At 44.6% G+C, this 72,089-nt stretch overlaps 3 protein-coding genes across 15 annotated transcripts; 1 reads left to right on the plus strand and 2 right to left on the minus strand.

Annotated features, from left to right (window-relative positions):
- Positions 1-14,500: 14,500 nt before the first annotated feature.
- On the plus strand, positions 14,501-27,965 carry LOC132386451 (zinc finger protein 239-like). Of its 2 annotated transcripts, none has more exons than XM_059958742.1 (2): positions 14,501-14,770; positions 21,942-27,965. In XM_059958742.1, the coding sequence occupies exon 2, from the start codon at positions 22,260-22,262 to the stop codon at positions 23,295-23,297; it is 1,038 nt and encodes a 345-aa protein (XP_059814725.1). In that variant the 5' UTR covers positions 14,501-14,770; positions 21,942-22,259; the 3' UTR covers positions 23,298-27,965. The 2 variants fall into 2 exon arrangements, with proteins under 2 accessions (XP_059814725.1, XP_059814724.1); XM_059958741.1 differs by lacking the exon at positions 14,501-14,770 and adding an exon at positions 14,999-17,086.
- LOC132386450 (zinc finger protein 239-like) lies at positions 17,929-39,342 on the minus strand. 12 transcript variants are annotated; one of them, XM_059958734.1, is made up of 4 exons: positions 39,012-39,342; positions 34,632-36,099; positions 33,257-33,331; positions 17,931-19,846 (listed from the first exon to the last, which is right to left on the minus strand). In XM_059958734.1, the coding sequence occupies exon 2, from the start codon at positions 35,776-35,778 to the stop codon at positions 34,741-34,743; it is 1,038 nt and encodes a 345-aa protein (XP_059814717.1). In that variant the 5' UTR covers positions 35,779-36,099; positions 39,012-39,342; the 3' UTR covers positions 17,931-19,846; positions 33,257-33,331; positions 34,632-34,740. The 12 variants fall into 12 exon arrangements, 11 of the variants coding, with proteins under 11 accessions (XP_059814717.1, XP_059814711.1, XP_059814719.1 ...); XM_059958728.1 differs by having other exon boundaries at positions 17,931-20,113; XM_059958738.1 differs by lacking the exon at positions 17,931-19,846 and adding an exon at positions 28,083-28,231.
- A 7,061-nt stretch (positions 39,343-46,403) lies between these two features.
- LOC132386453 (zinc finger protein 214-like) lies at positions 46,404-57,325 on the minus strand. Its single transcript, XM_059958743.1, has 2 exons — positions 57,260-57,325; positions 46,404-54,371 (listed from the first exon to the last, which is right to left on the minus strand). Exon 2 carries the CDS (start codon positions 53,962-53,964, stop codon positions 53,347-53,349), a length of 618 nt encoding a protein of 205 aa, XP_059814726.1. The 5' UTR covers positions 53,965-54,371; positions 57,260-57,325; the 3' UTR covers positions 46,404-53,346.
- Positions 57,326-72,089: the final 14,764 nt, after the last annotated feature.

Consider the following 72,089-nt stretch of genomic DNA (forward strand, 5'->3'; position numbering starts at 1 on the left):
TGTGAGTGGCCAGAGGAGTGTTTTTTCCCCAGGGTTGAAATGGTTAATGCCGAGTTTCCACACTCCCAAAGACCCTTTGTCCATCTCCTGAGTAAATAGAGATGGAAAAATATTTAAGATCTCCCCCATCTGCTTTGGATCCACACGTGGATTGCCATTCCGGTCTTCCAGAGGACCAACTTTGTGCCTTGCAATCCTTTTGCTCTTAATCTATCACTAGAATCCCTGAGGATTATCCTTCACCTTTTCTGTGACAGCAACCTCATGCCATCTTTTAGCCATCCTGATTGATTTCTTATGTGTTCTCTTGCATTTCTTATACTCCATAAGAAACTGACTGCCTATCCCTGTTATGTAATTCAATTTTGTGCTTTACCAGGGTCTCAATATCTCTTGCAATCCGAGTTTCCCTACAGTTTCTACCTTTACCTTTTATTCTGACATACCCGCTTACTACTTTCAAAATTTCGCTTTGAAGGCCTCCCATTTACCAAACACACCTTTGCCATAAAGCAGCCTGTCCCGGTCCACAGTTGCCAGATCCTAGTGTTGATTCCAGGTGTTGATCCATGTCCTGAACACATCCACCTTTCCTACGCTGCTCCTTGTATTGAAATATACAGGGCTCAGCATATTCACTGCACCATGCTCAACTTTTTCATTCCTGACTTTGTCTGAGGCCTGAACAACATCTGTCTCCACAACCTCTCCACTCTCTGTTCTGTTATTCAGGCTCCCATTCCCCCTGCAACTTTAGTTTAACCCTCCTTACCCCCACCTCCCACCATGCAGATCTATCACCCCTTTGGCTTTCCTCTCCCAGATCAATAAAAAGGAAGTGCATACCAGGTACAGGCAGATAGGAACAAATGGGGTACTTATGAAATACAGGAAATTCAAGTGAACACTTATGAAAAAAATAAAAGAAGGCATGAGTTTGCCCCAGCAGACAAGGTGAAGGAGGTTCCTAAGGGAATCTGCAGATATGTTAAGAGCAAAAAGATTGCAAGGGAAAAAAAAATAATTCTCTGGAAGATCAGAATGGTAATCCATATGAAGGGATAACATAGATTTGGGAAGATTTTTTTTCGCATCCGTATTTACACAGGAGATGGACACAGAGTCTATAGAAGTGAGGCAAAGCTGCATCAACTTCATGGACCCTGTACAGATTACAGAGGTGGAGGGGTTTGAGGCAAATTAGTGTGGATCAATCCCCAGGGCCTGACAAGTTGTTCACTAGGACCCTGCGGAGGACAAGTGCAGAAATTATCGGGGCCTTAGCACAGATATTTAAATCATCCTTAGTGACAGGTGAGGTACTGGAGGATTGGAGGACAGACAATGTTGTTCTGCTGTTCAAGAAAGGCTGTAAAAATGAACTAGGAAATTATACGTGGGTGGGCTTGACATCAGAACTGGGAAAGTTATTGGCATGTGGGTGCAGGAACCAGGTATATACTGTAAGTATTTGGATAGGTGTGGACTGATAAAGGATAGACAGCATGGCTCTCGCCAATCTTATAGAGTCTCTCGAGGAAGTTATCAGGGAAGTGGATGAAGGCAAGGCAGTGGATGTTGTCTACATGGACGTTAGCAAGGCACTTGACAAAGTCTCATATGGGAGGTTTGTCAGGAAGGTTCAGTCACTCAGCATTCAAGATGAGACAGTAAATTGGATGAGACACTGTCTTTGGGAGAAGCCAGAGTGTGATAGCAGATGGTTGCCTCTCTGACTGGAGGCCTGTGACTAGTGGTTGCCACAGGGATCAGTGCTGGATCTGTTGTTGTTTGTCATCTATATCAGTAATCTGGATGATAGTGTGGTTAACTGGATCAGCAAATTTGTGGATGACAACAAGACTGGGGGTTTAGCGGACTGCGAGAAGACTATCATGGCTTGCAGTGTGATCTGGACCAGGTGGGAAAATGGTTTGAAAAATGGAAAATGAAACTCAATGCAGACCAGTGTGAGTTGTTGCACTTTGGTATGACCTACCAAGGGAGGTCTTTCACAGTGACTGGTCGGGCACGGAGGAGTGTTGTGGAAGAAAGGGGCCTAGGAATACAAGTCCTTAATTCACTGAGAGCGGTACCACAGGTAGATAGGGATGGAAAAAATGATTTCAGCCCATTGCCCTTCATGAACCAAAGTACTGATAACAATAGATGGATGTTATGTTGACTTCTAGAAGATATTGGTGAGGCCTAATTTGGAGTATTGTGTGCAGTTTTGGTCACCTACCTACAGGAAAGATGTAAAAGAAGTTCAGAGATTTCAGAGAAAATTCACAAGGATGTTGCCATGTCTGGAGGATTTGGGTTATAAGGAAAGATTGAACAAATCAGGACTTTATACCTTGGAATGCAGAAGATTGAGGGGAGATTTGATTGTGATATGGAGGCACACATAGTGTTAATTTAAACAGGCTTTTTCCATGAAGATTGGGTGGGACAACAACCAGAGGCCATGGGTTAAGGGTGAAAGGTGAAATGTTAAGGGGAACATGAGGGGAAACTTCTTCACACAGACGGTCATCCGGCTGTGGAATGAGCAGCCAGCACAAGTGGTGCATGCGAGCTCGATTTCAACATTTAAGAGGTTTGTGTTGGTACCTGGATGGTAGAGGTGTGGGAGTGGGCTGTTTAAATAGTTCAGCACAAACTAGATGGCCCAAAGGGCCTGTTTCTATGTTGAAATTTTCTATGATTGTGACAAGAACCTGAAATAATACAAAAGTTCACTCTAACCCCTTTTGACAGCTGTGTGAACCAACCAGTCATTTCAGCAGGAGTTTTTTATGTGGTGTTAAAACTGTAACACTTTAAGTTAATAATACACAAAAGAAGATCCCAGCTGCAAGTCAAGAAAAACTAATTGTGTGAGAGTGTTTCAGTTACTGTGGGGCCAGGAACCCATGCAGCTCAGCATGAACAGGGAATAATACCAATGGAGAGAGTCAAGCTGAGCCAGGAGACGGCAGAAATGCCCCATTCTTATAGAGACAGGAAGAGCATCAGGGAATTGATGGTCATTCCAGATGCCAGCACTCTGCCCAGACAGGAGATGATTTCTCTGTCCAACTTTTGTTGAACCTCACTGTAACAGTGTGATACCAGATGAAACCTTGGCAACTCCAGTAATCTCATCTGAAATGTTGTCCTACACCCATTGATGGATTTTTAAAATCTTTTTACAGGTTAAAAGTGAGAAGGAATTTGTCTCCAGGAAGCTCAAACACGGCACACCAGTTTTGTTGTCTCTGTCTAGATATTTAAGAAGTGGAGCAAGGGATCCAATTGACCACCCTTCCTGCTCAGACTGTGGGGAGGGATTCACTCGGTCATTTGACCAACTGACACACCTGGAATTTACACAGGAGAAAGGCCTTTCACCTGCTCAGACAGTGGGAATGGATTCCCTCTGTCATCACAATTGAAGGTACATCAGCAAATTCACACTGGACAAGGCCATTCACCTGTTCTGTGTGTGAGAAGGGGTTCAGTTGGTCATCCTACCTGTGGACACACCAGTCAGTTCACACTGGGCAGAGGCTGGTCATCTGCTGAATTTCTGGGAAAGGATTCACTCAGTCATCTGACCTAATGGCTCACCAGCGGGTTCACACTGGGGAGAAGCCATTCACCTGCTCAGAGTGTGGGAAAGGATTTACACAGTCATCTACCCTACTGGTACATCAGCGAGTTCACACTGGGGAGAAGCCATTCTCCTGCTCAGAATGTGGGAAGGGATTCACTCAGTTATATCACCTACAGAGTCACCAGCAAGTTCACACCAGGGAGAAAGCGTTCACCTGCTCAGAATGTGGGAAGAGATTCACTCACTCATCCACCCTACAGAGACACCAGCAAGTTCACACTGGGGTGAAGCCATTCACCTGCTCAGTCTGTGGGAAAGGATTCACTCAGTCATCTACCTTACTGGTACATCAGCAAGTTCACACTGGGGAGAAGCCTTTCACCTGCTCAGTCTGTGGGAAGAGATTCACTAATTTATCCAGCCTACAGAGACATCAGCGAGTTCACACTGGGGAGAAGCCATTCACCTGCTCAGTCTGTGGGAAGAGATTCACTAATTTATCCAGCCTACAGAAACATCAGCGAGTTCACACTGGGGAGAGGCCGTTTACCTGCTCAGAATGTGGGAAGAAATACGCTGACTCTTCCACCCTACAGAGTCATCAGCGAGTTCACACTGGGGAGAGGCCATTCACCTGCTCAGTCTGTGGGAAAGGATTCACTTGGTCATCTGATTTACGGAGTCATCAGCGAGTTCACACTGGGGAGAAGCCGTTCACTTGCTCAGTCTGTGGGAAGAGATTCACTCATTCATCTCACCTACAGAGTCATCAGCGACTTCACACTGGGGAGAGGCCGTTCATCTGCTCAGTCTGTGGGAAGGGATTCACTCGGTTAGCTAACCTACAGAGACACCAGCGAGTTTACACTGGGGAGAAGCCGTTCACTTGCTCAGTCTGTGGGAAGAGATTCACTCATAAATCCCACCTACAGAATCACCTGCGAGTTCACACTGGGGAGAGGCCTTTCACCTGCTCAGAATGTGGGAAGGGATTCACTCAGTTATCTCACCTACAGAGTCACCAGCAAGTTCACACCGGGGAGAAAGCGTTCACCTGTTCAGAATGTGGGAAGAGATTCACTCATAAATCCCACCTACAGAATCACCTGCGAGTTCACACTGGGGAGAAGCCGTTCACCTGCTCAGTCTGTGGGAAGGGATTCACTCAGTCATCTACCCTACAGAGACACCAGCTAGTTCACACTAGGGAGAGGCCATTCACCTGCTGAGAATGTGGGAAAGGATTCACTCAGTCATCCCACCTACTGGCACACCTGTCAGTTCACAATGGCGAGTGGCAATTGTTATGAATTCCTAGGTTTTTTTGCTGTGGAATGTCATTTTAAGAGAGAGAGAGATTAAGAAGGCAAATGTGTCTGACTTGCAGCTTGTTTACATCGCTCGCAGCTTGTTTAGTTTTAACCGAGGACACAGACACTCAGAGTCAGACGGAGACGAAGGAAGGAAAATGGAAGAATCGAAACCAGGGAACTAGTGGCCAAGGGTGACTGTTTGGAACTTTCCTTTGACCACAAGGGTGGGCTAATTATTGATTCACCGTACATCAAAATTGTGGTTGTCACCTCATTTGATCCATAGAAGTGGATCTGATTTGGGGTATCCTGTGGAGACCACTTAAGTGTTAACCATTGCCTGGCTGTGGTGTGGTAATTCACTAAGACAATACCAATTATGACAAGTCACTTCGGGTGATAATTAGTATGTGGATTTGGAAGGATGACAGATAAAATCTACAGTGACTGTTGGTCTCGTTTTACCACCATGGAACCTGTGGAATACGACATAATTGCCTTCTCTCAACATTTATCCTGGATTACAAATATCTCTCTCATCACCTATTCTGTGGTTGAACTGAACTTTCATACTTTCCCATCTCAAGACTCCATGCCTTGTTTCGCCCGAGCTCAATAGTTTGGGAGTTGTATTTATACACATTTATACACATAACACTCAAGAGGAAATCTGCAGATGCTGGAAATTCAAACAACACACACAACATGCTGGTGGAACACAGCAGGCCAGGCAGTATCAATGAGGAGAAGAACTGTCAACGTTTCAGGCTGAGACCCTTCGTCAGGACTAACTGAAAATAAAAATACTAAGAGATTTGAAAGTAGTGGGGGGAGGGTGAAATGCGAAATGATAGGAGAAGACTGGAGGTGGTGGGATGAAGCTATTATCTGGAAAGGTGATCGGCGAAAGAGATACAGAGCTGGAGATGGGAAAGGATCATTGGACAGGAGGCTTCAGGAGAAAGAAAGGTGGGGGGGGGGGAAGCACCAGAGAGACATGGAAAACAGGCAAACAATTAAATATGTCAGTGATGGGGTAAGAAGAGGAAGAGGGGCATTAACGGAAGCTAGAGAAGTCAATGTTCATCCCATCAGTTTGGAGGCTACCCAGCCAGTATATAAGGTGTTATCACTCCAAACTTAGTTTGGATTAATTTTGACAGTAGAGGAGGCCATGGATAGACATATCAGAATGGGAATGGGATATGGAATTAAAATGTGTGGCCACTGGGAGTAGTCTGTTGCTGCTGGTTCGTTTCTAAAGCGTTATGATTTGTAACAAAATGGGGCCTGCGTCTGGGATATGAACAAATTTAAGGATTGATTTAATATCGATTTCATTCGGGAAATCCCTTTTGATTTACTTGTGTGTGGAAAATCAGCAGCAATGGATGTTGATAGATATCTGGAAGTGTGAACCTCTCAGGCATTAGAGGACAGCAGAAGGATTGAGTTGTTGCATATTGCTAAAACGTTAATACTTGCTAAGGTGAAATTGACAATGAGGAGGGCACAGATGCAGAGGGTAACAGCTGAACATTATGTATCTGAGGTGTGTTTAAAGTGGAGGAGTTGGAGTTTCCTGAAAGTAAACATAGTGAGCTTGAGCTCCAGGACAAGTTAGAAAAATAGAAGATGGAGACTCCGGAAAGGCAAAGGCTGTTTCAGGCTGGAGAGGCAGAAAAGCAGAAAGAAGATTCTCTTACAAAGTCTAATTAAGGGAAAGGCCTAGCAAGCCTATTCTGCTTTGACAGTTGCTGAAGCAGCTTATTATTTACTTATTTATGCTGACCCAATCATCGCCACTGGGCTATAAATGTGCCGGAGCCGTGTGTGGTTCAGTGCTTTGCTCAAGGACACACACGCTGCCTCGGCTGAGGCTCGAACTCATGACTTTCAGATCTCTAGTTCACCACCTTAACCACATGGTCACGCACCACACATTATGACATAGTGAAACAGGCTGTGCTCAAAGCTTATGAGTTGGTCCCAGAAGCAGACAGGCAAAAGTTTAGAAATTTGAATAAATCTGTGAACCAGACATACGGAATTTGCTTATGAGAAATTTGTGTGTTTTGACCGTTGGTGCACATCTGAACATGTGAATGATGATTTTAACAGCTTGAAAGAGTTGGTTTTAATTGAAGAATTCAGAAGGTGCGTCCCTGATGACATAAAAACGTATTTTGATGGAAATGATGCTGCCACTATGAAGGAATCTGCTGGATTAGCAGATCAGTTTGCTTTAACTCATAAAGTTATGTTTACCCTGAATAACAGCTTCCAAAAGGCACTTGTCAAGTTGTGGGTAAACCTAATGAGCTCGCCCCAGTGGCCTATACCTGCATTCGGTGAACCCTTTTCCAAAGTTATAGTGGATTGTGTTGGCCCATTACCAAAGACTAAAGCTAGCCATCAGTATCTGCTATCTATTATGTATACTGCATCCAGATTCCCAGAGGCAATACCTCTCAGAAATATTAAAGCTAAAACTGTGGCGAAGGCTCTTACCAAGATTTTCACATTATTCAATTTGCCTAAAGATATCCAGTCTGATCAAGGATGTAATTTTACATCTGGATTATTCCAGCAGGTAGTTTCTGAACTGGGAGCAAACCAAATTGCGTCATCTGCGTACCATACAGAATCACAAGGGGCTTTAGGTAGATTTCATTCTACCCTCAAATCAATGATTAAGACATATTGTGTTGAAAATGGAAAAGACTGGGATGAAGGAATACATTTGCTTTTGTCCACAGAAATAGAGTCAGTACAGGAATCGCTGGGCTTTACTCCTTTTGAACTTGTATTTGGTCGCAGTGTGCCCTTTGACCTTGTTAAAGGAACAGTGGATTGATGGGGATGTACATGTTAACTCGTTAGACTATGTTTTGAAGTTCAAAAATAAACTACACCAAACCTGTAGTCTAGCGAGACAAAACTTAAAGATTTCTCAAAACAAAATGAAATGTTAGTTTGATAAGCAGGGTTGCGAAAGAAAATATCGGGTGGGGGATAAGGTGCTTGCCTTATGTTGATGAGTCCATTTCAGGTGAAATTCAATAGACCGTATGAAATAGTCTCTCAATTTAATGATGTGAATTATGTTATTACAACACAAGACCGAAGTAAACTAACACAGCTGGTACACATAAATATTGATAAAGCCTTATTTTGAGAATGAAACAATTGACTCGTCTGAGACTTTTCACAAGCCAAACATGGTCCCAGTTAGACTAATGAACTCGGTTTTTCCAGAAAACATTGATAACGAGTTGGCTCATCTGCAGCCAAAGCAACAACAGCTGAAGGAATTAATTCTGAAGTTTAAAGATTTATTTCCCGATGTTCCCAATCAAACCACGGTCGCAGTACATGATGTAGATGTTGGTCAAGGCAAACTGATTAAACAACACCAATATTGCATGAACGTAGAAAAGTGTGATTTGGCTGACCAGGGAATTGAGTATGTGCTGGAGAATGGTATTATCAGGCCTTCAAAATGAGATTGGAGTCATCCTGCATTATTGTGCACAAACCTGATGGTAGTGTTAGATTTTGCACTGATTATAGAAAGGTAAATGCAGTAACAAAAACAGATGCCTATCCTATCCCTAGAGTGGATTATTGCATCGATAAGGCTGGAAAAGCTAATTTCTTACAAAGATTGATCTGTTGACAGGGTATTGGTGTGTTCCATTGACGGACAGACATAGAGAAATTTCTGCATTTGTGACACCATCTGGGTTGTATGAATACAATGTTTTGCGTTTTGGAAGGAAACATGCTCCAGGAACATCCCAGAGAATGATGGATTTTGTAATTTGAGGGTTAGAACACACAGATACCTATATTGATGACTTAGTTACAGGGAGTGGCACTTGGGAAGAGCATATCTCTGCAGTAGAAAAGCTGTTTGACAGGCTTTCCTAGGACAACCTTACAGTTAACTTGGCTAAGAGTGAATTTGGCCATGCCAGTGTGACCTGTCTTGGCTATGTTGTAGGTCAAAGCAAGTAGGCTCCTGTTCGGGCAAAAGTCCAGACAATTTTGCAAGTTCCTATTCTGACTGCTAAGAAGGTTCTCAGAAGGTTTCTGGGAATGGATGGATATTATCGTAAGAACTCTGCTGCTATCGCTCTTCCTCTGACCAATCTCCTGAAGAAGGGTGAAAAGTTTGTTTGGACCGAGCCTTGTCAGAAGGCATTTGATTGATTGTTATCAGTATTTCAGATTAGGCCAATCAATGTAGTGCTGACAGCAAATTTAAATAGCAGATTGGAGCTGTGGGTGGCAACACAAGTCATGGGTGCACAGAGAGTAAAGGAGGGGGTCAAAGAGACAACCCTGTGGGGTATGTGTGCTGAGGGTCAGAGAGACAGAGGAGATGGAGCCCACTCTTACCACCTGCCGGCGATCTGACAGGAAGTCCAGGATCCAGCTACACAAGGCAGGGTGAAGGCCGAGGTCTCTGAGCTCCATGTCGATACTTCACGCCTTTGTATGGCTACTGCTCTGCCCATGACTGCAAGGAACTGCAGAGAACTTTGGAGAGCAGAGAACATCAGAGAAACAAGCCTCCCCTCCATGGATTCTTCCTACACTTGCCCTCCCTCGGAAAAGCAGGCCATGTACTCAAAGTACCTCACAACCTGGACATTCTTGCTGCAAACCCGCTCCCCCATCGGGGAAGAGATACAAAAGCCTTAAAGTGCGTAACTCCAGGCTGAAGGATGGCTTCCTGTCTGTGGTTATAAGCCAAATGAATAATAAAATAGACTCGTCCTCACAATGTAACTCGATGTGACCCTGCACCATATGTCTATCTGCACTGCTCTTTCTCTGCAGCCACAATGCTTTGTTACAGTGATTATTGCTTTGTCCTATATCAGCTCAATGTACTTTTGAAATGTATCCATCTGTGTGGATGGTACGTCAGGCAAGATTCTCACTGCAGCTCAGTACATGATGATAATAAACAAATTCCCCATTTTAATTGTGTGGAAATATTAGACAGACTGAGCTTCTGCTCTGGAACCACAGAAGGAAACTGACCTGTTGTCATTTCTGTGGAATGCAAATATATGGAAAAGGCTTCAATCTCACATTACGATCTGCGGTAACTGGGATCAGGTGACCGGTGGTGGGTCTCCCATATCAATATCAGAATCAGGTTTAATAGCACCGGCATGTGTCATGAAATTTGTTGTTGCTGCGGTAGTAGTAGGACCCTAATTCATAACAATAGTTTTTTAACAATTGTGATTTTTAAAGAAGAATATATAAATTCTCACATAAGTGGGTCAGACACCCAGAAACATCGGCTGCACTTCAGCATCTCAAAACAGTGGAATGAAACATGCAGAAAGTATTGCAGAGAAAAAAAATACATTGTCCACCCACAACGAGAGGACGTGACAGATCCGGATCTCACTGACTTGTCTGAACGGGTGAAAGGTGAAGCTACACGGACACGTAGAGCAGAGACCCGCAGATGCTGCAGATCTGCAGAAAAACATGAATGGGAAACGGAATCAGGTGACGGGTGGAGGGTTTCCCACCTGAACCAGTGACTCTATTCCTCGCCCCTCACACGCTGCCCGACCCATCCACTGCATTCCCCACATTATTCCATATTTACCCCAGAGACATGATTATTATTTCACACCATATCTTCCCCGATCCCTTTTACGTTTCATTTAAATCAGTTCTGTGTTTATAAACACTAATTTCTATTCACATTCCTCCGGAGCCTTGCTGGACAGGAACACTGAAACATCAAGTGAGAAACAGCAGGAGGCCATTCAGCCCCTCTAACCATCAGCAAGATGGCGTCTGCTGTCCCATCTCAGCCGCATGTTTCTGCCCAGTCCTCATTTCCTCCATCCCTTCGGTCTCCACACATTTGCCGCCCTCTGTGGAGGGGTTTTACAGACATTTACCACCGTCGGAATGGAGACATTTCCCCTCATTTCAGTCCTGGATAGTCCATTCCTGTTTCAGAGACTGGGATCCCTGGTTCAACCGGCAATGATGCTGTGCATTTCAATGCGTTCTCAGTCCTTGATTCTCCAAATGAACGGATTATCGCATTTGATATTTCTCCATATGATGACCACACCACTCTAGGGATCAGTCAGGTGAATCTTCATTGCACTCTCTATAGCAAATACCACCTCCCACCTCCCCCCTCACCTGGATCCACCTTTCACTCCCCAGCTCTTGCCCCATCCCCAACCCTCACCTCTTCTCTCTGATTATTTCCCGTCCACACTTAGTCCAGAGGGAGGGTCTCAGCCCGAAATGTTGACGGTCCATTTCCCTCCACAGATGCTGCCCGACCCATTGAGTTCCTCCGGCAGTTTGTTCTTCGGTCTGTATAACCCGTGTTAGTATGGGGAGCGGGATTTTACACCATATTCCAGGTACAATCTCAACAAATCCCAAATAATTGTCACTTTGCCCGGACCATCGGCCCCGCTTGCAGTTCAACAGTCTGCTGGTGTTTGCCCCCAATGTGGTGAATCCCTCTGCTCGACACCACCGTGGGCTCAGACATTTCTACCGATTAGCCCCTCCTGTCCCCACTAGGACAAACATCCTGTCCGCCCCTCCCTCACCATTTTCATCCTTTCAATAAAATCCCCCCTCTCCCCGGGGAACTGGCATCAAACCGACGGGCCGAACGGTCTCCTCCTACTTCGAGGCGATACATCAGACTCCGGCCGCAGGAGACGCTTCACAAACGCCCCAACTTCCCTCGGAGGGAAATGGAAATAAATCAGAGAGCGGACATTTACTTTGAGGTTTTCTCCGCTCTGAGGAGGCTGTCGGCGCTTGAGCGGGAGACGAACCCAGCGGGGTAACGCCCACTCGGCTTGTCCGCCTCCGCGACTGGGTATAATCAGTGATTGACATCGCTTCGCACGAATTGGCATAGCACAGATCCTGAATCCTGCGTTGACAGCGGTGGGGGGGGGGGGGGGGGAGGAAATTGGCTGGTCACGTGATCATTAGCCCAGCTGTTAAACCGATAAAGGTCGAGCACGGCAGCGCGTGTGTGACGTCAGGCGCGTGGGGTGAGAAGCTGTATGATGTCACCTGTGGGAGAGCGCTCGCATTCAAAAGCACATTGACGGACTTTTCAGTGGGACAACAACAACATTAATGACGGGTTTCATCACTGAATCCAGGGTTGTGGGATGTAAAGTCCCCTGTTATGTGTCCGGCTGTGCCGTGTTGTTGGTGGAGTGGGCAGCGTGGTGTTTGTCTCGATTCGGGTCACAACACCAGAATTGCCAGCGGGGTCCACACACAGTGTATTAGTCAACAGAAAACCTCTCGTCACTGCAGTCTTTGTCTCCTGGTAAACTCAACATCCTGACAGTGTGGGCCAAAGATATCCCTTCCTCTCAGAGTCAGGGGATCATTCAGACAGCTGATCGCTGAGAGGAATTATATTTATTGGTCATTAAAGTTCACCCAAATTCGTTTGGACGGATTTGATGTGGAGTTCGGGGTGTCACAGTGAAAGGGCCGGACGGCCGAACTCTCTCCGTTGTCCAAACATCCTTCCAGGTGAGGCGACACTTCACCTGTGAATCTTCCGGGGTCGCCTGTTGTGTCCGCTGCTCCCGATGCGGCCGCCTCCACACTGGTGACACCGGCTCCTCCGCAGTTGTGCCGGGTAGGAGTGTTTATTTTCGGGAGTGTTGATGTTATTGTTCCCTTTTGTACGGGAGGGGTGGGTTTTGGGGTTTGATGATCGGGATGCCGTTAGTTTTTATGCGGGGATTGGGGTGGAAATTTCATTTTTCACTGTGAACGACATTTGTTTCGTGGCTCTCTGGAGAAGTAAAAAATTCAGAGTTGTTTAAGGATACCTGCTTTGCTAATAAATTAACCTTTGAACTATCCGCTCCGAGCGGGGCTTCCCGGTGTCCAAACATGTTAATTCCCATTCCCATTCCCGTTCCGACGTGTGAAATATCGCCTCCTCTTGTGCCAAGATGAGGCCACCCTCAGGGTCCAGGATCAGTCCCTATATTCTATCCGAGTATCCCCCCCCCCCTCCACCCGCCAACCCGTTTGCGCTGCAAGGACCTCCGGCCACCGGCGGCGATGTGCAGACCTCTGCATCTCCCATTCGGGCGGCGATAATTATGGGCTGATCCCGAGATTGTGTAAATCGAGGCCGGTTGCATTGAGAAAGGACCGGGCCTGAGCTCTGCCGGACGGCTGGAGCAGTGGTGCAGTGCCATTTAATACTTACTTTAATAATATGACGAAGTATTGCATGGTTGCGCTCACTAATTATCATAAAATATAATTATCAAGCAGGTAAAGTAACGTTTTTGCTTAGAAGCCATAGGGTTGCTAGTGAGAAAATTTTACTTTTCTTTCAGCGAGTTCACTGTCAATGCATCGGATGACAGTATTGATGGCCCGCTGGGGAAATTTACAAACGAATTCGAATATTGAAAGGACTGGATAGAGAGGTCGTGGAGAGCTATACTATCTGGTTATCAGATTATTATTATACAACTTAAATATACAATCGGTAGGCTTGTTCCCCAGCTTGGGATTCTAAATTGGAGAATGGTGCTTTATTCACAAAATTGTCACAGTCCACAGTGACTGTGCACGGATCCCAGCAAAGGAACCCGCCACTGCAGCCCCATAGTGCACTCTGTACTGATTGCAAAGCTACGAAATTGCATGTGAATAGCCTCCCCTCCCCCAACTCCACTCTTTCTGCCTCACCAGCAGATTGGGGCATCTCACATCTCGCTGCCTCCGCCAGGACATTAAACTGTGAACAACTGTGGTCAGGGACTGATCTCTGGGGTACTCCAAACGCTACCTCCTTCCAGTCTGAAAACGACCCACTCATCCAGACACACACTACCGGCAGTTTATCATCTCCAACGAAAAAGCCTAATCACCTACTCCTGAGGTACAATACCATTGCTGACTCTGAGTTTACCACCGTCAAATGCCGGGATGGACATAATAATCAGAAAGTCTCTCGTCGCAGCCGCGTAAATAAAATGTGATCTCAGTACAATGTAGACTAGAGAGGCCACTCAGTCTATCTGGTCCCTGCCCAGTTTTCTGTTCCATATCAGTATTTTAAAACTTATCTCTCACTCTCCCTGTTGCAACTTGTCACCACTCTGTGGGAGAAGAGATTTCCCTTGAATTTCTTAGAATCTGAGAAATCTGCAGCAAATTACAGACCCTTCGGCCCACAATGTTGTTCTGACCATGTAACCTACTCTACAAAATGCCTAGAATTACCCTACCACAGAACCCTCTATTTTCCTAAGCTCCATGTACCTCTCTAAGATTCTCTTAAAAGACTCTATTGTACCCGTCTCTACCACCATCGCTGGCAGTGCAGTCCACTGACTTTTCACACGATCAATGCGTCTCATCATCTGATACACCTGCATGAATTTCCCCAGGCTAATTAACACGATGAGCTCGCTGAGTATTTCCCCAGGGCTCTGGACTAAGATGGTTAAACTCCTTTTTCCCTGCTCTTTTCAAATTTTGTGTCATTTCCACTAATTTCAGAGGACTGTGCCTCAGACAGCCGGGTTGTTGCAATGCGCCACTAAAGCCTGACAGCAGAATGGCGAGTGAATCTTCGATGGAGCAGAGTCAGAAACCAAAGAGTTTCCAGCTCCAATCAGGGCTCTGGGGCTCCGGAAAGAGATGGGATCTGGAGGTTACGAGCAGGAGGAGGAAGAGGAACCAGACTAGCAAGATGTGGCTATGAATGAAAGATGGGAAACATTTGGAAACTGGTCAATTGAAAAACAAAATGGTTAATTTCTACAAAACATTGCAGGTAATCAGCAAATGTGGAGAGGAATAAATGGGCAGCATTTATTCCGAGCCCCTTCAGCATGTCCAGACTGTGTACTCCTCTGCTTAGTTGCTGCCTGAACTGCAGTGCTCCTTCAGCATTTTGTGTGCGTGCGACTTTGTATTTCCAGCAACTGCAGAATCACTTTTGTTTCAGATCTGCATTTGTAAGAGGGTTGCACTTTGGCATTAGATACACAAAATGCCTGTTGATATTTAGTGTATCGTTTATGGGAGCCGCTTTCTGCATTAAGAAAGCTGCTGAGTTTTCTACACACAAAAAAAACCTGTGATATGGACATGGAACCTGTGCTTGCAGAAATGTTTAATAGCACCATGGTTACCCATAAAGCCGCGCGAATAAAATTCCGCTGTCGTTTGAAGCAGCGATCAAATACGCAGGCGCAGGGTTGCTGCCGTCTCCGATAACTACGCATGCGTGCAGTATACAAAAATGTCGGGCGGAGCGGCAAGTTAAGGGCTTTTCTGACTCTAATTGAGTGACAATTGCTGTGAGAACTGTGGCCCGTAAACTCGGCACAGGCAGGTCTTTTTCCTCTCTCTCAGCCCCACGATCCGTACACGGGCCCCGGGGAGCTTCCGGCTAATCAGGGAACGGGAGCAGATAGATCTTACAGACAGAGCTGAGCTCTAGCTAACTGAATGCAAGGATTAGAAACTCGGAAAAAGAGAACAAAATCTTTCTATCAGCTGTTAAGAAAATCACCTTTGCTCTATCTCCAACCGCAGCAGGAGAAAATCTGCAGCTGCTTTAAATCCAAGCAACAGACACAAAATGCCGGCGGGACTCAGCATTAGTACTCTTTCCCATAGATGCTGCCCGGCCTGCTGAGTTCCTCCAGCATTTATTGTGTGTTGCTTGCTCCGCCTGCTCTTGCTCTGGACTTTTCTACCCGTGAGAACATGTTCTGCCAATTCTCTCTGGGCACATAACGATATCAAACACCTTTGCCCTGGGCAACAAGTAGCTTTCACATCACAAATGTGGCAGACTCCAGTGAGACAGACTGCTGCCCTTCCCTTCATATTCATTGGCATTGTCGTCACTGAGTACATCACCGTCCGTCACTTGAGGGAGGTTTCAGGGGAAATATTTATGTACAATACAGAAACTGGTGTTACCTGTGTGCATTGTGGTGATGCAAAAGTTGCTGGAGAATTTGCAAGTAGGAAGAAGAGTGATATTTGGAAGTCCAACTTTTTGAAGCACCATTCAGGAAGAAAATTGCATACAGTGATATGCAAAAGTTTGGGCAGCCTGCATGGTCAGTATTTAGTAACAACCCCTTTGGCAAGTATCACAGCTTCTAAAGGCTTTCTGCAGCCAGCTAAGAGTCCTTCAATTCTTGTTTGGGGATTTTTGCCCATTCTTCCTTGCAAAAGGCTTCTAGTTCTATGAGATTCTTGGGCCGTCTTGCATGCACTGCTCTTTTGCGGTCTATCCAGAGATTTTCGTTGATGTTTAGGTCGGGGGACTGTGATGGCCATGGCAAGACCTTCAGCTTCCGCTTCCTGAGGGAGTCCATTGTGGATTTTGAGGTCTGTTTATGATCATTATCCTGTTGTAGAAGCCATCCTCTTTTCATCTTCAGCTTTTTTACAGATGGTGTGATGTTTGCTTCAAGAACTTGCTGGTATTGAATTGAATTAATTTTTCCCTCTACCAGTGAAGCGTTCCCCGTGCCACTGGCTGCAACACAAACCCAAAGCATGGTCGACCCATCCCCATGGTTAACAGTTAGAGGGGTGTTCTTTTCATGATATTCTGCACCTTTTTTTTCTCCAAACATACCTCTGCTCATTGTGGCCAAAAAGTTCTTTTTTTATATTCATCAGTCCACAGGACTTGTTTCCAAAATGCATAAGGCTTGTTTACACAAAATGCTGGTGGAACGCAGCAGGCCAGCCAGCATCTATAGGGAAAAGCACTGTCGATGTTTCAGGCCGACACCCTTCATCGTTTCGCTTGTTTAGATGTTCTTTTGCAAACTTCTGACGCTGAATTTTGTGGCAAGGGCACAGGAAAGGTTTTCTTCTGATGACTCTTCCATGAAGGTCATATTTGTACAGGTGTCCCTGCACAATAGAACAGAGCACCACCACTTCAGAGTCTGCTGAATATTACTGAAGGTCTTTTGCAGTCAAACAGGGGTTTTGATTTCCCTTTCTAGCAATCCTACAAGCAGTTCTCGCAGAAGGATTTCTCGGTCTTCTGGACCTCAACTTGACCTCCACTGCACCTGTTAACTGCCATTACTTAACGACATCATGAACTGAGGTAATGGCTACCTGAAAATGCTTTGCTATCTTCTTATAGTCTTCTCCTGCATCATGTATTTTAATTTTCAGAGTGCTAGGCAGGGGCTTAGAGGAGTCCGTGGCTGCTGATTGTTGGGACAAGTTTTGTGGAGTCAGGGTATTTATAAAGCTTTGAAATTTGCAACACCTGGCTTTTTCTGATGAAGATTGTGAACAATCCATAGCCCTAACAAGCTAATTAAGGTCTGAGACCTCGGTAAAAATTATCTGACAGCTCAAATCTCTTGGGGTTCCCAAACTTTTGCATGGTGCTCTTTTCCTTTTTTTCCACTCTGAAATTGTAAAAACAAAAATAATACACTAAGCTTGCTTAATATGTTGAAAAGAATGTTTCATCTTTAACTTTATGACTTTTGGAGATCAGTTCATCTTCCACTCAGTTAACTAGTCAGAATAACAGAAATTTTGACCGGGGTGCCCAAACTTTTGCCTACCAATGTATATATGGTGTGCAAAAGCACTGGCGAGAAAATCCTTCAGTACTGCTACAGGCCTGTTGCATTGGCTGTGTGAGAGTGAGGATGAAGTCAGTGAAACCCAGAGGAGATCAAAGTGCTTGTTGACAGTGACTTGCTAGCTGTAGAAATGAATATCTCTCTATATAAAATTCAGGGTGCACGTGTTGTTGTCACTGGGCAAAAATTTGCACAGCACAAGGTTTTTGTGAACACTGGTGATTACAAATTGGAGGAGATACTGGTGGGAAGGTGGGGAGACCTCCAGTGTCCCTGATACCCTCACCTACAAGATGTGCATCCAGCTACAACTTGTAACCCTGCACATTAAGAAGCTGGAACTTGAAATGGATGAATTCTGGATCAGCCGGGAGTGGGAGGGGCTGATAGAAATGACAGAAAGAGAGGTGTGCCTCATCGAGGTGCAGGACACAGGAAACTGATTGAGAGTCAGAAAGGGGAATGAGGTTAAACAGCCATCGTAGAATACTCCTGTGGCCATTCCCCACAACAACAGGTGGACCACTTTCGAAACTGTTGGGGGAGGGATTATCTGGCAGAGGTAAGTCAAAGGTGTGATAGGGGATTCGATAGTTAGGGGAACAGAACTAGAAGGGGACTAATCTCCTAGTAGTAAAGCTTGCAAGTGCTAGTGGGGTATTTAAAGTTGCAGGCAGGGAGGGAGCCAGAATGACAGAACAGATAATGGAGGGGGTGAATCGAATTGAATTGACTTTAATACTTATATCCTTCATATACATGAGCTGTAGAAATATTTACATTATGTCTCTGTCTAAATGTGCAATGTGCAATTTATAGTAATTTATAATTAACAGTATGTACAACAGGACAGTCAACATAACAGAGAAATACATTTGTATCTGCATGAATTAATAAGTCTGATGACTTGGTGGAAGAAGCTGTCCCAGAGCCTGTTGGTCCTGGCTTTTATACTGCGGTACCATTTCCCAGATGGTAGCAGCTGGAGCAGTTGGTGGTTGGGCTGACTGGGATCCCCAATGACCCTTCAGGTCCTCTTTACAGCCCTGAATAGTGGGAAGTTCACATCTACAGATGTGCTGGGCTGTCCGCACCACTCTTTGCAGAGTTGTGCAATTGAGGGAAGTACAGTCCCCATACCAGGCAGTGACACTGCCAGACACAATGCTCTCAGTTGTGACCCTGTAAAAGTTCTTAGGATTTAGGTCCCCAATTCAAACTTTTCAATGTTCTGAGGTGAAAGAAGCACTGTTGTGTTTTTTTCACCACACAACCAGTATGGATGGACCATGTATTATGATATTGTAGCCATTGCTGGGACTTGGTTCCAGCCAACAGTCTGAGGGATATGGAGGAACAAATCTTTCTCCAGTGATCACAGACCATGCCAAGAAACAAAGCTTGATATATTAAGTGATTTTAATTTTCCATCTATTGACTGAGACTCCCATACCATAAAAAGACTGTTGGGGTAGAGTTTATCAAATGTGCCCTTAATCGGGATGTAGAATTCCCAATGTAGAAGTTGCATGTGCAATTACTTGTGCAATAAGCTATTAGGAAATGATCCGGGGCTGTTGACAGAAATTAGTGATCATAATGCCTTGAAATTCAAAGTAAATATGGAAAAAGCGAGGTCTGGACCACGGGTTGAGATTCTAAATTGGAGAGAGGTCAATTTTGATGGCGTCAGAAAAGATCTGCCAAGTGTGGATTGGGACAAGCTGTTTTCTGGCAAATTATGATAATTTTCTAATTTATAATTTTACTAATTCGATAATTTATGATAAATACCATAATTAGTTGGTGAGTGGGAGTTCTTCAGAAGTGAAATTTTGATGATGTAGAGTTTGTAGGTGCCTGCAAAAGTAAAAGTTGAAAGATAACTGGTGCAGGGAACCTTGGTTTTCAAGAGATATCGAGGCCCTGGGTATTTTGTTCCTCTCAATGCTTCAGACTGTTGGGTGCTGCAATATCATAATTCCACACCGTGAGCTCATCCGACAATTTTTTCAGTTGTCTTCTCTTGGTTTCTAAAAGCTTCCCAATAGTTTCTGCTCTTTTGTTTGCCCTCTCTTTGGCTTTTATATTGGCTTTGGCTTCTCATTTCAGCCACGGTTGTGTCCTCCTGCCTTTCCAATGCTTCCAGTTCTTTGGGATATATCTACCATGCACCTCCTGAGTTGCTCCCAGAAACTCCAGCCATTGCTGCTCCGTCGTCACTCCTACCAGATTCCCCTTCCAGTCAGGTTTGGCCAGCTTCTCTGTCACAGAAACATGGAGAAGCTCAGAACAGAAACATGCCCTCTCTGTACGATCAGAATGGTAATCTATACGGGAGACAAAATAGATGGGGGAGGCTTTAAATAGTAGTTTAGCATCTGTATTTGCTCAGGAGATGGACACAGGTGAGGCAAGGCAGCATCAACTTCATGGATCCTGTACAGATTACAGAGGTGGATGGGTTTGCTGTCTTGAGGCAAATTAGTGTGGATCAATCCCCAGGGCCTGACCAGTTGTTCACAGGGACCCTGCGGAAGACAAGTGCAGAAGTTATCGGGGCCCAAGCACAAATATTTAAATCATCCTTAGCGACAGGTGAGGTACTGGAGGATTGGAGGACAGACAATGTTGTTCCACTGTTTGAGTGGGGCTCTAAGGAGAAACGAGAAAATGTTACATTTGTGAGCTTGAGATCAGTAGTGGGAAATTTATGAGAACATGTGCAGGAACCGGATTTATAAGTATTTGGATAGGTGTGCACTGATTAAGGATAGACAGCATGGCTTTGTAAATGGTAGGTCATGTCTAACCAGTCTTATAGAGTCTCTCGAGGAAGTTATCAGGAAAGTGAAGACAAGGCAGTGGATGTTGTCTACATGGACGTTAGCAAGGCACTTGACAAAGTCTCAGATGGGAGTTTAGTCAAGAAGGTTCAGTCATTCAGCATTCAAGATGAGACAGTAAATCGGATGAGACACTGTCTTTGGGAGAAGCCAGAGTGTGATAGCAGTTGGTTGCCTCTCTGACCGGAGGCCTGTGACTAGTAGTGAGCCACAGGGATCAGTGCTGGATCTGTTGTTGTTTGTCATCTGTATCAGTAATCTGGATAATAAGATGGTTAGGGATCAGCAAATTTTTGGATGAAACCGAGTCTGGGGATTCAGCGGACTGTGAGAAGACTATCATGGCTTGCAGTGCGAACTGGACCAGGTGGAAATATGGCTTGCGAAATGGAAAATGGAATTCAATGCAGACAAGTGCGAGCTGTTGCATGTTGGTAGGACCTACCAGGGTGGGTCTTACACAGTGACTGATCGGACATGGAGGAGTGTTGTTGAGGAATGGGATCTGGGAATACAGGTCTATATTTCACTAAAACTGGTGACACAGTTCGATAGGGACGGAAAGAAGGATTTTGGCACATAGTCCTTCATAAACCGAAGTACTGAATGGTATGTTATGTTGACTTTGTACAAGACATTGGTGAGGCCTAATTTGGAGTATTGAGTGCAGTTTTAGTCAGCAACCTACAGTAAAGATGTCAAGACTTTGAAAGAGTTCAGAGAAAGTTCACAAGGATGTTGTCAGGTCTGGAGGACTTGGGTTATAAGGAGAGATTGAAAAGGCCAGGACATTATTCCTTGGAATGTAGAAGATTGAGGGGAGATTTGATGGAGTTATACGACAATTTAGAGGTTTATGGATAGGGTAAAAGCAAGCTGGCTTTTACCACTGAGATGGGGTGAGACTACAACCAGAGGCCATGGGTTAAGGGTGAAAGGTGAAATGTTAAGGGCCACATGAGGGGAAAATTCTGCCGGGTGAGTTTCCAAAGAGATCACCAGCTCGTAACCCAGCACGGATGGAAAGCGTGCAGGGGAGCCGGCTGGATTCGAACTCAGGACCTTTCGTCCCGAAGTCTGGCACTGATGCCACTATGCCACCAGCCAGGTCAGGAGATATTTTTTATGGCATTGAAACGTGGCATTTTAAATTAACATTACATAAAGGAAAACCCCAGCTGCACATCAACAAAGGCTATTTGTGTGAGAGGGTTTAGTTACCGTGGGGCCAGACACCCTTTCAGCTCAGTGGGAAGAGGGACTAATTCAAATGGACAGAGTCAAACAGAGCCAAGTCACAGATTGGAGATGGCATAAGTGCCCCATTCTTATAGACCATCAGAGAGTTTGAGGGTCGTTCCAGATACCAGTACTGTGCCCAGTTAGGTGATTTTGCTCTCCAACTTTTGTTGAACTTCACTGTAACAGTGTGATGTCGGATCACACCTTGTCAACTCAAGTGATCTCAAATGTTGTCCTTCACCCACTGATGGATTTTTAAATCTTTTTACAGATTAATATCGCCAAGGAATTTGTCTATGGGAATTGAAACACAACACACCAGTTGTGCTGTCTCTGACTAGATATTTAAGGAGCAAGGGATTCAATCAGCCATCCTTCCTGTTCAGACTGTGCGGAGGGATTCACTCGGTCATCTGACCAACTGGCACGTCCGTCATTTTACACAGGGGAGAGGCCGTTCATCTGCTCAGACTGTGGGAAGGGATTCAGTCGGTCATCCCACCTGTGGGCACACCAGTCAGTTCACACTGGGCAGAGGCTGGTCATCTGCTGAATTTGTGGGGAAGGATTCACTCGGTTATCTGATCTAATGGCTCACCAGCGAGTTCTCACTGAGGAGCGACCGTTCACCTGCTCGGACTGTGGGAAGGGATTCACTCGGTCATTTCACCTACTGAGACACCAGTCAGTTCACAATCAGGAGAGGCAATTCACCTGCTCAGACTGTGGGAAGAGATTCACTCAGTCATCTCACCTCCTGGCACACCAACGTGTTCACACAGGAGAGAGGCCATTCACCTGCTCAGACTGTGAGAAGGGATTCACTCGATCATCTCACCTACTGGTTCACCAACGTGTTCACACTAGAGAGAGGCCATTCACCTGCCCAGACTGTGGGAAGGGATTCAGTCAGTTATCTGTACTGAAGGTACATCAGCGAGTTCACACTGGAGAGAGGCCATTCAACTGCTCAGACTGTGGGAAGGGATTTACTCAATCATTTCACCTACTGAGACACCAGTCAGTTCACACTGGGAAGAAGCCATTCACCTGCTCGGATTGTGGGAAGAGATTTACTCAGTTATACAACCTACAGAGTCACCAGCGAGTTCACACTGGGGAGAAGCCATTCACCTGCTCAGACTGTGGGAAAAGATTCACTTCGTCATCTCAACTGAAGGTACATCAGCGAGTTCATACTGGGGAGAGGCCGTTCACCTGCTCAGACTGTGGGAAGGGATTCACTCGGTCATTTGAACTGAAGGTACATTGGCGAGTTCACACTGGGGTGTGGCTGTTCACCTGCTCAGACTGTGAGAAGGGATTCACTCAGTCATCCAACCTACAGAGTCACCAACACGTTCACACTGGGGAGAGGCCATTCACCTGCTCAGACTGTGGCAAGGGATTCAGTAGTTCATCCACCCTACAGAGACATCTGCGAGTTCACACTGGGGAGAAGCCATTCACCTGCTCGAAGTGTGGGAAGGGATTCACACAATTATCTGATCTACAAAATCACCAGCGAGTTCACACTGGGGAGAGGCCGTTCACCTGCTCAGAATGTGGCAAAGGATTCACTCAGTCATCTAATCTACTGAGACACCAGCGAGTTCACAATGGGTAGAGGCCATTCACCTGCTCAGTCTTTGGGAAGAGATTCTCTCGGCCACCTCCACCAAATGTGCATCATTGTCAAGTCAAACTTGAGTTTCAGGAAGGTATTAAGGAAGAGCAAGACTGCACTGGCAGAGAGGACGGAACCTACTGCCTGAGGGCGGTTTCTGCCCAGAACATTTGGGCGGACCCCGCAGCGTCACAGTGGAAGTCCAAGAGCAGCATAACATCGGCAGCCAGGAGTAGCGTCACAACCCGCGGTAAGATGCCGAACTTTAAATAATTGTTGAGACTGTTTCAGGGAAAGGAGCACTGCTGTCACTGCGTTTGGGTTAACTCCGCCATCGGGTCATCGCACGCAGGCACTTCTTGAAAACGATGCGAGGCTTAAGAAGAGCTTGTGAACCTTCGAGAGAGTTCACCCAGTTTGGAACCATAACGGTCCAGTAGAGAAACGGAGGTGCAGGTCCAAAATCGTCTCCGAAGTCCAACAGGCAGCCAGTTTTTCACCTAATCCTAATGTTACTACCACTGCCTTATGACTATCCTTGACTAGACTAATGACTGACTTACCGCTGATTATTTATGACTACTGACTAATAATTACCAACTGCCACACTTGCGAAAATAAAAATAAAAAAGGAAAAAGAAAGGAAAAGGTCATTGAGTGGAATCCGGTTAAAACCTTCGGGTAGGCGTATTCAGTCCCTTTCAAGTGGGGAAGCTGCACATGGGAGCAAGAACTCCGACTTGACAGTGAAAAACTGGTTGACAGTGAAAATACTGCTTGACAGCACTGTTTGACCAGGAAAAAGAAATCTGGGAGCTTTGAACTGGACCAGCAAGAGCAATAACCTGGAGTCCTGAAAAAGGAAGGAAATCAAGTTCAGATAAAACAACATCAAAGCATCACTAAAAAGTTGTACTCTCACCTGTGAACAGCCAGCAGATGGAATCAAACATGGCTGATCAAACTATTGGGAAATCAGTTGAGCAACTCAAGCTAGAGAGAATGACAGCAAAAAGATTGTTTTCTTGTCTGGCCAACAGTATTACCAGGACCTATGAAGACATGTCTGAAGAGGAGCTCAGAGTGAGTTTCAATAAACTCACAATAGAAGCCGAGAAAGTCATGGAAGCCAATGATGATGCGGAGGCCGGACTCACCGCAGAACGGGAGGCAGTGCTGAACACATAGAAAGTAGCTGTGTTAACTGAACAGCAAAAAGCCGACCTGGCAAAGACGGCAAATGAGTGTGAGTTGAAACTGAAGGAAATCAGAAGGTTGATCCGGGAGACTCTTTGGACCAACTTTGGAAATGTTGAGTTGCTCACCGTACTACAAGCAGCAGAGGATGAATGTGAAGACGTCACTGCTGTACAACCCGATGGCCACCAGGAGGCGTATGGCTTCATGCTTAACCACCTGCAATGACTGGTAAAGACAGCGAAGGAGGTGGGAACGATGGAACCGGCCAGGGGATCGGAAGCACCTTCAGAGTCGCCTAAAGGGGCTCGAACTCCACGTCCCCAAGCTGGTTTCCAAGAAGGCCCACTTCATACAGGCAAGGAGAAAGGAGGATGCTGAAAGACTAACACTGACGGCATTGGGCTTTTCCTCCAATTTTCCCACGCCAGCCATCAGACTGAAACCGACGGCCCTTCCCAAGTTTACTGGCAGCAGACGTGATTTTCACAGGTGGAGAAAGGACTGGGAAGCACTCCAGAGGCAGCGAGAGCTGACCGGTTCAAGAGAGGTGAAAAAGGTTCAACTGCTGGACAGTCTTGACGACAAAGTCAGAAGAGACCTTCGCCTCAAAACTTATAAAACTGCAGATGTCATCTTCTGTGTTCTAGAAAACCGCTATGGAAATGGAGTGTGGAAATCGGAAGTGGGATAGTATTGGCGCAGCATGCGAGCCAAAATGCGGGGGTTGTGGCTGCGGAAACTGCCAGCTGGGCGGTAAAGGAATGACTCTTGCTGAAGAGAGGGAACTTGTATACAAATTCATATTCAAAAAAAAATCAAAGCAATAGTGATAAGGGAGAAAGAAAGGCATGAATATTGACTTCTCTAACTTCCGTTAATGCCCCTCCTCCCCTTCTTACCCCATCCCTGACATGCTTAGTTGCCCATCACTCCACTTGTTCTCCATCTCCCTCTGGTGCTCCCCTCCACCTTTCTTTCTCCCTAGGCCTCCTGTCCCATGATCCTTTCCCTTCTCCAGCTCTGTATCACTTTTGCCAATCACCTTTCCAGCTTTCAGCTTCACTCCACCCGCTCCGGTCCTCTCCTATCATTTCGCATTTCCCCCTCCCCCACCTACTTTCAAATCTCTTAATATCTTTCCTTTCTGTTAGTTCTGACGAATGGTCTCGGCCAGAGACGTTGACAGTGCTCCTCCCAAAAGATGCTGCCTGGCCTGCTGTGTTCCACCAGCATTGTGTGTGTGTTTGAATTTCCAGCATCTGCAGATTTCCTCGTGTTTGCACAATATACGAAGGATACTTCACATTATGGATCATATATACAAAAAAATAAAATCAAAGCAATAGTGATAAGCGTGGACGCTGAAAAGGCATTTGATTCGGTTAATTAGAATTTTCTTTACAGAGTTTTACATAGATTTGGTTTCCATAACAATTATTAAAACTATACAGGCACTATATGACAACCCTACCGCTGGATTAAAATCAATGGATATTTAATCAAATAGTCTTACCCTAGAAAGGGGCACAAGACAGGGTTGTGCATGGTCAGCACTACTCTTCGCATTATATCTGGAACCATTAGCTCAATACATGAGACAAAGTGGGGAATTACTAGTAAAGGGGCAGAGCATAAATTGGCTTGTTACGTGGATGACATTTTGATCTATCTAGGGCAACCAACATACTCTTTACCTGATTGATGCAATCCTTTGAACAATATGGTCAATTATCAGGATACATTATCAACATAGATAAAACCCAATTACTTTCATATTACTACAGCCCAGCAAGAGAAATTGAAAGTAGATAACCCCGGGCATGGCAAACAGAGTCTTTCAAATATTTGGGCATCATTATGCTAAAAGATTAGGCAACATTATCAGAATGTAATTATCAGCCTTTATATAAAAAGAACATTAAGGAATATATAGCAAGATGGAACCGGATTCCTTTCTTTTAGTTTCTGTTCAAGGATTGAGTCTATTATAATGAATACACTGCCCAGACTGATATAGCTCTTTGAGACCCTACCAATAGAGATTAATCAAAATCAATTCAATGAATGGAACAAGATGTTATCAAGGTATATTTGGCAAGGTAAAAGGCCTAGAGTTCATCTCAAAACTTTGCAATTAGCAAAGGAAAAGGGTGAATGTGGCCTCTTCGAGGTTATTATTTTGCAGCACAGTTGAGAGCTGTGATGTGCTGGAGCAACCCATCGTATGACGCACAAAGGAAAAACATTGAGGAGCGGGTACTTCCCATCCCCATACAAGCAGTTTTGGCTGATAATAACTTGCAAAGGTACATAAATACTATTGATAATCCATGGGTGAAATTGACTCTTAATATGGAAAACTATTATAAAAGAATATAATCTCAAGGGAGATACTGCAATTCTTCAATGGTGTGCATATAACTCAGATTTTACACCAAATAAATTGGATGCTAGATTTAAGGACTGGACAGCTAAAGGAATAACAGTTCTTTGCAACATAATGAAAGAAGGAATACTGTGACAGTATGTAAATAGGATGCTTAAAATTGTATCCAAGGCAAGCACATGCATGATAGAGCTATTTAGAAAAGCATATAATTCAGATAACGGTAGTAGAATTATTACAAGCATGTATAAGAGTTTGTCAAATCTTAAAACATATTTGACTTCAAACATTAAAACAAAATGGGAGAAGGAAGGAGGGATAATTATATCTGAGGAAGAATGGACAATAATATGGAGGTATCAATGGAAGTGTACCAGTTCTCAGAAATGGAGGGAGTTCGGATGGAAAAACTTGATAAGATATTTCATTACACCCTCCCAGAAATCCCATTATGATAGTAACATCACTGATTGCTGGAGAAACTGTGGACATTGAAATGCAAATCATTATTATATTTTTTGTGACTGCCCTGTTATCAAAAGCTATTGGAGGGGGATACACAATGCCCTACATGGCATCGTTAGATATGAAATACCCTTGGGGAGTAAGACCATATATTTTGGATGTATACCTCAATGGTTGAAAAAAGATAAATATTTAATGAATATATTGTTGGCAGCTGGTAAAAAGACTGTTACTAGGAAATGGTTATCACAGGAGAGCCCAACTTTAAATGCATGGATGGAAATTACAATGGACAAGATGGAGAAGATAATCATAATCTGGAACAAATTGATTCATACTGGGAAAAATGGTTTAACTACATAATCCCTCTAGGCCTGCTTTTATTCTCACAAATCAATGAATATGTTATAAAAAAAGATCACTCCCTACTTGTACATAGTTTTTTTTTCCTTTTGCTTGTTTTTTCTTTCACACTTATAGAAGTGTATACCTCAGATAAATTCTATGTGGGGATTTGTGGCATATATGATTATATGATATATATTTACAATGTCTGAAATACATCTTCTGGAAATTTTTGTTTTATGATGAACTTCAATAAAAAAAACGAAAAAACAGTCAGATAATACTTTTAAGTATATATTTTCATCAAAAATGAACAGGATTCAGCACTCCATGTGTGTATTTGCAATCGTGATAAGAAATACAGACCAGAACACGTACATGAGAGGCCAACTCAGAACAATCAATCATCACTCCGGAAGAAAACTTTAACCAGTGGAATGAGTATGACCCTCCATGGGAGACATCCCAATGATCTGAGTAGACTAGGTGGTGACAAGGAAGCCTTGAGCACCTGACTGAGAGTTGGAGACCTCTCCCCCTAAAAAACAAAGGAGTTCCTTGCAGAAATACAGGACAAGTTGTTTGACAAAAGGGGGGAAACATCAAAAATACATGAAATATTAACAAATGAGGAAGTTAGTGCAGAAAATGCCAGAGAAATCAGACACAATCCAACACATTCCAGGATCCTGCAGCAGATTTACTCAATCTGATTACTTACAAAGTTACAAAGAAATGGCAAATATCATTCACTAAAATCTTGCTTTAAAATACAAACTCATGAATGCCCTCCATCACTTCATAAAGGTACAATAAATTCAAGCCCAATACAGTTTTAGTGTCAAAATCTTGCAAATTAGATGATAATCAATACATTATTTCAGATAGGACAATCCATAAGAACCATCCAGATATAATATTACAGGATAAACAAACAGGAACAACTCCCCCAACAGATAAAACCATTCCCAACACACACATGTTCCTCAACCAGTGGAGCACCGCACCCCAGGTATTGTTTGTGTCATCAGTCAGACAACCAAATTATTTTCTCTGTCAATCAGCTTACAAATGTTGCTACTCTGTCATTCATTGCCTCATTCTGCTGCTGATCCCCTTCTCATCATATGTTCTTACGTCAAATATCATCCAGACCCCCAAACTCTGCCCTGTGCAGACTCGCCTCTGGTTTCCGACCCTGCTTCATTGAGCATTCAACTAATCGTTTCCCATTCTGCTTTCAGTTTTTAGAGAACAGTGGTGTTCTCTAACAACACTTTAGAAGCAGGGAAAGTGACCCATAATGTGGAAATGAGATGTGATTAAGGAGTTTAACTGAAGAACATCTCAGACAGAACTGCAGTCAGCTCGACTTCTTCAGTCAGTAGAAAATTCAAGGGAAACCTTTTCACCCACAGAGTGGTGACTGTTAGGAACCCATCACCACAGGGAGAGTGAGAGGGGGAAAACCGGAGGAATTACAAGGACTGTTGTGGACAGAATCACTGGGTCCAGCTGGCCCGAGTTGACTCTCTACTGTACACTAGGTGTGTTGTAAATTCACCAAGACAGAGTTTAACATAGAACTGATTTATTTGTCTTAGACCCAGAATATTAAACTCCCGTCCCATTAAAGGTGAATGTGCTGCAGAAAAAACTCCTCCCATGCCCAGTGACCAGGGTGCAGGACTGGGTGTGGTGAGCAGCAGCAATAATTGCAGAGTTCAGCACCGACAGTCAGTCTCGAACTTGCATTCAGCAACAGTGATGGACAAATATCCAGCATGCAGCCTATTGAAACTTTCTCCCCAGTGTGAAACTGGTAGTCTGTCACAAGTATAACAATGTTTAGGTTATGACTAGAGGTGACAGTGCGAGGCTATCCAATGAGAGAAATGTTCTTTCTTGTGAGTTTGGAAGAGAGATTTTGTGCTCTTTTGCTGGGGAGAGATGAGAAGACGTGAATGGAGAGACTGGACCCTTTTTCTTTTTTTTTTGTTTTCTTTACTAACCCTGGGGTCAAAGTAAGAATTATAAAGCTCAATCATTTAATCACATATTGTGTACTGTTTTGTATTTCAGGGTACTGATTTACTACAGGGGACACGGCACACAGCATCCACCAAAACGAGATTTCTTTAGTTTGGCCGGGCTGCGGGTCTATCACCCCCCATATTAAGCTGAGGGCCAAAGCGAGAGTTACATGTGGTTAGATTAAAGAACACTGGGGCTGTCTACAAGACGGGTCAGAGCCGTCTCTATTTCCTGAGGTCCTTTAACATCTGCCGGACGATGCTGAGGATGTTCTATGAGTCTGTGGTGCCCAGTGCTATCGTGTTTGCTGTTGTGTGCTGGGGCAGCAGGCTGAGGGTAGCAGACACCAACTGAAACAACAAACTCATTCGTAAGGCCAGTGATGTTGTGGGGGTGGAACTGGACTCTCTGACGGTGGTGTCTGAAAAGGGGATGTTGTCCAAGTTGCATGCCATCTTGGACAATGTCTCCCATCCACTCCATAAAGTACTGGTTAGGCATAGGAGTACACTCAGCCAGAGACTCATTCCACTGAGATGTAAACCTGAGCGTCATAGGAAGTCATTCCTGCCTGTGGCCATCAAACTTTACAACTCCTCCCTCAGAGTTTCAGACACCCTGAGCCAATAGGCTGGTCTTGGACTGGTTTCCACTTAACCCTAGACATTGATAGAGCTTGTTTCTTATTATTGATTATTATTCCTACACTTCTATGTTTATTTTTGTTAACCTGCTTTATATGTGTATTTGTATTATTGATACTGTTTTGCTTATTTTACTAATAAACGCCTTTAGCTAAAATGATAGATTTCCCTTATCTGATCTGGTTGTGTGAGAAACCAGAAAGACAGGCAGCAGAAATGGATGTTGACGAGTTTCTGTTAAGTCCAGACTTCGTGGCATTAAAGATGGCTAAAAAGTCTGAGTTTTGGGAAATGGTGGAGTCCTTGGAATTCAAGGAGGTTAAGAAAGGGATGATGATGGCAGAGATGCAACGTAAGATAGCTGAACATTATGTCACGATGCAGATATTCAAGGCAGAGTTGTTAGAACACTTTCCTGTAGGGAAAAAGTGGCCGTGAACCAGAAGTGGCCTAGAGATAAGTGGGTGGTGTTGTTACAAAGTGTACTTAAAAGGAAGGCTCAACGTGCATATGCAGTGTTGTCTATGGAGGCTGCAGAGGATTATGAGGAAGCAAAACTGGCTATCCTTCAGGCCTATGAGCTGGCACCTGAAGCCTATAGACAAGAGTTCAGGGACTTAAGGAAGCAGTGGAATCAGATGTTCACAGAGGTTACATACGACAAGTGTGTGTACTTTGACCGTTGGTGCGCTGCAGAAGGGGTTGAGGAGGATTTCTACTGCCTACGAAAGATGATCCTGATTGAAGAATTAAAAGATTGTGTTCCGGATAATGTCCGGAGATACCTGAATGAGAAGAAGAATAAGTCCATATCAGAATCTGCCAAGCTAGCAGATGAATACGCCTTAACCCATCAAATGAAATTTTCCCCAAATAAGTGCTACCACAGGAGTAGTAGGGGTGGTAGAGAAAGCCTAACGGCTAAGTCTGAGACTAAGCCGGGGTCTACCGGAAAAGACAAGGAGGAAAAGCCGTCTGGCAGGTCTCCTAGCGGTGTGTGTTATAACAGTGGGAAATCTGGCCACATAGCATCTAAGTGCTTTGCTCCAAAGAAGGAGACGGGGAAAGGAAAGGTGACCGCGCCGACGGGCTGTGTTAAGCCGGTTGAAATGCTGTTAAAAGAGGAGCTAAACCGAGTTCAGGAGGGATGTGAGAAATCCCTTTCAACCGGGTTGGTACCTGTGAGGGAGGGGTCACCCCCAGTGCCAGTAAGAATCTAGAGAGACACTGGGGCTTTTTAGTCCTTAATCCTAAGCAGAGCATTGGAATTCAATAGTGAGGCAGATACTGGTGACGTGAACGTGATAGAAGGGGTTGGAAAAGGAACTGAGGCCATACCGTTACATAAAGTATTTCTGAAGAGTGACCTGGTATCTGGACCAGGCATGACAGGGGTACGGGCTGCACTCCCGATACCCCATGTAGATGTCTTACTCGGGAATGACCTGGCCGGGGGGGATGTGTTCTCTGCAGTTCAGCTCACGAGTAAGCCTGCCAGGACTGAGCCCCCGCCCATAGTTCCTGAATTTAATCCCGCAGGTGCAGTCACCAGAAGAATGTCGAGGAAAGCTGTTAAGACAACCCCTGATTTAGCCGAGTCCAACCTTGATTTAGCTGAGACGTTTTTACCAGCCCCGTACCAGGAGAGGTTGGAGGATGGTAAAACGGAGAATAGTGGGGCTAAAGAAAGTAAGGGAGACAAAGCAGAGTCAGTGTTGTCAAGGAACAGAATCTTGAAATTGGCCCATAAGATACCCCTGGGTGGACATTTTGGAGTGAGCAAGGAATTTATGGAGGCACAGAGCCAAGATGAGGAACAGATGTGGCAGTTAGAAGGTCCAGGGTTGGACACGGATGATGTTTCTGGATTGACAGAGCTGGTTGTAGTTGAAGAATTTAAGTGTGTTCTCAATAATGCAAAGGCTTTCCGAGATGAAAAGGATGCCGCTACCTTGAGGGAGTCCGCTGGGTTAGCAGACGAGGTTGTTTTAACCTGCAAGGTTGAGTTTACTCCAGATGGGTGTTGCCCAGAGAGTAACTGGGAGGATAAGGGGAACTTGGAATTTGAAACTGGGACTGGTATTGAAAGCCTAGAAGAGGCAGTTGTCCCATTGGCCTGTGTTCAGGTTACTGAACCTTGTGTGGAGACTCAGGAAAGGTCTGAAATGTCTGATTTGGTTAAAAAGGAATGCAATCCTTTTGGGTCAAATGGACTTGGTTCCATGAAGAAAGGGTTAACCTTGGCACCAGTAGAGAGTGAGGATTCTCAGTCACGTGTATTAAAAGTCAGTGATGAGATAAAAGCTGGTGAGATGGATGTTATTGAAGATACTGAGGGAAAAAGTGTTACTCGACTTTTGAATAAAGTAAATGTAAATTCGGGTTTGGTTCCAGGACTGTTGTGCAAAGGGAAGAGACCGTTAACTAAACAATGGTTTGTTAACAAGATGTTTGTTTTGAAATTTAAGGATAAACAACTTGGTGATGTTGCTCAAGTATGTGATTTGGAGAGGCAGAACTTAAAGTGTTGTTTTGGCCCAGAGAGACCATCTGCTAGTGTCATCAAGGAAACTAATCAAATTAAATATCCTGAAGATAAAATTAATGACCTGCTTAAAATTAATGAGTGGGTGTGGAAGTTCAGAAAATGGGCTTAGTTTATTTGGTGATCAGCTTTGTTTTTCTGGACGAAGCTTGTGAAAGTTAAAGATGATATCATAGCAGGTTGACTGAAAGTGAGGTTTAGCAGTAAACCAGAGATTACTATTTGCACAAACTTCTGTAATGTACTACATTATAATCACACATGTATTGGTTCACTCTTTATGATATACACCTAAGCTAAGAATTAACTCCACTGTAGAAAAAGAATTACTGTCACTTACCCTGGCATTACAGCAATTTGAGGTCGACATTTGTCCAGCGTAGAAACCAGTGATAGTCTATACTGATCACAACCCCTTGGTATTTTTGACAAACATGAAGAATAAAAATACATGGTTATTTAGTTGGAGTCTGTTGTTACAAGAATTTGATATTAAAATACAAAATGTAAAGGGAAATGACAATGTAATTGCTGATTGTTTATCCAGGTGTTAATTTGAAAGTATACCTGTGTTATCCTTGTAGTTAAAGACCACTTCTGTATTAGATTAGACTCTGTAATGTGCTTTACTAGTGAATTTTCAACCCGGTGAAGATTCTTTGAAGGGTGGGGGTGTTATGTGTGCTGAACAGACCTGATGGAAATGGGGTCCAGAGCTGACCCTTCCCCCCCCCCTTTGAGGACTATGCAGCTAATGAGAGTGAGAGAGAGATGAAGAACAGAGGTAGAGATATCTGCTACAGATAAGAGAGAGACGACTGATTTAGGTATTATGGCTGCTTCACTGATGGACAGGTAAACGAAACCTTTTGCTGCAGGGACACTTCTTTGCTCGTTAACATTCCTGAAGAGACAGCAGGAGTGGCCTAGCTTGATGGACATAGACATATTGAGTTGATGGATGGCTGATACCCCGTCAGTGGGGATAAAAGACGGGTCTGGGGAGACACTCTTCAAACACACCAGTGGACACTGACCGAGTGTTGTGCACCCACAGGAAGGTGGGGGCTTAGAGGACCGAATCAGAAGATCGGTCACAAAGGCTCACAGTGTGACGGCAGGGCTGGTGGGGACTTGTGTGTGTGTCCAGTCATGCCAGGGTGATGAGTCCACCACTGAAGAACAGTCTAGCTGAGAACGGAGGGGTCATAACCGAATGACCACAATGGTACAACGGAATAAGAAGACAACAGAAGGTTTGCTTGCTGCAGCTGCCCAATCTCTTGGTCGCTTTCTGCCCCCCTCTCTCTCTCTCCAATTGCAGCACAGCAACAGCTACCTCAGCATGGACGAACTGAACTGAACTTTATATTCTCTTATGACTATTCATATACCCCTAGATATTGATAGAGCTTGTTTATTATTGCTAACCTGTTTTATATGTATATTTGCATTATTGATACTCTTTGGTTTATTTTACTAATAAACACCTTTAGTTAAAGAACCACCAGACACCAACATATCCTTCCATTTCTGCTGGTCTGTTAACCCAGTTACTGGGTACGTAACAGCATACTTGACTTAGTATTATTTAATTATTTATGGTTTCATATTGCTATATTTCCTGTTCTTGGTTGGTGCGACTGTCACGAAACCCAATTTTCCTCAGGAATAATAAAGTATGTCTGTGTCTGATTACTGAGTTAATTGCTTACCACATTCACAGCAGGTGAACGGACACTCCCCGGTAAGAACTCAATGATGCCTACTTGGTTGATTTGGCTGAGAAAATCTTTTCCCGAAGTCTGAGCAGGTGATCAGCCTCTACCCAGTGTGAATTCGCTGATGTACCTTCAGCTTAGATGACCGAGTGAATCCCTTCCCACAGTCTGAGCAGGTGAATGGCCGCTCCCCGGTGTGGACTCGTTGGTGTGCCAGTAGGTCGGATGACCGAGTGAATCCCTTCCCACAGTCTGAGCAGGTGAATGGCCTCTCTACAGTGTGAACTCTCTGATGTACCTTCAGTTGAGATGATTCAGTGAATCCCTTCCCACAGTCTGAGCAGGTGAACAGCCACTCACCAGTGTGAACTGACTGGTGTCTCAGTAACTGAGATGACCGGGTGAATCCCTTCCCACAGACTGAGCAAGTGTACAGCCTCTCCCCAGTGTGAACTGACTGGTGTACCTTCAGCTGGGATGAGCAAATGAATCCCTTCCCACAGTCCGAGCAGATGAACGGCCTCTCTCCAGTGTGAACTCTCTGATGTACCTTCATTTGGGATGACCAAGTGAATCTCTTCCCACATTCTGAGCAGGTGAACGGCCTCTCCCCAGTGTGAACTCGCTGATGCACCTTCAGTTGGGATGAGCAGGTGAATCCCTTCCCACAGTCTGAACAGGTGAACGGCCTCTCCCCGGTGTGAATTTGCTGGTGTGCCATTAGGTTAGATGACCGAGTGAATCCCTTCCCACAGTCTGAGCAAGTGAATGGCCTCTCCCCGGTGTGAACTCGCTGATGTACCTTCAGTTGGGATGACCGAGTGAATCTCTTCCCACAGTTCGAGCAGGAGAACGGCCGCTCCCCAGTGTGAACTCGTCGGTGTGCCATTAGGGCGGACGACTGAGTGAATCCCTTCCCACAGTCTGAGCAGGTGAATGGCCTTTCGCCAGTGTGAACTGACTGGTGTGTGAGTAGGTCGGATGACTGAGTGAATCCCTTCCCACATTCTGAGCAAGTGAATGGTCTCTCTCCAGTGTGAACTCTCTGATGTGCCTTCAGTTGGGATGACTGAGTGAATCTCTTCCCACAGTCTGAGCAGGTGAATGGCCGCTCTCTGGTGTGAACTCGCTGGTGAGCCATTAGGTTAGATGACAAAATGAATCTTTCCCCACAAATTCAGCAGATGAAGAGCTTCTGCCCAGTGTGATCTGACTAGTGTGTCCACAGGTGGGAAGACGACTGAATCCTTTCTCACAAACAGAACAGGTGAATGGCCTTGTCCCGGTGTGAACTTGCTGATGTACCTTCAATTGAAATGACCGAGTAAATCCCTCGCCACAGTCTGAGCAGGAAGGATAATCGAGTGAATCCCTTGCTCCACTTCTTAAATATCAAAAGAGACAGCAAAACATGTGTGTTGTGTTAGACATTCCCATAGACAAATTCCTTGTCATTTTTAACCTGTGAAAAGATTTACAAAATCCATCAATTGGTGCAGAACAACATTTCAGCTGAGATCACTTGAGTTGTCAAGGTGTGTTCTGACATCACACTGTTACAGTGAAGTTTAACCCAATTTGGAGAGAGAAATCACCTTCTAACTGGGCACAGTGCTGGTATCTGGAATGACCATTAAACTCTCTGACGCTCTTCCTGTCTTTATAAGAATGGGTCATCTCTGCCATCTCCAATCTGTGACCTGGCTCAGTTTGACTCTCTCGATTGGTATTATTCCCTGTTCCCACTGAGCTGCATGGGTTCCTCCCCCACAGTAACTGAAACACTCTCACACAAATAGCCGGCAGTGCATTCCACGCACCCACCACTCTCTGTGTAAAAAAACTTACCCCTGACATCCCCTCGGTATATATTTCCAAGCACCTTAAAACTATGTCCCCTCGTGTTAGTGATTTCAGCCCTGGGAATAAACCTGTGGATATCCACATGATCAATACCCCTCATCAGCTTATACACCTAAAAATGCTCTAAACATAAACAATTAAATTATACATTGCTTTGAGTATTTGTCAGAAGTATACAACATTATGAGGGTAAAGATAGGGTAAATGGAAGGAGGATTTTCCACTGAGGTTGGGTACAATGATAACCAGAAGTCATAGGTAAGTGGAGAAGGTGAAAATTTAATGGGAACATTTGGAAAAGCTCTTTACTGAAATGGTTGTGAGAGGGTGGAATGAGATGTCAGCACAAGTGGTAAATATGAGCTCGGTTTCACCATTTAAAAGAAGTTTGGATGGGAGTGTGGATGGTAGGGGTATGGAGGGCGATGGTCCTGGTGCAGGTAGTTGCACAGCTTAAATGTTTTTTTCAGCATTGACTAGATGGGCCAAATAGCCTATTTCTGTACTGAACTTCTCCATGTTTCTATGTCAGAGAAGCTGGCCAAACTTGTTTGGAAGGGAAAAGGTAGGAGTGACAATGGAGCAGCAATGGCTGGAGTTTCTGGGAGCATTTTGGAAGCTGAGTCATCGATGCATCCCAAAGAAGTGGAAGCATTGGAAAGGCAGGAGGACACAACCGTGGCTGAAATGAGAAGCCAAAGACAACATAAAAGCCAAAGAGAGGGGAAAACAAAAGAGCAAACATTATTTGGAAGCTTTTAGAACCTAACAGAAGACAACTAAAAAAAAGTCAGATGAGCGCAGGAAGTGGAATTATGATATTGTAGTCATTAATGAGTCTTGGCAGCACCCAACAGTCCGAGGCATTTAGAGGAACAAAATATCCGGGGCCTCAATATTTCCTGAAAATCAAGGTTCCCTGCACTGGTTACGTTTCAACTTTTATGTTTTTAGGCACATACAAACTCTACACTCTCAAAATTTCACTTCTCAATGCCTCCCACTTACCAAGTACTCCTTTGCCAGGAAACAGACTGTCCCAAGCCACACTTGTCAGATCCTTCCTGTTACCATCAAAATTGACTTTTCTCCAATTTAGAATATCAACCCGTGGTCCAGACCTCTCTTTCTCTATCTTTATTTTGAATTTCATGGCATTATGATCACTAATTTCTGTCACAAGCCCTGATCATTTCCTAACAGCTTATTGCACACTTCTACGTCAGGAATTTTACATACTGATTAAGGGCACATTTGAGAAACTCTACCCCATCTACCCCTTTTACACTATTCGAGTCCCAATCAATACAGGTAGTCCCTGAGTTACAAATGTCCGACTTACAGGCAACTTGTACTTACGAACAGAGGAAGGAGAATGCAGTCCGCCATTTTAAGTCATTGCCTCTACTGTGTTTAACTTTGTATTGGGCTTAAATTTTTCTTAGTAAGATTTACCCTGACCCCACAAACCCCTCCCACCATTCCTGACTTGGGGTCCGAGTCCATAGGACACTCAAAGCTGCGACGCAGGTTGACTCTCTGTTTAAGGCGATGTATATTGCATTGATCTTTATTAATCGTGGGAATGCGTTTAGAAGCAAGAGGTAATGTTGCAGCCATACAGGACCCTGGTCACACACAACTGTGCTCAATTCTGGTCGCCTTACTACAGGAAGAATGTGGAAACCTTCGAAAGAGTGCAGAGGAGGTTTACAAGGATGTTGCCTGGATTGGGGAGCATGCCTTATGAGAATAGGTGGAGTGAACGCGGCCAATTCTACTTGGAGAGACGGAGGATAAGAGGTGACCTGATAGAGATCCCTCTGATCATCGACACTGTGTAGGGTTTTGCATTTTACAGCGTACTGTCTCTCCACATTCGACCTACTGAGCTGCCAAGATGATCATCACTAATCAAATCTCACTGAGATTTCTCAGGTCCTGTTGAATCTATTGCCAAGTGCACAAGTACGGGAAGGTACAGGTACAGAGAAACACTGACTTGTAGCAGCATCACTGGCAAGTACATTCAGATAACACAGAGAACAGCAAATATACAATTCTCTGTCAGTAACAAGATAGAAACATGTTTTACTTCATCCTGCTAACAGGACCAGAATAACAGGGGCTGAGCGGCGGCTCATCTCAGACGGTTCGGTGTGAAGGTCTCACAACCCGGACCGACCCCGGCAGATTCTGTGAAGGAAGCGAGGCGAGGCCGCCAGTTCGGGAAAGTTCATCCCCTCCCCCTTCAGGTTGCACCGATCACCTTGTGTTTCTCTCTCCCTCCCCACCCCCACCTTTTATTCTCCAGTCCTGCCGAAGGGTTTCGGCTGCTAATGCCGACTGTATTCTTCCCCTAGATGCTGCCCGGCCTGCTGAGTTCCTCCAGCATTTGTGCGCTTTGCTCCCATTCCCAACATCTGCAGGCTTTATCTTGCTTGAGTTCTGGAAAGTTAACTCACTACCCACCGTCAGACTTCCCCGCTCGGAACCGGCTTCAATACTCACCGAAGGAAAATTGTTGGTGTTGCCCCACAGAGAATAATCCGCCTCCGGCTCCCCGTCCAAAGGGGCGAGAACCCCCTCCCAATCCCGAACACACCGCCAACCAACTTTCACAAAGAACGTAAAAACAACACTGCCTTTCCCGGGACTGTGAGCATGCGCATTGTGCTCATTGCGTCACGGGCGTTGGGCGGAGCATCGGAATCAAACCCGCAGATGCTACCGATCTGCGGTGAAACAGGATCACGTGACTCGGTGACTGTTTCTTCCCCCTTCACATATTGCCCTACCCACCGCCGCATTTCCCAAAATATTTCATTATTTCCCTATATTATTTCCATCAGACAAGTATTTAGTTTTTCCCTCCATATCTTCCCCGATCCCTTTTCAGCCACCCCCAGGTCATAGAGTTCTCAGAGTTATAATTTCGATTCCCATCCCGTCCCGACACACAATTCAGAAGCACCCCGGAAATGTGCGGGTTTCATTTAAATCAGTCTATGTTCATAAACACTTATTTCTATTTACATTCCTCTGGCTTCATTCAACAGGAACACTGAAACATCAAGTGAGAAACAGCAGGATGTAGCCATTCAGCCCTCTAACCGTCAGCAAGATGGCGGCTGCTCTTCCATCTCAGCCACATGTTTCTGCCCGATCGTCATTTCCTCGATCCCTTCGGTCTCCACACATCTGCCGGCCTCTTTTGTACGTGAGGACGATCACTGAGTCTCCACCGCCCTCTGTGGTGGGGATTGTTGTGGTTACATGATATGAACAGGAGACGCAGACAATTCTTCGAGAAGTTTAAACCTTTATTTGAAAACAAAGGCTGAGGCAATCAATGATCTTGTCACCGAAAGCCCGCCGAGCTCCGGTGTACAGCATTCTTTATAGTAATTTCTTATCTCAGTTACATTTCGGTTTCATCACCATACCCAATCAATTTTTAGTTGCATATCATCTATACATGAACTAATCAAACGCTCTTGCCCAGCTCTCGGTGCGCCACCAGTATTTCTTTCCACTTCACCTCTTGTGCCTCATTCCTGGCCACGGTTGTTTCTCAGTCAGCCTCCCTTAACCTCCCTCACATTTCCTGCTCATACCATCCTCCCTGTTATCTCTTCAGAAGCCATGCTGTTGGATATATGTACATTTCTGCTCATTAGTGTTGCTAATGCGAAACAGGTGTTCCTTAACTGCCACAGTATGTAGCTAAGAGAATACACGGTATCTAGTAAAAAATACATAGCAAAATGTGTCTAGTAAAATAATACATAGTAATATTCGGTACACAAGACTGATTACATTGTATAGTAAATAGCTACTACATAGTGATTATACTTCAGGTATATATTGTGATTATGTCATGTATATTTCTCAATAGGATTTACAGACATTCACCACCCTCGGAGTGGAGACATTTCCCCTCATCTCAGACCCGGACAGTCCATCCCTGTTTCAGAGACTGGGATCCCTGGTTCAACCGGTAATGATTTTCTGCATTTCAATGTGTTCACCTCTCAGTCCTCGATTCTCTAAATGAAAGGGTTATCACATTTGATCTTTCTTCGTATGATGACCCCACCACTCCAGGGATCAGTCTGGTGAATCTTCATTGCACTCTCTATAACAAATACTCTCTAACCTCTTTGTTAATCCTCTATGGAATTAATTTCCATCCTCTGCAGCCCCGTGTTGCCCCAACCCCTCACCTCCCACCCCTGTCACTATTTCCACCTTCCCACTTCCCCCCTCACCTGGATCCACCTCTCACTCCCCAGCTCTTGCCCCATCCCCACCCCGCACCTCTTTTCTCTGACTATTTCCCGTCCACTCTCACTTCAGAGGGAGGGTCTCGGCCCGAAATGTTGACGGTCCATTTCCCTCCACAGATGCTGTCCGACCCACTGAGTTCCTCCGGCAGTTTGTTCTTTGGTCTGTATAACCCGTGTTAGTATGGGGAGCGGGATTTTACACCATATTCCAGGTACAATCTCAACAAAGCACAAATAATTGTCACTTTGTCCTGACCATCAGCCCCGCTTGCAGGGCAACAGTCGGCTGGTGTTTGCCCCCAAGGCGGTGAATCCCTCTGCTCAACACCACCGTGGGCTCAGACATTTCAACAGATGAGCCCTCCACGTCCGCACCGGGACAAACATCCTGTCCGCCCCCTCTCACACCATCTTCACCCTTTCAATAAAATCCCCCCCTCCCTCCCTCCGCGGGATGACGTAAGACACCGCGCACCTGAGGGCAGATCCCGGTGTGGGGAGCCCGTGTGTGACGTCAGACGCGTGTGGGGTGTGCCCGACGTCACCTGCGGAAGAGCGCTCGTATTTAAAGCACATTAATGGACGTTTCTTATGATTTCGGTGGGACAACAACATTAATCACGGGTTTCATCACTGAATCCAGTGTTGTGAGATGTAAAGTCCCCTGTTAAGTGTCCGGCTGTGCCGTGTTGTTGGTGGAGTGGGCAGCGTGGTGTTTGTCTCGATTCGGGTCACAACACCAGCATTGCCAACGGGGTCCACACACAGTGTATTAGTCAACAGAAAACCTCTCGTCCCTGCAGTCTTTGTTTCCTGGTAAATTCAACACCCTGACAGTGTGGACCATAGATACCCCTTCCTCTCAGAGTCAGGGAATCACTCAGACAGCTGATCGCTGAGAGGAATTATATTTATTGGTCATTAAAGTTCGCCCAGATTCGTTTGGACGGATTTGATGTGGAGTTCGGGGTGTCACAGTGAAAGGGCCGGACGGCCGAACTCTCTCCGTTGTCCAAACATCCTTCCAGGTGAGGCGACACTTCACCTGTGAATCTTCCGGGGTCGCCTGTTGTGTCCGCTGCTCCCGATGCGGCCGCCCCCACACTGGTGACAGCGGCTCCTTCGCAGTTGTGCGGGGTAGGGTTTTTTATGGGGGCGGGGGATCGATGATAATATTCCCTTTTGTGCGGGAGGGGTGGGTCTGGGGGTTGATGATCGCAATGCCGTTTTTTTATGCGGGGGGTGGGGTGGGTGTGTGATTTTTCTCTCTGATAGATGCTGCCCGGCCTGCTGAGTTCCGCCAGCATTTTGTCTGTGTTGCTCTGAATTTCCAGCATCACAACTTTGTGGTGTTTGTGATTTAACTCTCCGTTGTCCCTCCCGCCTCCGGCCACGGCTGGTGCTGAAGAAGGGTCTGATTTTGGGTTTGTGGAAATCGGGGCCGGTTGGCGTGGAATTTCAACTTTGTAGGCCGAAGGGCTTGTATTGTGCTGTCGGTTTTCCATGTTTCTATGAAAAGTGTCGGGAACGAGCTCTGCCGGACGGCTGGAGGCTCCGGGCTCCCCCGATCCCGCAGCCCCGGTTTTAGCTTTGCACCAGCGTCCGGGCTGTGGGATCAGTTAGTTGTGGTTCCCGGGCTCGGAGTGGGATTGGGGTGAAGGGGATCTGTCTGTGTGTGCGTGGGTAGAGGTTGTGTGTGTACTTGGCCGTGGAGTGAGTGCATGGAAGGTGTGGGACCATAGTCGGGGACGGGGGAGGGTGGGGTTGCTGTTGTGAGAAAGTGGGATGATCGAACGTTCCGTGACCCGGGTCAAATAAAGTTGTAAACAGGGGAGGATCTGCTCCGTTGTGTCGGACGCTCGCGTGTCCTTTCAGGAAGCAGCAATTCTCTCTTCAAATTAATCGCTGTCTAATCTTGCTGTTAACATTGTGTTTGTTACAAAGCCCCAGTGTCTGGAAGAGCTGTCACCGTCATGGGCTGTTGATACAGATTGGGATGGCGGTGGGGTGTCAGTGACCTCTGTATCAGAGAACAACACGGGTTTCTACATCCTCCTGTGAGATATAAATGTCCTCACAGTGGATTCGGATCAGCTGGCATATCTGGAGTTTTCTAAAGGGAAAGGGAATAGCGAAGGGGCTGAGGAGAGAGAGTTTTAATCAGCAAACCGTCGTCCGCGGTGGAGGGATACAGGAGCTGTCTGATAGATCGTTTTACAGTAATTGTGTTTTTATATAATCTCACAGACGGTGACTGAGGAAGAAGCTTGTTGAGGGAGGAGACCCGGAGGTGAGCAGGTCAGACACGGTATCAGGAGAGTGACGGAGATGTGATTTCCTGTGTCACGGGTACAGACAGTCGTCTGAAGTGAGGAGTTTGGTGGAGATGCAGCTTCCCTGGAGGTGGAGGAAAGAGGACACACCAACAGGTGGAACCAGCTGTGGGAAGACATGATTTGTCAGGTCTGACGACGAGCTGAATGTACCATAACCTTCAGACTGAATCAGAAAACCATTCTGAGGGTATTTGAAATGTCAGAAGCAGGGGAGATGTGATCACATGTGCAGAGCGCAGGGGTTGTGTCTCCATCAGACCCACAGTGAGATGGTTCAAGGTACAATGTGCAGGGGTGAAATCACAGTGTTTGGGGCCGGATTTAATCACTAATTCTGACACAGTGAGAGGGTTAGTTTTGCTGTAAGGAAGCAACATTAATGGAAGAAGACACGGGAACTTCATCAATTGCCAGTTGTTTAGCAGAAGTGATCAATCTCGATGTTACCTTGACAGAAAAAGATACTCCCAGTGGTGACAAAGGGGTGCAGTCTGGTTTATTTCAGGTTGGAGAGGGGTGTGGAGTTTTGAAATCAATGCCTTGCGGTGCCACCATCGTTAATTTACCATGTCCGGAGCGGTGGATCACACAGCACGGAAACAGGCCTTTGGCCGGCCATACCTGTTCTGACCATCCACTCACTGTCTACACTGGTCCCATTTATCAGCACTTGGTTCACAGCCGACTGTATCTCGGCAGTTTCAATGCTCATCCACTTCGTAAATGTTGTGAAGGGACCTGCCTCCACCACCACCTCGGGCAGTGAGTTCCAGATTTCAGCTACCCTCTGGGTGAGAAATCTCTTCCTCAGATCCCTCTAAACCTCTTCATCCTCTGTTTAAATCTATGCCCTCTGATCGGTGACACCTCTGTCCCAGGATCGGGGCTGATATGGGCATCAGTGAGGCCTTTCATACGGTTCAGCATGGTAAGTTCCTGTGGAAAGTCAGACCACATGGGATCCAGGGAAGCTGGATAATTGGATGCACAGTTGTCTTGATGGTAGGAAGCAGAGAGTGATGGTGGGAGGCTGTTTATTGGACTCGAGGCCCGGGCCTAGTGAGGCTCCCCAGGGTTACACCCCATTGCTCTCATTATTCATTCAGATTTAATTATATTTGCATTTGCAGTTTGTTGAGTTCTATGCTCCACTTGATCTTTCATTGCTCCTGTTACTATTCTATAGATTTGCTAAGCATTCCAGTAGGAAAAACAATCTCAGGGTTGTACGTGGTGACATATATGTACTCTGATAATAACATTTACTTTGAACATCAACCATTATTGTCATCTAGATCAATAATTTGGTTAAGAATGTACAGGATATGGAGAGTAGGTTTGCAGCAAGTTCAATTACTATTTCTGAAAGATATTCAGTATAATCTCTCTGCTCTGTTTTCCTCTCTGCATTTGACCACCCCCTCCCCTTACCGTCTTCCCTCTCTGCCCCGTCCTCCCTCTCACCCTGACATTGGACATACGTTCAGGGTGAAAGTGAATTATTTTTGGGGAATCTGAAGGGGAATTCTTCACTCAGAGGTTGGTGAGAGTGTGGAATGAGCTGCCAGTGGAAGTGGAGGATGTGGGTTTGATTTAGACACTAAAAAGGAATTTGTGTGAGGACGTGGATGGGAGGTGTATGGAGGCTCTGCTGCAGGTAGCTGAAACTGGGCAGTAACAACAAAAACAGGTCGGCATGGACTAGAAGGGCCGAGCGGCCTGTTTCTGTGCTGCTGCTCTCTGTGACTCTAATAATATTCTGAGTTGTAATTTCCACAGTCAGTACTTTGCTACTTCTGACTGAACCCAGACATTTACCCAAACAAGAACCGAAAGACTCTTGGCTGGCTACAGAAAATGTTTACAAGCTGTGATACTTGCCAAAGGGGGTGTTACTCAGTACTGACAATGCAGGGCACACAAGCTTTTGCTTCCGGCCTTTTTCCTTCTTTATTATTTTGAGATTGTAAAAGATGTAACTAAAAATGTAATCTTGCTTAAAATATTAAAGAAATGTGTCATCTTTAACTTTATGCTTTTTGTAATCAGGTCATCTTTTATTCGCTTAGCTGTTCACAGGAACAGAAATTTTGACCGGGGTGCCCAAACTTTTGCATGCCACTGTATATATCCTGTGCCTTCCAAATTGCTTCCAGAAATTCCAGCCGTTGCTGCTCTCTTTTCGTCCCTGCCCATGTTCTTTTAAAATCAATTTTGACCAGTTTTTAATCTCATGCCTCTCTAATCCTCTTTATTCCACATATGACTTTAGCTTCTCCTTCTCTAATGTCGGGGTGAATTTGATCATATTAAGAGCACTTACCCCTAAGGGTTCTTTGGACTTTAGTGACCTAATTAATTCCGGTTCATTACAATAATCCAGTATACCTGATCCCCCAGCGGGCTCAACCACGAGCTGCTCTAAAAAAACATTTCGTAGGAATTCCTCCTCTTGAGAACAACACCATCCTGATTTTCCTAATCACCTGCATGACAATCCCCCATGACTCTGGTAACATCGCCCGTATGGCACACATTTTCTATTTCCCATTGTAATTTGGGGACCTCATTCTTACTATTGTTTGGAAGTCTCTGCACAATTCCCATCAGGGTTTTTCTTAACATTTGCTATTCCTTAATGCTACCCACAGATTCTACACCTTCCAACCCTTTAATACCTCTTTCTAATGATTTTATTTAATATTTCACCAACAGAGCCACACAACCCCACTACTAGCTTGTTCTTGGCTTGTTCTTTCAAGTAAGATAAGTATCTGGGAAACAAGAGGACCTGCAGATGCTAGAAATCTAGAGAACTACACACAAAGTGCTGGAGGAGCTTCGCATGTCAGGCAGCATCTATGGATGAGAATCAACATTTCAGGCCAAGACCCTTCACCGGGACTCTTAATACACCCGTATCTGGAATATCAACAAGCAAAGAGAATAGAAAGTGGTGCGGAATAGGGAAAACCTTTGAGAAAATTTAGACCAAGGCTTGAAAAAAACTACCAAATAGAGCTCAATAATTAACAAATTCAATACAGGTAATAAAGATTTTCATCAATACCGACATTGAATTTTTCTTAAATAAAAATATCTTGGTCCCATTTCAATCAGTAAAATTTAGAATGATAAACAAGAACAAGAAAGCTTTAGAAAAGACCATTTACACTCAAACCCACTTAGATTAACACTACCTTGGACAGGAGGAGGAAGAGAAATAACACACATGAAATAAAAAGAAATCACACAACAGTCAGATAAAACTTCTTGGTATATATATTTTCATCAAAAATGAACTGGATTCAGCACTCCATGTGTGTATATGCAATCGTGATAAGAAATACAGAGCAGAAAACTTAAATGAGAGGCCAACTCAGAAAAATGAATCATCAGTCTTGAAGAAAACATGAACCAGTGGAATGAGTATTACCCTCCACGGGAGATATCCCAACGATCTGAGCAGATTCGATGGTGACAAGGAAGCACCGAGCACCTGACTGAGAGTTGAAGACCTCTTCCCAGAAACAGAGGAGTTCCTTGCGGAAATACAGTACAAGGTGTTTAAGACAAAGAAAAAAATCTGAAATACATGCAATACAAGCAAACAAGACACTAAATGCAGAAAATGCCAAGAGAAACCAGACACAATCCAACACATTCCAGGATCCTGCAGTAGTTGAACTCAATCTGATTACTTATGCAGGTAAAATCAAGTGGCAAAAATCATTCACCAAAATCTTGCTTTAAAACACAAACTGATGAATGACCACGGTAACTTCATTAAGGCACAATGACTTCAAGCCTGATTCAGTTAAGGACATAATCTCACAAATTATATGATAATCAATACACTGTTTCAGATAGGATCATCTCAAATAACCATTCAGATATATTACAGGATAAACAAGCAGGAATAACTCCCTCAATAGGTATAACCATTCTCAACACACACATGTGCCTCGACCAATGGGGCCCCTCACCACAGGCATTTTTCGTCAGTCAAATAACCAAGTTATTTCGTCTGCCAATTAGCTTCCACATGTTGCTACTCTGTCATCCATTGCCACGTCCCACTGTTGAATCCTTTTTCCTTATCATACGTTCTTAGCCCATCCATCGCCCAGAGTCCCAAACTCTGCACTGTGCAGACCCACCTCTGGTTTCTGACCCTGCTCCTTTGAACATCCAACTTATGGGTTCCCATTCCAATTTAAGTCTTTAGAGGACAGTGGTGTTTCCAACAACCCTTTAAAAGCAGGGAAAATGAGTCATAATGTGGAAATAAGTTGTGATTAAGGAGGTTAACGAACAATGTCATTCTTAATCAGCCCTGAGATTAGAACTGCAGTCATCTCGATTTCTTCAGTCTGCAGAGATTTTAGGGAAACAACAGGGGAGGATTTAAATGGACTGATGTGGAACAGATTCACTGGCCGGGTTCAGCAGGCCTGAGTACACCAGTTGTGTTATAAATTCACGATGTACCAAACACAGAGATTTTTTATTAGTTTTTTAATACATTTTCTACATAGCTACAGATAAAAAAAAAGCCCGGATCAAAATGAAGAACATTGATACAGTGCAAAAATATACAATAATAATATGATACGAAGAAAGATAATTGAGAAAGCAGTCAAATTGAAGACATGTAAAATTAGTGTCCTCCCCAAGCCCCGCAACAAAAAAAAAACCGCCAGACCAACCACAACACAATATAGAGAATATAAATCAGGACAATCAAACCCCCAAACTGTGAATACACTCAGCGTGTGTGGGCAGGGCCACATCTCTCCATCTAAGGAAGATGAAACGCCTAACCAGGAGAGAGGCAAAAGATAATATTCGACACTTAGTCAAACTCAGACGTAAATCTGTCTCACCCCCGAAACCAAACAAAGCAATTAAAGGGTTAGGTTCTAGGTGGTGATTCTGAATATACGATAACGTTATGAAGACATCTTTCCAAAATTTCTCCAAGCTAGGACAAAGCCAGTACATATGAATGAGAGAGGCCTCGCCCCTTTTGCATTTATCACAAAGCGGACTGATGTTAGAGTAAAACCGAGATCATTTGGATTTAGACATATGGGCTCTATGAACAATCTTAAACTATAAAAGGCAATGGCGAGCACACAGGGAGGTTGAGTTAACCGATTTGAGATTCGAGTCCAAAGTCTCATCGGATAAAGAGGTATTTAAATCATCCTCCCATGCCATTTTAAGTTTATCCACAGGGGCACGTCGTAGGGCTGCTAATTTATCACGAATAAATGATATTAAAACTTTACCTAGTGGATTAATAGAAAGAAATAAGTCCATAACATTTTTCTCAGGCATTTCAGGGAAGTTAGGGATTAAAGGAGTAATAAAGTGTCTAATTTGGAGATATCTAATAAAATGAGCATTAGGCAGATTAAACCTAGCAGAGAGCTGTTGAAAAGAGCAAAGCGATTATCAATAAAAAGATCTTCAAAATGTCTAATGCCCTTCCTATACCAATCATGGAAGGCTGAGTCATATGTAGTAGGTAAAAAAAAAAGGTGATTATGTAAGATAGGGGTAGAAAAGGAAATACCATGGAACCCATAAAGTTCCCTATACTGAGCCCATATATGCAAAGTGTGTCTGACAAGAGGATTAACTATTAATCTGGACAAACTACTAGGGAGTACGGTGCCGAGAAGTGCAGAGATAGATAATTCTTTAGTGGAGCTCAACTCCATTGCCACCCAGTTAGGGCACTCGGGTTGGCCATGGAAAAAAGACCAAAAGGTAGCACAACATATATTGGCTGCCCAATAATATAAACGAAAGTTAGGTAAAGCCATGCCACCTTGTTTTTTTAGACTTTTGGAGATAAACTTTGTTAATTCTAGAGCGCTTATTCTTCCACAGATATGACAAAATAACAGAGTCTAAGGAATCAAATAAGGATTTAGGAATAAAAATTGGGATTGATTGAAATAAATATAAAAGTTTAGGGAGAACATACATTTTAACAACATTAATACGACCTACCAAAGACATAGATAGAGGTGACCAATGTAACAGACTCTGTTTAATAGTATATGAAAGATTGGCAAAATTTTCATGAAAGAGATCTTTAAACTTCCTTGTGAATATAATCCCAAGATAAGTAAATTGATTGTGGACTACTTTAAAGGGGAGATCACGAAATGTTAATTCTTGTGCTTCTTTATTAATTGGGGAAAGTTCGCTCTTATGTAAATTAAGTTTATATCCAGAGAACTGGCTAAACTGGTCAAGAAGTGAAAACATTGGAGGTAAGGATGTAGACGGATTTGAAAGAAAAAGTAATAAGTCATCAGCATAAAGAGAAACTTTATGCTCAACACCCCCTCTCCAATTCCCGGTCAGTTCAGGACAATTTCGAAAAGCTATCGCCAAAGGTTCTATAGCCAAATCAAAGAGAAAGGGACTTAAAGGGCATCCATCCCTGACGGGTGCCACGTTTGAGGTTAAATAACTGGGATTTCTGAGAATTAGTTAAAACAGAGGCAGTCGGACACAAATACAGCAATTTGATCCAAGAGATAAAACTTTGACCGAAGTCAAATTTTTTCTAAAACTGCAAAAAGGTAGTTCCACTCTATACGATCAAATGCTTTCTCCGCATCAAGGGAAATAACACATTCAGGAATCCCAGTTGGAGGTGAATATAAAATGTTAAATAAACGCCGAATATTAAAAAAAAAGGAAGACGGTTTTTAATAAAACCAGTTTGATCATCAGAAACAATAGAGGGAATAACAGTTTCTAATCTATGCCAAAACTTTGGCCAGGATTTTAACATCAACATTAAGCAATGAAATCGGCCTATACGAGGAATACTCTGTTGTGTCTTTACCCTTTTTAAACAAAAGAATAATAGAAGCCTCATTGAAAGAGGGTGGCAATTTGCTGTAGTTAAACGAGTCAGATAATACTGAAAGTAACTGAGGGGAGAGAAGTGAAGAGAATGATTTATAAAATTCTACAGGGAACCCATCAGGTCCACGAGATTTCCCTGAAGACAGTGCAGAAATTGCAGTAGATATTTCTTCTAATGACATAGGCGCATTGAGTTTGGCTTTAAAATCAGATGCAAGTGAAGGAATATTCAGATTATTTAAAAAATGATCGATAGAGATATTGTCATTTAATGATTCAGAGGAATAAAGTCGAGAATAGAATTTTTTAAATGCGTCATTGATTTCTAAGTGATCCGATGTAAGGTCTCCATTCTCCTTCCGGATCTTTGTAATATGTTGCTTGGCTGTGGAATGCCTCAGCTGATTGGCTAGAAATTTACCAGATTTGTCACCATGAATATAAAAACCACTCTTACTTTCAAGAAGTTGGCGTTCGACAGATTGAGTGGACAGAAGATTAAATTTAGTTTGAAGTTCTACACGTTTCTTGTATAGTTCAAGATTCTTAGTTTGCGCATGGAGTTGATTCAACTCTTTAATCTGATTAATGAGGTCTAATCGATCTGCACAGGACTTTCTATTAAGATTTGCTGTATAGGAGATTATTTGACCCCTCAGATATGATTTCATGGCATCCCAGACAATCTGGGATGACACTTCAGGTGATGTATTGGTGTTAAAATAAAAGGTTATCTGATCCCTGATAAATTTTAGAAAATCATCATCCGATAGTAAAGTCTAATCAAACCGCCAGTGTTTATTCCTCTGAGGAAGGCCAGGAAAATTTAAGGACAGAGTAATTGGGGCATGGTCAGAAATCAGTATACTCTGATAATCACAAGAATAGACAAATGGAATGAGTTGATTGTCGAGTAAGAAGTAGTCAATTCTAGTAAAGGTATGGTGAACATGTGAAAAAAAAGAATAATCTCTCTCAGTAGGATGAAGGAAACACCATATATCAGAGATATCATAATTAGAGAGAAACGATTGAATAGCTGAGGCAGATTTAGTAGGTGGAAGACAGAGTTTAAAATAGAACTGGTTTATTTGTCTCAGATCCAGAATATTAAACTGCAGTTCCATTAAAGGTGAATGTGCAGCAGAAGAAACTCCTCCCATGCCCAGTGACCAGGGTGCAGAACTGGGTGTGGTGAGCAGCAGCAATAATTGCAGAGTTCAGCACCGACAGTCACTCCCAAAATTGCATTCAGCAACGGTGATGGACTAATATCCAGCATGCAGCTCATTGAAACTTTCTCCCCAGTTTGAACCCGGTAGTGTGTCACAAGTGTAACACACTGTAAGGATTCATTGCTGATGTAATGGCCTCTCTGTAATGTTTCACTGCTGAGGTATTGGTTTCTCTGCAGCAGCAATGTTTAGGTTACGACTAGAGATAACAGGGATTTGGAGTGTGGGTCTGTCCAATGACAGAAATGTTCTTTCTTGTGAGTCTGGAAGAGAGATTTTCATGGTCTTTTGCTGGGGAGAGATGAGAAGACGTGAATGGAAAGAGTGGGCCCTTTTTCATTTTTTTTTTGTTTTCTTTACTGACCCTTTATTCAAAGTAAGAATGATAAATCTTAATAGTGTAATCACATATTATGTACCATTTGTTACTTCAGATGTCACACAGACGCAAACCTATAAAACTACCAGCAACAATTGAACACACTTGGGAGTAGGGTTTTGCAGTGAACAAACACTATTTTAGTGGTAACTACTAATAATAGTGAACTTAAACCAGATAATCCAAGGGTTAGCAATGTTATGCATATAGAGGTGTAAATACAGGTTTCCCCCTGTATCTAAAGCTAGAGCGTTCCTATGAAACCATTTGTAAGCCGAAATGTCATGAAGCGAAGAAGCAATCACCATTAATTTAAATGGGAAAAGATTGTGGATGTTCCCAGGCCCAAAGAATAACCCACTAAATCATACCAAATAGCACATAAAACCTAAAATAACACTAACCTATAGTAAAAGTAGGAATGATATGATAAGTATACACACTATATAAAGTAGAAATATTGTATGTACGGTGTAGTTTCACTGAAAATCCAGAAGATAGTGAACTGAAATTGATTTGGAGAGAAAAAAAATCGGCACGTGCACGCATGCGTAGACAACTGCCGCACAAGGCTTCACGGTCACGGTAGTCTTTCTCGGGGTAAACTCACGTATAAAGCAGTCATCAGCTTTATCGTAAAAGTGAAAATCCTCTTTGGTTAGAAAAAACAGGTACTAACGTAGGTCTTTCATAACAGTGAGCTGTTGTAAAGCGAACGTCCGAAAAACGGGAGCCACCTGTATATAAAATCCAAAACCTAAGTGGTAAACGATATAGTCAATAGACAATAGGAAATAGGTGCAGAAGTAGACCATTCTGCCCCTCAGGTCTGCACCGCCAGTCTTACGATGATGTGGTAGATTCAATTTAGTTCACAAGATTGGAGGGGGAGGGAGGGAGGGAAGGAGAGGGTGAGGGTGAGGGAGATGTAATCCAAGTAAACAGGTGTTGTCCACCTTTTCCAATGCCCATCAAATCTTCCAAGTTAGCCAGATGTGACCAACTCAAGAGCACCTTCTTCAAGAGAAAGTCTCCCAACCCAGGCAAGGGTTAGACTTACCGGTAGATCCCACAGGGTCGCTCTTACACACACTAACAGCCACAGATCGATTCTTCTTTATCGATCCTCAGATCCCACCCTTGTGGGTACAAGAAAGTCCAACTAGCAGAAACTTTCATCACTAGCCTTTGAGCGTCTGCGTGCCCTGCGAGTAAAGCAGTTACGTGTGTTTAAGTACCATTGTGCTGAACACCATCTGTCCATCACGTAGCTCCGCCCCCTCTCTCTGTAAGAAGTCGCTCGCTTGTTCTGTGTCGGTAAAGGATCATTCTGACCTTGCTTAACCACACAGAACATAAACATTAGCTGGTCACCATAGCAACCCAGCACTTCTGCAGAAATCCAACAGTGTGTCCAAAGTCAGTCTCGGTTCTCTTTGCATGTTAAAGAGACAGTTCACAGAAAGGGGACACATCACTCAGTATCCACCCAAACGAGATTCTTCAGTTTGGCCAGACTGGGGTGGGCAGGCTATAACCCCCTCTGTTAAGCTGCCAGCAGAACTGAGAGCTACATAAGATTAGATGACTGAGTGAATCCCTTCCTACATTCACAACCGGTGAATGGCCTCTCCCCAGTGTGAACTCAGTGATGCACACTGGTTGATTTGGCTGAGAGAATCTTTTCCCAAAGTCTGAGCAGATCGGTCTCTACCCAGTGTGAAGTCGCTGGTGTGCCTTTAGGATGGATGACTGAGTGAATCCTTTCCCACAGACTGAGCAGGTGAACGGCCTCTCTCCAGTGTGAACTCGCTGATGTATCTTCAGATGGGATGACGAAGCGAATCCCTTCCCGCAGTCCGAGCAGGTGATTGGCCACTCTCCGGTGTGAACTCCCTGGTGTGCCTTCAGTTGAGATAACTGAGTGAATCCTTTCCCACAGTCTGAGCAGGTGAACGGCTTCTCTCCAGTGTGAACTCGCTGATGTATCTTCAGATGGGATGACGAAGCAAATCCCTTCCCACAGTCTGAGCAGGTGAATGGCCTCTCTCCAGTGTGAACTCGCTGATGTATCTTCAGTCGAGATAATTCAGTGAATCGCTTCCCACAGTCTGAGCAGGTGAACAGCCACACTCCGGTGTGAACTGACTGGTGTCTCAGTAACTGATATGATGAAATGAATCCTTTCCCACAGTCTGAGCAGGTGAATGGCCTCTCCCCAGTGTGAACTGACTGGTGTCTCAGTAACTGAGATGACTGAGTGAATCCTTTCCCACATTCTGAGCAAGTGAACGGCCGCTCCCCGGTGTGAACTCGCTGGTGAGCCATTAGGTCAGATGACCGAGTGAATCCTTCCCCACAAATTCAGCAGTTGACCAGCCTCTGCCCAGTGTGAACTGACTGGTGTGTTCACAGGTGGGAAGACCAACTGAATCCCTTCTCACTCACAGGACAGGTGAATGGCCTTGCCCAGTGTGAACTTGCTGACGTACCTGCAGTTGAGATGACCGAGTGAATTCATTCCCACTGTCTGAGAAGATGAATGGGCTCCCCTCCATGTAAACTAACGGTCATGCCAGTTGGTCAGATGATCGAGTGAATCCCTCCCGACAGTCTGAGCAGGAAGGATGATTGACTGAAACCCTTGCTCCACTTCTTAAATATCTGGACAGAGACAGCAAAACTGCTGTGTTGTGTTCGAGATTCCCATACTCAAATTCCTTGCCATTTTTAACCTGTAAAAAGATTTACAAAATCCATCAATGGATATAGGACAACATTTCAGATGAGATTACTTGAGTGTCAAGGTGGGAGCTGGCATCACACTGTTACAGTGAATTTTAACCCAAGTTGGAGAGAGAAATCACCTCCTGACTGGGCAGAGTGCTGGTATCTGGAAGACCATCAAACTCTCTGATGCTCTTCCTGTCTCTATAAGAATGGGGCATTTCTGCCATCTCCAATCTGTGACCTGGCTCAGTTTTACTCTCTCCATTGGTATTATTCTGTGTTCCCACTGAGCTGCATGGGTTCCTGGCCCCACAGTAACTGAAACACTCTCACGCAAATAGCCTGCAATCCATTCCATGCACCCACAACTCTCTGTGTAAATAAAGTTACCCCTGACATCCCCTCCGTATCAACTTTCAAGCACCTTAAAACTATACCCCCTCATGTTAGCCATGTCAGCCCTGGGGTAAAAACCTCCGGCTATCCACACGATCAGTGTCCCTCATCATCCTATACATCTGAAAAAGGCTCTAAACATAAACAAAGATATTATACATTTCTTTGAGGATTTGTTGGGAATAGACAGCATTATGACAGTATAGATAGGGTACAGGTAAGCAGCCTTTTCCACTGAGGATGGGTGCGATGACAACCATAGGTCATGGGTAAGCGGGGAAGTGAAAATTTAATGGGAACATTTGGAAATGCTCTTTACTGAAATGGTTGTGAGAATGTGCAGTGAGATGCCAGCACAAGTGGTGAATATGAGTTTGGTTTCACCATTTAAAAGAAGTTTGGATGGGAGCCTGGATGGTAGGGGTATGGTGGGCGATGGTCCCGGTGCAGTTAGTTGCATTAGACAGTTTAAATGTTTAAATGTTTGTTTGGCATTGAATGGATTGGGCAAATAGCCTGTTTCCGTACTGAACTTCTCCATGTTTCTGTGACAGAGAAGCTGGCTAAACTTGCTTGGAAGGGAAAGATAGGAGTGACAATGGAGCAACAATGGCTGGAGTTTCTGGGAGCAATTCAGGAGCTGAGTGATCGATACATCCCAAAGAAGTGGAAGTATTGTAAAGGCAGGAAGACATAACCGTGGCTGAAATGAGAAGCCAAAGCCAACATAAAAGCCAAAGAGAGGGCATCCAAAAGAGCAAAAACTAATGGAAGCTTTTAGAAACCAACAGAAGACGAATAAAAATAAGTTAGATGAGCTCGGGGGTGGAATTATGATACTGTTGTCATTAATGAGTCTTGGTAGCACCCAACAGTCTGAGGCATTTAGAGGACCAAAATATCGGGGGCCTCAATATCTCTTGAAAACCAAGGTTCCCTGCACCAGTTACCTTTCAGCATAACACTCTCAAAAATGTCTCTTCTGAAGGCCTCCCGCTTACCAATTACTCCTTTGCCAGAAAACGGCCTGAACCAAACCACACTTGTCAGGTCCTTCTGACACCATCAAAACTGACCTTTCATCCCCTCTGTTCTGTTCCCCTAACTAACGAATCCCCTATCACCTGTTTGACTTCCCTCTGCCAGGTAATCCCTCCATCCCCAACAGTTTCTAAAGTGGCCCACCTGGCTGTTGTGTGAGATGGCAACAAGAGTACTCTGCGATGGCTATTTAACTTCATTCCCCTTCATGTCTCTCACCTAGTTTCCTGTCTCCTGCACCTTAGGTGTAACTCACCTCTCTTCATGTCATATCTATCACCCCCTCCAACTGCTGGATGATCCAAAATTCATCCATTTTCAGCTCCAACTCCTCAAAGTGCAGCTGGGTGCACATCTTGTAGGTGAGGGTGTCAGGGACTCTGGAGTTCTCCACACCAATGTCCCCTCTAATTTGTAATGACCAGTGTGCACAGAAATCTTGTACTGTGCATTCTTTTACCCAGTGATGACATGTGCACTGCGAATTTTATAAAGAGAGGTATTCATTTTAACAGCCAGCAAATCACTGTCTGTAAGAACTGTGATCTCCTCTGGGCTCGATCCAGTTCATCTGCCCTCTCACACCATGTCGCAGGCCTGTAACAGGTAATGAAGGATTTTCTCTCCAGTGCTTTTGCACTTTGTCCATAAGTGGTTTGCTTGCTAAATTATGCTTTAAAAAGTCAGATTTCCAAATATCACTCCAATTCTTCCCTCTTGTAAACTCTCCAACAACTTTTGCATCACCACAATACACACAGGTATCACCAGTTTCTGCATTGTACATAAATATTTCCCCTGAAGTCTCCCCCAAATGACTGACGGTGGTGACCTCAGTGATGACAATCCCAATGAATATGAAGGGAAGGGCAGTAGTCTGTCTCACTGGAGTCTAGCACATTTGTGAAGTGAAAGCTACTTGTTGCCCAGGGCAAAGGTTTTTGATATCATTATCTTCCAGAGAGAATGGGACAAAACATGTCGTCACGGGTTGAAAAGTCCAGAACAAAAGGAGGTGGAACAAGCAACACACACAAAATGCTGGAGGAACTCAGCAGGCTGGGCAGCATCTACGGAAAAGAGTACTAATGCTGAGTTCCTCCGGCATTTTGTGTGTGTTGCTTGGATTTCCAGCATCTGCAGATTTTCTCCTGTCAGTGATCGGAGGTAGAACAAAGGCGAATTTCTCAACTGGTGATGTAAAAGATTTTGTTCCCTTTCTCCGAGTTCCTAATCCTTGCATTTAGATAGCTGGAGCTCAGCTCTGTCTGAGAGATCCATCGGTTCCCATTCCCTCATCAGCCGGGAGCTCCCCGGGGCCCGTGTACGGATCGTGAGGCTGAGAGAGAGGGAAGAGAGCAGGACTGTCCCGGGATTGCGGACTGTGATGTCCGGATTTCACAGGAATCGTTCTGAAGTCGGTGTTTCAGAGAAAAACACGGAGAATCACTCTTACCTCCATCCGACGTTTTCAAGGCCTTCAGTGTACTGTGCGCATGCGTGATACTCGGGGACGTCCTCAGCCTGACGCCTGCGCATTTCATCGGTGCCTCAACGACGGCAAAATGTTTAACTCATGGCCCTATGGGTAATCACGGTGCCATTAAAGATTTGTGCAGGTACCGGTTCAAGGTCCATACCTTATTTTTTCGTGTGCATCGAAAAATCTGCAGCTGTTTTACCGCAGAAAGCGGCTCCCATAAGCAATATACTCAATATCAATGCCTATCGAATGCCAAAGTAAAATGCAGTTATAAAACACGGGAGATTCTGCAGTTGCTTGGAATACAGAGACGCACACACACAAAATGCTGGAGGAACTCTGCAGTTCAAGCAGCAACTAAGCAGCGGAGTACACAGGCTAGGCATGCTGAAAGGGCTCGGTGTAAACGTTGTCTTTTTATTCCTCTTCACAATTGCTGATGACTGTTGATTTCCACCAGTATTTTGCAGAAATTAACCACCGTTTTTTTCGATCAACCAGTTTCCAAATGCTTCTAATCTTTCTTGTGTAGCCACATCCTGCTGGTCTGATTCCTCCTCCTCGTAAACTCTAGACCCCATCTCTCTTTGCAGCCCCAAAGCCTGACTCAATCTGGTAACTCCTTGGTTTCTGACTCTGCACCATCGAAGATTCACTTGCTAGACAGCTGTCAGTCTTTAGAGGTGTATTGTGTTACGAGACGCCGGTTCGTTTACTGTGAGTGCGTTTTTAGTGCCTGATTGAGGTCTTTGACGTAAAACACAAAGGGTGAGGGGGCGGGAGAGGGAGAGAGGGAGGGGAGGGGGGAAGGGGGAGGGAGAGAGTGAGGGGAGGGGGAACGGGGGAGGGGGAGAGGGAGGGGAGGGGGAACGGGGAGGGGGAGAGGGAGAGGAGAGGGGGAGTGGGGAGGTGGTGAGTTGGGCGACGGGCGAGAACGTCACAACCACAGTGAGCTCATCGTCTTATTCAGCCCGGAGACAATCATGCAGGAAATTCATGTAGGTGTATAAGATGACGAGAGGCATTGGTCGTGTGGATAGCCAGAGGCTTTTTCCCAGGGCTGAAACGGCTAACACGAGGGGTAATAGGTTTAAGCTGCTTGGAAGTAGGTGCAGAGGAGATATCAGAGCAATGTTTTTTAAGCAAAGAGTGGTGTGTGTGTGTGGAATGCACTGCCAGCGACGGTGGTAGAGGCGGATACAATAGGGTCTTTTAAGGGACTCTTGGATAGGTACATGGAGCTTAGGAAAATAGATTTCTGTGATTCTATGAAATTCAAGGGAAATCTTCTATTCCACGGAGTGGTGACTAGTTGCAACCTGTCACCTCAGGGAGAGTGAGAGGGGAACGGCAGGGGTAGATTTTGATATACGGATATGGAACAGAAACATGGGCAGGAACCAGATGGGCCGAGTGGCCTTTCTAGTTGACATTGTGAGTGTGGTAGAGACAGTAAGTACCTGAAACACGGGATTTTAAACAAAACTGTTTTAACTTTCACAGATCCACGATATTAAACGCCAGTCTAGTTTAAGACTAACATCAGCAGAACAGACTCCTCCAATGCTCAGTAACCAGGGTTCAGTCCTGGGTGCGATGTGCAGCCGCAAGAACTGCAGAATCTGACAGTAACAGTCCCTCATGAACCTGCAGCTGCCTTCAGTCACCGTGATGGTTAGACTTTTAACACAGAGGTGATTTGAACTTCCTCCCTGATGTAGGAGGGTTCAGACCGAAGATGTAGGGGAGAAGGAAAACAAAAAGATAATAAAGTTGCGTGCACCGTTAGGGATAAGCAGAGAGGAAGAGGTGGAGAGTTTCTTAAATGCATCTATTTTAATGCTACGAGCATTGTCAGATAGGTGGATGAGGTTAGAGCATGGATTGAGACATGGAAATATGATGTTGTAGCTATTAGTGAAACATGGTTGCAAGACAGGTGTGATTGGCAACTAAATATCCCTAGATTTCGTTGCTTAAGGTGTGAAAGAATCGGAGGGGCAAGAGGGTGAGGCATTGCATTGCTTGTCCGAGAAAATATTACAGTGGTATTTTGACAGGACAGATTAGAGGGCTCGTCTCGGGAGACTACTTGGATGGAATTGAGGAATGGGAAAGGTGTAGTAACACTTATAGGGGTGTATTATAGACCACATAATGGGGAGCGAGAATTGGAGGAGCAAATTTGTAAGGAGATAGCAGATATTTGTAGTAACCACAAGGTTGTGATTGTGGCTGATTTTAATTTTCCACACATCGACAGGGAAGCCCATACTGTAAAAGGGATGGATGGTTTCGAGTTTGTAAAATGTGTGCAGGATAGGTTTTTGCAGCAATGCATGGAGGTACCAACTAGAGAAGTGGCAGTGTTGGATCTCCTGCTGGGAATGAGATAGGTCAGGTGACGGAGGTATGTGTTGGGGAGCACTTCGGGTCCAGTGATCACAATACCATTAGTTTCAATATAATTATGGAGAAGGATAGGACTGGACCTAGTGTTGAGATTTTTGATTGGAGAAAGGCTAACTTTGATGAGATGCGAAAAGATTTAGGAGTGGATTGGGACAATTAGTTTATGGGAAGGATATAACAAAGAAATGGAGTTCATTTAAAGGTGAAATTTTGAGGGTGCAGAATCTTTATGCTCCTATTAGGTTGAAAGGTTAGAAGTTCGAGTGAGCCATGGTTTTCAAGAGATATTGTAAACATGGTTCGGAAAAAGAGAGAGATCTATAATATAGGCAGCATGGAGCAAATGAGGTGCTCGAGGAATATAAAGAATGTAAAAACAATCTTAAGAAAGTAATTAGAAAAGCTAAAAGAGGATCTGAGGCTGCTTTGGCAAGTAAGGTGAAAATGAATCCAGAGGGTTTCTACAGTTATATTAATAGCAAAACGATAGTGAGGGATAGAATTGGTCCCTTAGAGAATCAGAGTGGACAGCTATGGGGGAGATTTTGAAAAATGATTTTCATTGGTATTCACTAAGGAGAAGGATATTGAATTGTGTAAGGTAAGAGAAACAAGTACGGTAGTTATGGAAACTCTGATAATTAAAGAAGAGGAGGTACAGGAGCTTTTAAGGAATATAAAAGTGGACAAGTCTCTGGTTCCTGTTAGGATGTTCCCTAGAACCTTGAGGGAAGTTAGCGTAGAAATAGCAGGAGCTCTGACGGAAATATTTCAAATGTCATTAGAAACGGGGATGGTGCCGGAAGATTGGCAAATTGCTCATGTTGTTCCATTGTTTAAAAAGGGTTCTAAGAGTAAACCTAGCAACGATGGGCCTGTAATTTTGACGTCAGTGGTGGGTAAATTAAAGGAAAATATTCTTAGATATGGTATATAATTATCTGATTAGACAGGGTCTGATTAAGAACAGTCAACATGGATTTGTGCATGAAAGATCATGTTTGACAAGCCGCATTGAAATTTTTGAAGTGGTTACTAGGAAAGTTGACGAGGGTAAAGCAGTGGATGTTGTCTATAGGGACTTCAGTAAGTCCTTTGACAAGATTCCACACGGAAGGAAGTTAGGAAGGTTCAATCATTAGGTATTAATATTGAAGTAGTAAAATGGAATCAACAGTGGCTGGACGGGAGATGCCAGAGAGTAGTGGTGGATAACTGTTTGTCAGGTTAGAGGCCGGTGACTAGTGTTGTGCCTCAGGGATCTGTACTGGGTCCAGTGTTGTTTGTCATATACATTAATGATCTGGATGATGGGGCGGTAAATTGGATTAGTAAGTAAGCAGATGATACAAAGATGGGTGGCGTTGTGGATAATGAAGTAGGTTTTCAAGGCTTGCAGAGAGATTTAAGCCAGTTAGAAGAGTGAACAAAAAAATGGCAGATGGAGGTTAATGTTGTTAACAGTGAGGCGCTACATTTTGGTAGGTCTAATCAAAATAGGACATATATGGTAAATGGTAGGGCACAGAGGAATGCAACAGAACAGAGGGATCAAGGAATAATGGTGCATTGTTCCCTGAAGGTGGAATCTCATGTGGATAGGGTGGTGAAGAAAGCTTTTGGTATGCTGGCCTTTACAAATCAGAGCAGTGAGTATAGGAGTTGGGATGTAATGTTAAAATTATACAAGGCATTGTTCAGGCCAAATATGTATTGGGTGCAGTTCTGTTCATCGCATTATAGGAAAGATTTCAATATAATTGAGAGAGTACGGAAAAGAGTTGCTAGAATGTTACCTGGGTTTCAACACCTAAGTTACAGAAAAAGGTTGAACAAGTTAGGTCTTTATTCTTTGGAGAAAAGAAGGTTGAGGGGGGACTCAATAGAGGTATTTAAAATTTAGATGGGGATAGATGGATTTGACGTGGATAGGCTTTTTCCATTGAGAGTAGGGGAGATTGAAACACGAGGACTTGAGTTGAGAGTTAGGGGGAAAAAGTTTAGGGGTAACACGAGTGGGAACTTCTTTACTCAGAGAGTGGTAGTTGTGTGGAGGAGCTTCTAGTAGAAGTGGTAGAAGCAGGTTCGATATTTAAAAAAAATGTATAGGTATATCGACAGGAAAGGAATGGAGGGTTATGGGCTGAGTGCAGGTTGGTGGGAATAGATGAGAGTAAGCTTTCAGCATGGACTAGAAGGGCTGAGAAGGCCTGTTTCCGTGCTGTAATTGTTATATGGTTATAAAATAACCATCCAGAAATTATATTACAGGATAAACAAGCAGGACTAACTCCCTCAATAGATATAACCATTCCCAACACCCTCATTTCCCTTGACCAATGGAGCACTTCACAACAGGCATTGCTTGTGTCATCAGTCAGACAAACGAATTATTTTCTGTCAATCAGCTTCGACATGTCCACACTCTGTTATTCGGTTCCACTCCCTGCTGCTGATTCCCTTCTCATGATCCGTTCTTACCCCAAACATTTCCCGGAGCCCCACACTCTGCCCTGTCCAGACCTGCCTCTGGTTTCTGACCCTGCTCCGTTGAACATCCAACAGATGGTTTCCCATTCTGCTTTCAGTCTTTAGATGACAGTGGTGTTCTGTAACAACACTTTAGAAGCAGGGAAAATGACCCATAATGTGGAAATGAGCCCTAAATAAGGAGGTTAACTCCCAATGTCATTCTTCCTGAGCCCAGAGATTAGAGGGACAAAGGACATCTGAGACAGAACTGCAGTCAGCTCGACTTCTTCAGTCTGCAGAGAATTCAAGGGAAACCTCTTCACCCACAGAGTGGTGACTGTTTGGAACCAATCACCACAGGGAGAGCGAGATGGGAACAACAGGGGAGGATTTAAAAGGACTGTCGTGTAGTTGAAACTCTGGCAAGGTCCAGGCGGCCACTCTCTACTGTACACGTGGTGTGTTATAAATTCACTAAGTACCAAAGACAGAGTTTAAAATAGAACTGATTTATTTGCACATATCCAGAATATTAAACTCCAGTCCCATTAAAGGTGGATATGCAGCAGAAGAAACTCCTCCCATGCCCAGTGACCAGGATGCAGAACAGGGTGTGGTGAGCAGCAGCAAATATTGCAGAGTTCAGCACTGACAGTCACTCTCGAAATTGCATTCAGCAACGGTGATGGACAAATATCCAGCATGCAGATTATTGAAACTTTCTCTCCAATGTGAACCCTGTAGTGTGTCACAAGGTTAGATTACTGTCTGAAACCATTCCCAGATTCACAGCAGGTGAACATCCTCGCCCCAGTGAGAACTCAATGATACGCATTCATTTGAGATCACTGAGAGAATCTCTTCCCAATGTCTGACTGATAATGTTTTAAAGGATTTGGGGGATACTCAGATTCATGTAAATAATGGGTTGAGGTTGAGTACCAACTGTGCCTGTGTTTGTGAATGGCTATATTTAAGATGAAGTCTCACAGCTGCTTTTTGGAGCGACATAAAGGTTGAAGCTCATACAGATCCAAAAAAGACGTCTCCTAATAATTCACACCTTTGGTTTCGACAAAAGATGGTTGCTCATGAAGATAAGACAGGACATTCCTTTCTTAATTACAACTTAAAGTTGAAGGTGTCTCTTATCTAAGTTATTAAGCTTTGCTTTATTTGAGCAACTGGAATATCTTTGGAAGTGATTGTTCTTTTTTATCGGTGGCCTTATAAATTGTAGCTATTCTGGAAGTCGAGCAGTGAACTTGTTTGAACCGCCAGAGGGATGAGACGCTTTTCCCCTTGATGTCGGGACAAAGTTACCTAGCCGGAGGAGCTCGAAGAAATAACCTGGTGAACGGATAAGTAACGATCTTTCAGGGCTGTGGTTACTTGATCCGGTGAATTTAAGTCTACACTTATTGCTGTGGCTCGAATCCCAAAATAGGGAATGTCGCTCTGGGCTGAGTAGGTGACTGAAGACTTGAGTCGAATCGCAATTGGGTAGCAGGGCGTCCGAGGTACATTTTTACCTCGCCCACGGGATTGGTACCTTGACCAGATCAAAAGAACTATTCGGACCAGGATTTAAGGTAAGCAGTTGTCTCGGTAAGGTTGCTGCGGGTGACATTGGCTATTCTGTATGACGGCCGGAAGCGGGATTGGGGCCCCGGTCGGGAGAAGCGGTCGCTGCTGCCCGGCGAATTCGATAAGGGGTCACGTAAGTCTCAGAATATGGCAGGTTGAAATTTGATAAGGATGCGACACTGGCAGCCCGGTAAATTTCTCACCTCGGCAGCAGAATATGGCCGGTTGAAGTTTAATGAGGCAAGTTCAGAGAAATGAAGGAAGGGAACCTCCCACTCCTCCAGAGTATGTGAGTGTTGTTTTGTGAAAATTAACGGAAAATAGGCTAGCAGGTTTTTGTGATAATTAAAGTCTGCCGGTGACATTGGATATTCTGTATTGTTCCTAAAGAAAGAGTCGGGAATGGGGACCCCGGTCAGGAGAAGCGGCCACCGCTACCTCAGGGATTTGGCCATATCAGCTGCCTCCTGATAATATGGCCGGTTGAAGTTGATTAACGAGGAGGTAGGCTGGCTAAATTTCTCACCCAGCGTCATAAATAAGAGCAACTGATATTTGGGCCCCGGCGGGGGGAGCGGGGGAGGAACTTGTGTTATAGAATCATGTAAGCAAGCGGTTAATTTAATCTGGAAAAAGAACTGTGGAAGGAAATGGAAATTCCTGATTGAAGAATGGGAAGATAAAGCGGATGTAAAATTGAATAACACTTCACTGGCCAGTTGGAGGAATAATGCATGCAATACAGAAATAGAGGCACGTGCTGTTGTCGGAACTCCTAAGAGTCGGGAAACCCTTAAAGCTGAATGTGAATGGGTGGATGGGAGAGGAAAAGAGAGAAATAGCAACAGTGAAAACAGCAAAAGGCCGACAACGACAGAAAGGAGGGATTAAGGCAACAGCGCTGAACAAGAGCTGAAAAGGGTCCCGGGATCCCGATCCTATGTTTGGCATACAGACCCTGCTTGATGATTCAGAAGACACGGATTGGGAAGAGGAACAGGGATTATTTCCCAGAGTTCCGATACCTCCGTCCCAAACCAGCGTTCCTCAGCACCCCCTCCGCCTTATAATTCTGCATGTCCTTATCAAGACACTAAGGGATCAGGTATAGGGGAACGAGTAAAACTAAATCGAAGAAATAAGGGGCGTAAAGAAACAGAATAGAGATCAGGGTGAAGAATTAGCCTAATTTACTCAGTAAATGGAGGAAGTCCAAATTAGCTCCCCGGGGCAATATCCCACTAGACAACTGCCCAATCCACGAGCAGCAGACGATATTGTGGAATCGACTGTTGAGGTTTATGTCCCTTGGAAACGGCCAGAAATGATCATGATAATGAATCAAACCCCAGACCGGAATGAAAAACCAGCTAAGTTTGCCCAGTATGTCCGGAGTACTATTAAAATGTATGTGGCTACTACTAAAGATTTATTTGGATTATGTTGCTTGATTTTATCCCCAGAAGGAAAAGGTAAATGGTTGGAACAAATGAGTGATGATACGGGGCCGGTTCGAACTCATGACGATTTACAACAAAATATCCCTGATGATCATTACTGGATTAACCATTTGATTCAAGCACTGGTGCGAGCCCTTCAGCGAACAGGGTGCTGGAATGCAACCCAAGCCTGAACAGACAGGAAGTGAGTATTGGGAAAGTTTTGTTGCCTGTTATGGTGCCTTTACCGGAGATTTAGCTTTAAACTAAGGACAAGATTCGCTCCTGTTTAATGCCATGTTATTTTAGTGTGTTCCTCCCATGTTGCAGATATGCCTCGGACGAACAATATCGATTAGTCTGACAATACTCGAAACCAGAGGAGATGAGTTGTTGTTTATTATTGGAGCGGTCAGAATGAGTCCAAATCAGGTGAGAACTGAGCATGTTCAACGAACACGAAGGCAGACGGTAGTAAAGCAACGGAATACTTTGGACGGTGGGGAGGATCCTGGAAATCCTGACCAGAGATACCCGGACTGGCCTTCTCCTCCGTTCCCCAATCCTGATATGGCAGACTGGGGCCAATATACAGGATGGGATAAGTACCTCCATGGAGGGAAGAATTTACCTCAGAGACCGGCTCAGCTGAATCCACCTTCTAACCCCTTCCAGCCGGGACCCTGGAAGGGGAATCGAGGAGGACCTGATAGTAGACCCTGGTCGCAGGGAACCAGACCTCGGGTACCGCCCAGAGATGAGCCTCGATCTGAAGCAATGGCTAGACCCTGTTTTAATTCTGGAAGATATGGCCATTGGTGGGCAAAATGTCCCTATCACTTTAGGGCAGAATCACCCTCCAGCGGACCACCTCGAGCCTCATTCACAATGAACAATCCTTTCGCATGAGGCAAGGGGCAAAACATCCCAGTCGTCAATACGTCCCCTAATCAAGAACCACATGCTACGCTACGAGTGGCAGGAACTCCAATTCCGTTTATGATTGATACGGGGGCAACCACTTCGACCCTCGATCAGGAGAGTGTAAAGGACAAGGGATACGACTGTGGTTTTATCATGATTTGAGGGATAGGTAAATGTAGATTGTCAGACTATGCCGCTGCCTTTTCAATCCTGTGGACAAAACATTTGCAGTCACCAGCAATCTCGGATGCAATTTGGCAGGGAGAGATTTGCTCTGTCCACTAGGGGTTGAAGTACCCTGCGCAGAGGGGGGCATCAGTTTGGGACTGACTGGGGGAAGGCAGTCCCCCCAGTTTGCTGTTCACCAATGGAGGGGAATCAGCCTAGGTCCATCCACTTTTGTGCCTCCCTTCCCAACAGCTGACTCTCAAGTAACAGTCTGTTGTGTCGCTACTGGGGCTTCGGTTGAAGATGACCAGTATTATACCTCTCCCGAAGGAAAGGAATATTCGGTTTCTATTATCGGAGAAATAGAAGGTAAGAAAGTCTCTGCTTCCCTGGCTCAGATCCTTGGTTGCCTTTGGCGATAAACAGGACTGGTGGATCCGCATATTACCCGAACTGTTAATCCAGGTTATAAGGCAAAGCGTCTGGGCACTCTTGACGATACCTTAACACAACTTGCCCAGACTGTTAAAGGATCATGGCAGCAGCTCCCTCAGGGACGCCTACAATGCTGTGAGTTCCCACAAAAGCTGACTGGACGGTTGACCCGGCATGCATCCAGCATTACCCAATGACAGAGAGAACCCCAACTACGGGCTACCTCTCCCCCCCCCACCCCACGAAGTTGGGCGGACATCTTGCACCCCTGTCCGCATTGAACTGAAAAAGGAACAGTTGTTTCCTTCAGTTACTCAGTAGCCCTTGAAACCAGAGGCAGATGAAGGAGTGCGACCCCTTATAACCTCCTTGCTGGCTCAGGGAATTCCGGTCCCTCGCCAATCACCTTGCAATACGCCGATCTTCCCCGTTCCAAAGCCAGAAAGAAAAGAACGGCGCCTAGTACAAGACATCAGGAAGATAAATGAAATCGTGGCACCCCTACATGTCGTTGGCCCAAGCCCTGCAACTATTCTAAATTGCATGCCTGCAGCCGCCTGCATATTTACAATAGTAGATTTGCAACATGCTATCTTCGTCGTTCCAATACATCCAGATTTCCATTACTAGTTTGCATTTACGTATCAAGGACAACAATACACCTGACTCGCTTGCCCTGAGGGTTGATTCATTCTCCAACGCTATTTTCGCAGACTCGCCAGTGCCAATGACGTGAGTTGAGGTTGTCTAGTAGCTCAGCTTTGATACAGTATACAGATGGTTTACTGATTGCCAGCCATAGCGCTTCCGCCTGCGAAATTGTCACGACGATACCACTGAACTTTCTCCACTCGTTGGAGAACGTGACCCCGCCGCATAAAGTAACGCGTTCCCAGAAAGAAGTGAAGTCTCTAGAGGTCCTGCTCTCAGCAGCCGAACGGAAGCTGACAGAAGACCGAATACGACCCCATTTCAGATGCCCCAATTTCAACTTCGCCGAAACAGACGAGGGTCTTTTTCGGACTCCTGAATTTCTACAAGACAACGAATATTGAATATTGCCATTTACACCAGTCAGCTATCTCAACTGGTATCACTAAACGCTCCGCCTACCTTCACTCTGACTGCCGAACAAAGAGAGGCTGTCACTGAATTAAAGGACAGTGTATTACGAGCCCCTCCCTTGGGGCAGTCCCTCTATGATCGCCCCTTTCAACTATACGTCGCCATTAAAGACCGTTGTGCCACTACAGTACACACTCAAAAACATGGCGACCGACAGCGTCCTGTTACTCTACCAAATTAGATCCCGTAGCAGCAGGATTGCCACTCTTCATACAGATACACCCGTTGTACACACGCTTGTGTTGGCCGCTTCAAATATTACCTTACACCTGCCAGCTGCTGTGCTCACACCACAGTCCACGGTGGAATTCCTCAATAATCTCCAGACTCAACATCTAACAAAAGCTCGGCAAAGGCGAAACGAGATGGCTCTCCTTGATAATACCCTACTGACTTCTTCTCACTCTGAACCCTGCGACCTTCCTAAATGACCCACCACAACCCTTGAACGTTCCAACACATGCTTTTCTATTACAAAATCGTATTTTCACCACCACACGAGAAGATTTGTCCGGTCAGCCATTGTCTAATGCCGACCTCCACTTCTATGTCGTTGGCATTTTTTTGTCAGCCACACCAACAAACCATGCTCAGGGTATGCCATCGCCACTGACTCCACAGTTATTGGACAAGGATCTTTAAGTCCCCTATATTGGCACAAATGGCAGAGCTTTCTGCCCTCACCCGCGCCTGTATTTTAGCTAGAGGCAAATCAGCCAATATTTACACTGAAGGGCAACCAAAGTGGGTACATCGAACCGACTGTAAACCCGCCGTAAAGGAAGTAGCAGAAACGGAGGGGGAATAATATCATGCTGACAGTGCTAATGTTACTTTTCGTACTGTTTTCACCACGTCTACAAACAGATACTTCCCTTTCTCTGTGCCACACACATGCAGAACAAATATGGCAGTCGGCGTGTTTGGTTGGTCCCAGTTTACCCCAGCATGCGGAATCGGGAATGCCCTCGGAACGAGTACCTTTGAGTAGTAGTGAGATGTTAACTGTGAGATTTCTGAACGCTTTGAGTAAAACATCAGACCCATTTTTGGATCGATGGTGGATATCAGGATGTAATAGAAACCAGAATTGCGGGTGTCTCTGTTTTAAGGGATTTACGAATCCCTACAGAAGTGGCTGAGAGACTTGCCCATAGAACTTGCCCATACTCTGAGTAAGGTAAACGGGACCGGTTATTGCCGAACTGGAGCAATAGAGGAAACGTTATTGGGAAATAGCTCTTGTACAGAAATTAGAGCTGATTCCCCTCCGTTCGCTGATAATGGAACTGACTGGTTATGTGGTAAAAAGGTATATCCGTGGCTGTCAGGGCCTTATGATGACAAGGGAACCATCACAGCGAGAAATTGGACGGGCTGTTGCTGATTACCTTATGTAGCACCCTTTATATATTCATTAGCCAACATTTCTCATCAGAGCAAGAAGGAAATAAAAGAGGAATTAGAGAAAGTGAGAGATTTTGGACGAGAGTATTTCCTTTGCATGGGACAGCCCGAAATTCGAGAGAAGAGATCAGGTTGACAGCTGTACCAGAGGAGTTGGCGAACAGTACTTCTCGGGTTTTAACCGATGTCGAGACCCAGATTAAGGATTTAACTACTGAAATAGTAGCTCTGAGGATGGTAGCTTTACTGGGATGGCATTGGATTTATTGCCAGCAGAGAAAGGGTTGTCATAGACAATAGACAATAGACAATAGGTGCAGAAGTAGACCATTCGGCCTCTCGAGTCTGCAACGCTATTCTGAGATCATGGCTGATCATTCACTATCAATACCCAGTCCCTGCCTTGTCCCCATATCCCTTGATTCCCCTATCCAGTAGATATCTATCTAGCTCCTTCTTGAAAGTATCCAGAGAATTGGCCTCCACCGTCTTCCGAGGCAGTGCATTCCACACCTCCACAACTCTCTGGGAGAAGAAGTTTTTCCTCAACTCTGATTTAAATAACTGACCTCTTATTCTCAATCCATGCCCTCTGGTACTGGACTCTCCCAACATCTGGAACATATTTCCTGCCTCAATCCTATCAAATCCTTTAATTATCTTAAACGTTTCAATCAGATACCCTCTCAATCTCCTCAATTCCAGCGTGTACAAGCCCAATCTCTCCAATCTCTCTGCGTAAGACCGCCCTGCCATCCCAGGAATCAACCTAGTGAATCTACGCTGCACTTCCCCAATTGCCAGAATGTCCTTCCTTAAACTTGGAGACCAAAACTGTGCACAATATTCCAGGTGTGGTCTCACCAGGGCCCTATACAAATGCAAAAGGACATCCTTGCTCTTGTACTCAATTCCCCTTATAATAAAGGCCAACATTCCATTTGCCCTCTTCAATGCCTGTTGCACTTGTTCATTCACCTTCATTGACTGATGGACTAGGACTCCTAGGTCTCTTTGCATTTCTCCCTTACCTAACTCTACACCGCTCAGACAATACTCTGCACTCCTGTTGCTGCTTCCAAAGTGGATACCTTCACATTTATTCACATTGAATGACATCTGCCAAGTATCTGCCCACTCACCCAGCCTATCCAAGTCTCTCTGTATTCTTCTAACGTCCTCTTTGCATGTCACACTGCCACCCAGTTTAGTATCGTCAGCAAACTTGCTGATATAGTATTGCTGAAATAATGCCCTCATCTAAATCGTTGACATAAATCGTAAAGAGCTGTGGTCCCAATACAAAGCCCTGTGGTACCTCACTTGTCACCTCCAGCCAGTCCGAGAAACACCCATTCACTGCTAACCTTTGCTTTCTATCTGCCAACCAGTTTTCTATCCATGTTGAAACCCTGCCCCCAATGCCATGAGCTCTGATTTTACTCACCAATCTCCTATGTGGCACCTTATCGAATGCCTTCTGAAAATCTAGGTACACTACATTCACTGGCTTACCCTCGTCTAACATCCTTGTTACACCCTCAAAAAACTCCAACAGATTAGTCAAGCAGGATTTGTCCTTGGTAAGCCCATGCTTGCTCGGCCTAATCCTATTACTGCCATCAAGATATGCCACTATTTCGTCCTTAATAATGGACTCAAGCATCTTCCCCACGACTGACGTTAGGCTAACAGGGCGATAGTTCTCCGTTTTCTCCTTCCCTGCCTTCTTGAAAAGTGGGATAACATTAGCCACTCGCCAATCTTCAGGAACTGATCCTGAATCTAAGGAACATTGGAAAATGAATACCAATGCATCCGCAATTTCCTGAGCCACCTCTTTTAGAACCCTCGGATGTAGACCATCTGGACCCGGGGATTTATTAGCCTTCAGTCCTATCAGTCTACTCATCACAGTTTCTTTCCTAATGTCAATCCGTTTCAATTCCTCCGATATCTTATGACCCTGGCCCATCCGAACATCTGGGAGATTGCTTGTGTCCTCCCTGGTGAAGGCAGATCTAATGTACGCATGAAATTCTGTTGCCATTTCCCTGTTTCCCATTACAATTTCTCCCAATTTATTCTTCAAGGGGCCAACATTGTTCTTAACTATCTTCTTTCTCTTCACATAGCTAAAAAAGCTTTTGCTATCCCCTTTTATATTCCTGGCTAGACTGAGCTCGACCTGATTTTATCTCTCCGTATTGTTTTTTTAGTTAAGATCTGCTGTTCCTTAAAACTTTCCCAAACATCTGTATTCCCATTCATCTTAGCCCTGTCATACTTCTTTTTCTTTAATGCTATACAATCTCTGACTTCCTTTGTCAACCACTGTGGACCCTTCCCCCTCTTTGAATCCTTCCTTCTCATTGGAATGAACTGCTTTTGCATCTTTTGTATCATCCCCAAGAATATCTGCCACTGCTGATCCACTGTCTTTCCTGCCAAGGCATCCGCCCATTGAACTTTGGCCAGCTCTTCCCTCATGGCTCCGTAGTCTCCTTTATTTAATTGCAACACATAGGAAACACAGCATAGGAAAGGAATGCTGTACTTATATTCCAGATGAGGCTTCTATTATTACATATCTATCTCAGCTTATCACTCGGGAAATCCAGGAAATTAAGGGAATTGGAGAAAAGATGCATGGGCTTACCGATGGTCAGGCAACCTGGCCATGGTCTGTTAACATTTCGGCGACTTCTGGGGAATGGTTCTGTATATAGCTGTGATAATAATTTTAATTATAACCATAGTATTTCTTATAAGATATATTAATCCTCTTATAGTTTGTTGTAAACCTAATAGATTACTTTATATTTTATCATCAA

Source organism: Hypanus sabinus, unplaced genomic scaffold (genome assembly GCF_030144855.1).
Source record: "Hypanus sabinus isolate sHypSab1 unplaced genomic scaffold, sHypSab1.hap1 scaffold_1166, whole genome shotgun sequence".
NCBI lineage: Eukaryota > Metazoa > Chordata > Chondrichthyes > Myliobatiformes > Dasyatidae > Hypanus > Hypanus sabinus.

Bases quoted from the DNA above. Each gene is read 5' to 3' on its own strand.
- LOC132386451 (XM_059958742.1), top strand. From the start codon at position 22,260: ATGGCTCACCAGCGAGTTCTCACTGAGGAGCGACCGTTCACCTGCTCG.
- LOC132386450 (XM_059958736.1), bottom strand. From the start codon at position 35,778: ATGGCTCACCAGCGAGTTCACACCAGAGAGCGGCCATTCACCTGCTCA.
- LOC132386453 (XM_059958743.1), bottom strand. From the start codon at position 53,964: ATGGCTCACCAGCGAGTTCACACCGGGGAGCGGCCGTTCACTTGCTCA.